A 69155-nucleotide genomic window follows, 5' to 3' on the forward strand; every position below is an offset into this window, starting at 1 on the left:
CCTGATGCTACCTCCTAGAAGGAGGAGCCTCTCCTCAGAGGGAAGTCCTGTGGAATTAGCACGATCTTCCCATCTTCACCAACTAAGGGGATCACGGGCCACTTGTGGCTAAATTTATCTGAGGCCTCTTTACTCTTCACGCTACCCCAACCAAGCCAACCCATTCCCCTGTCCCACATCAGCGTCTCCTTGGGACTTCTCTAGGTCCGGTAACGCTCCTGTTGCTCCCCCGGGAGCCTGACAAACCCAAACCAGGCTGCCACCTAGAGGCCCAGAGCCTTCCTGCACAGGCAACCCCTGTTTCTCAGCGGTACCAGATCCTTCTTGCCTCTGTGCCTCCGCCCGGGGTCATTCCTGATCCCACGCACACACCTGCTCCACTGGGGACAGTCCTGCTCAGTCTTCCAGTCCCTGCTCAATGCCATCTCCTTGGGGAAGCCCTCCCCTAACGTGCCCAGGCAGAGTGTGGGGCCGCCGTCACGTCTAACACTTTCCTTTGTTGTGACACCCGTCACTGCCTGCCTGCTGAGTTGACTTGTCTGTGAGCTCTCAAGGGTGGACATGGGGGCTCCTCTGTCCACTATTAGGTTCCATCTGTCTCTTGGGGCGCCTGCATGGCTCAGGCAGGTAAGCATCCGACTCTTGACATCGTCTCAGGTGATGATCTCGCGGTTCATGGGTTTGAGCCCCATGCTGGGCTCTATGCTGGAGCCTACTTGGGATTCTTTCTCTCCCTCTCTCTCTGCCCCCCGCCCCCCCGTGCACTCACTCTCTCTCTTCTCTCAAACTAAGTGAATAAACTTAAAAAATAAAATACAATGAACTCCATCTGTCTCATAGAGCACCTGGCCCCAGCAGGGGCTCAGAAATGCTTTCAGTGGATGAACAAATGAATGAATGAATGAATGAATGCCTTGCATTGCACTGTAGTGATTTTTCATCTATGTTTGCAAATCTATGTTTTCTCTCTCCTGCCCTGACCCCCAGCTCCCTGTCCCTCTTTGGTCCCTGATATACTATACACTTTATTTATTATTTGTCTCCCTCACTAGAATGAAAGCTTAGGAGAGCAGGGGTTTTTGTCGTTTGTTTGCTGCTGCATTGGCACATAGTAGGTGCTCAATAGATGTTTTGAATGATGTTCCCCAGTGCTCCTAGAAGGGAGGAGCATCTTAGTTTCTCCCTGTGAAGGGATAGATGGTCATGTGGCTTGTCCCTGGGACCCTCCACTCCATTAGGGAGAATCCCCCCGAAGAGCTGACCCCAGAGCAGGTGCCTGGTAAATGGAGGGACCTACAGACTCCCACCCACCACTGCCATGGGCCATGCCTGGGCTGGAGACAAAAAAGAGCTCACTCCAGCCTAGGGAAGACAGAGTGTTGGTGCAGGCGATGAGCAAAGTCCCTGACCACAGCATAAAGGCTTCTCTGGGGTCCCTCTTTGGGGTCCCTGGGGCCTGGAGTTTCCTGGCCCCCACTGAGAAAAGTCCATTGGCTCTAAGGATTAGAATGAGTTTGCTGAATAGAGACTTGGGACCCTGTCTTTTGCTTCTTCCACAGAGCCTATGGTTTGTGAAGAGAAGATACTAGGATTCTCCCCCAGGTGTATAAGTAACTAGCACCAGGGCGCCTGCGTGGCTCAGTTGGCTGAGCGTCCGACTCTTGATACCGGCTTGGGTCTTGATCTCGGGGTCGTGAGTTCAAGCCCCGCACTGGGCCCCAGAGCCTACTTAAAAACAAAAAAAGTTGGGGCGCCTGGGTGGCGCAGTCGGTTGAGCGTCCGACTTCAGCCAGGTCACGATCTCACGGTCCGGGAGTTCGAGCCCCGCGTCAGGCTCTGGGCTGACGCTCAGAGCCTGGAGCCTGTTTCGGATTCTGTGTCTCCCTCTCTCTCTGCCCCTCCCCCGTTCATGCTCTGTCTCTCTCTGTCCCAAAAATAAATAAACGTTGAAAAAAAAAATTAAAAAAAAAAAAAAAAGTAACTAGCACTTACAGAGCAGTTATAAAAATAATAGTTAACAGTGTTTGAGGACTCAGTGCGTACCTGGCATTGTTCTAAATGCTTTACCTGCATTACTTCAGGGAATCCTCACAACGCTGTTGGCTGGGTTTATTATTATTATGTCTCCCTGCTACAGGGGGGAGAACCAAGGCCCAGAGAGGTTGAACTTCCTCAAGGCTGGATACCTGGTGGGCAGCAGAGTCAGTGAGGGTCACACCTAGGCAGGCTGGTCCATGCTCCTACCCATCACTCGCGGTTTAGGCTTCCTCCACTTTCCTACAGCCTCTAGGCGGTCTTTGTGAAGTCACCTCCCTTTAGGCAGCTGATTCCTCTTTTGCAGCCCTGGGCTGCCCCATACCAGAGTGGATAGCTGTGTGACCTTGGGCACGCTGCTTTATGTCTCTGAGCCTTGGTTTTCTCATCTCTCTAAAGAGGCCGTCACATCCTACCTTGCAGGGTGTTTCAGGATTAAATGGTGCAACAGACATGAAAAAGGCTGGCGTTCACGAGGCGCTCAGAAATTGTGGGTTGCCTTCTCGCTGACCCGGCTGGGTAGCTAGTATTTATGGAGTTCCTCCTGGGATCATATAGCACCCCTCCTCCCTCCCAGGACTCAGTGATCATAAGGATGCAGGAACACTTGTACTCTATATGTTGGGATCTTCTGTGAGCCTGTCTGTCTCTGCTGCTCCGTTTGCGCTCCTTGAAGCAAACTGTAGCTCGTCTTAGCCACATTTTTGGAGCACGTATTCTGTGCCGGGCACCGAGGAGTCAGAAGCGAACCCACCCCTGCATGGAGCTCTGAGAGGACCCTCCTCCGACTATCCTCCTTCAGGTTCAGCTTCATGGGCCACAGAGGCAGGGAGAAGGTGCCAGGGAGAGAGGCCACCAGGTCGGGTGGGATAATTGGGAGGTTCTTGGGGAGAGTGACTGCCCCCTTTTCCCTCCTCTAAGTTCACTCCACTCCCCTAAGGTAGGGTGAATAAAGGGGTGTGTTGGGGACGCAGGGGAAGAAGTGGCTAATTTCTTTGCTCAAAGAGCAGGGGAAAGACTTAGAGGGAGGCCTGTGGTGGGGGGACAAATCTTGGGGGGTGAAGAAGGGGTCCAGATGAAGAGGGTCCAAAGAGGCAGGCGGCAGAACATCCCTGAGGGGGACCCTCAAGGGGACACGCCCCTTCCCTGGGGGAGGCCCTGGTCCGCAGAGGTACAGGAATGGTATGAGCCCATCAGCGCCTACCTGGGGAGTACAGCATGCTGGTGGCTAGCGTGGTGCTTGACAGTTGAAGGTTCTAGGTGGGGAGGGGGAGGGGGAGGGGGAGGGGGAGGGGAACCCCACCCCCACCCAGAACTCTTCCAATTGCAGTGGGAGTCCCAGGGCAGTGGCATCCCTGAGGACTGGTTTTGTCTCATCACCTGGCCCTTACCCAGTGTCGTCAGCAGGGCAGGAACGACTAGGCCCATCTGAGCTATATCTAACTTAGAGCCTGCCTGGAGGCCTTAGGGCAGTGGTCCTCAACCTGCGAGATAGTGCCCCAGGGACCACTTAGCAATGTCTAGAGACATTTTTGGCTGTCATAACTGGGGACCAGGTGGGTGCTACTGGCATCCAGAGGGGAGAGGCCGGCGATGCTGCTAAGCGTCCTGTAGTGCTCAGGGTGAGAGACCGGGGGTGAGCGAATGGCCCGAGGTCATTCAGACAGTGAGGTGAACCGCTCTGTGCCCTTCCACTACGAGGTCGCCTTAGGTCGACTCTGACTTGGCTGCCCCCCCGGCAGTGAATGTACTGGGCTCCCCTGCGGGTCTAGAAGGACCACAGGAGGTGCTGGTGTCCAAGAACACTGGAGAACCCCAGGGGGCAGGCCAAGGCTGTGATCATGCCCTCCGATCATCACCCAGCCTGAAAAGTCACTTCCCACCATTCTGTCGCCGGCTTCACTTCCTGTGTACCAAGTCTCCCGGGTCTGAGCGTGTTACTCAGCTGGCTGGCGGGGAGACTTACACAGACACACACTCCACCACAGTCGTCACCAAAAACGTCTCCAGAGCGGGTGACAGACTCGAGCCCTGACGGGTGGGCTAGGGGCGTGGGCAAGCTGAGACACAGACAGATAAGCCTGGCGGTGGGAAAGACAGGCAGATGGCCAGAGCAACGCAGTAAAACAAGGCATGAGGGGATAGGAAGCTCTCTGGCCCAGGGGTGCCTAGACTTCTCAGGGCACTTTGGAAGAGTGAGGACTGGGTTTGGTCTTCTCCTCGGGCTAGCCCTACGCCTCCAGGGGTCAGGCAGACGGTGAGGGCCGGGGAAGCCAGGATCTAGGGTGCCCTGTATAGCAGAAGCCAGCTACCCTCCTAGGCTGGGTGAGGTGCAGCGCTGAGCCCTTCTGCCGGCTGGGATTGGCTGCCTTCCACCCTGCAGAACAGCCTAGCTCTGCCCAGCACCCTTGTCCCCAGTGCTGTCTCCCTCAGGCCCTGAGGCCAGGTCCCCAGGCCTGCCTACGGAGTCCTGCTCCTGTAGCCTTCTCACGGTCTGGTCTTTCTGGATCAAGAGGCCAGGTTTTCTGGGATGGGGAGGGGTTCTCTCTGTTCCCTGAGGTTTATTTTTCTAATGGCCTCTGGGGCTTCCCTCATACAAGCCTTTCTCACAGGTAGCTGTGACAGTGGGGTGTCTGGTCCCTCTCGGCTCCTCGACTCCAACCTTTCAGTGGAGACAAGAAGAAGGGGTCCTGTGGGTCTGGCCATCAGTGGACCGTCTGGGGAAGAGGCTCATCTGCTCCTAGGGAGCCTCCAGTCCGATGGGAGAGTCACCCTCTAGGGGACATGGCCTCTTCCCTGGTGGGGGGCAGGGAGGCCCTGGTCCGTAGAGGTACAGGAATGGTACAAGCCCATCAACGCCTACCTGGGGAGTACGGCATGCTGGTGGCTATCATGGTGCTTGACAGTTGAAGGTTCTGGGTGGGGAGGGGGAGGGGAACCCCCACCCCCACCTAGAACTCTCCAATTGCAGTGGGGGCCCCGGGGCAGTGGCACGTTTTAATAGGTGCCTTCCTCTTCTGTCCTCCTTCCCACTGTCCCTCATAGCTGGCATGGACAGTAACCTAGCCGCTTTCCATCTGCCTGGGCCCTACCCGCCGCGCATAGGGTCATCTTCCTGTGGAGACAGGAGCCCCAGCACCCCTACCCCGGGGGCACCTCCACCGTGCTGGCTGTCCTCACCGTACCGTCCAATCAGGACAAGTCTGAGTCCCTCTCCTCCAGCCCAAGCCTTCCAGGAAGGGGTTGGCCCTGATACCCCAACTTGACCTTTGTATCCTGAAAACCTCTTCATTTCCGAAAGGCAACTTCCCACTGACATGGCACTCTCCCTGTGTGTCTTTGGGTCTTCACAAGGCATTCTGTGTCTCCTTCTCATCCAGACACCGGTTGCAGTGGATTAGGGACCTACCCTATTCTAGCGTGACTTCATCTTAACTGTTTACTTCTGCAATGACCATATTTCCAAATAAGATCACATGCTGAGGTACTGACTGGGGGGGTTAGGATTTGAACACGTCTTTGGGGGGACGCAATTCAACCCATAACACTCTCCTTGGCATGGTTAGGCCACTGGCCTGGCTGTCATGTCTATCCAGGGGAAAGAGTGAACTCTTTGACGTGAGAAACCCTCCTTATAGTATAGTCTTTCCAAGAGCATATGACCGTCGAGGAAAGGGACTGTCCAGTCGTCCCTGTGTCCCCCCGCCCTGCCTGGTGGAGTGCTGACTACAGAGCAGGTGCTCAGGCCGCTGAATGGAATCATAGAGTCCTGTTCCAAGCCGACCTCGGACAAGTCTTCCCCACCCCCCTTTCTGGATCTCTCAACTTCCTCATCTATAAGAACATTAATTACAGTTAATTAAGTTCTTATTATGTGCCAAATGCTGGGCTAAGAACTTTCCGCTTGTTTAATCCTTAAAACAGCTCAAGGACGTTATCATTATCCTCACATTACAGATGAGGAAAGTGAGGGCCAGAGGTGACATAATAAGAAATACACACTTGGTCTCTGCCCCTGGTTCCTGGGACAGGACTCCTGAAACCCCTGGAGTTTTGTGAGTGACAACAGCGTCTTTTGTTCTAATGAGGTCACTCCTGGAGATCTCCTGGATAGCCTCAGGATGGGGGCTGATGGCCAGAAAAACCAAGCCGTGATTAGAAACCTGGAACTTTCAGCCCTACTCCTCATTCCCCAGGGAGGGGAGAGGGGCTGGAGATTGACTTAATCATCAATCAGGCCCAATCTGGAGGAAGCCTCCAGAAACATTCCTAAATACGGGGTTTAGAGAGCTTCTGGGTTGGTGACCACATTTACGTGCTGGGAGGGTGGGGCACCCCAACTCCACAGGGACAGAAGCTCTTATGCTTGGGACCTTTCTGATCTCACCTTAGGTACCTCCTCAACCAGCCACTCACTGGTGTCCTATAATATATCCTTTTACAAGAAACTGATAAATGTGTCTCCCTGAGTTCTGCTGAGCTGTCGTAGTAAATGATAAGATTTTTTAAAAAGCTTCTTTATTTGGGGGGGCGGGGCAGGGAGAGAGAATCCCTGGCAGGCTCCGCCCTGTCAGCCTGGAGCCCTGTGTGGGGCTTGAACTCACATACGGTGAGATCATGACCTGAAGTCGGACACTTAGCCAACTGAGCCACCCAGGCGCCCCTGTCATAGCAAATGATAAAACCTGAGGAAGGGCTATAAATCTTGATGTATAGGCAGTCGGGCAGAAGCGCAGGTGACAACCTGGGCATCTGATGCTAGCTCCAGGTAGACGGTGTCAGAACTGAACGGAATTGTGGGACACCCAGGTGGTGCCTGGATAGTTGGAGAGTCAGTTGATGTGGGAAAAGCCCCCTTCTCTCTTTTGGTGTCAGAGCATTTCGTGTGTGAGGACATCAGGAGCCTTCCTGTTCAAGAGGCACCATACAACTCGCCCAGCGTCACTCAGCCGGTAAGTGGCTGAGCTCGGACTTGAACCTAAATCCTCAGCTCTTGCCCATTATCTTCTGCCGGCCCCAGCTGGAAAGGGAGGGAGGAGAGGCGGACTTTGGGGCTCCCTGTGGCCTCCTTCCGTGACTCCACCGTCGCACCTCGAGGATCCTTTGCGGCACCCAGGGCGAAGCCGGACCCTCAACCCCGGTTCAGGAAATGTTTGTCAAATGAGCATGTTGTGATTTCCCTCTCTGACCTGGGTTCTGCCTGTGAGGGGGCACCAGAGGCAGGGGCTGGGTGGTTGCGGGCATCTTCCTGTATCACAGTCTCCCACCTCGGGGCCGTGCTCGCCCCAGGACCTGTGTTCAGTTTGTTGTTTCGGCATCATCTGGAGTTTCACAACTGGCAACACTTGAACCTGGCTTTGGGCTTCGTGAGGTGGGGTTAGGGGAGAAGACCCTGTAAGGTGGGGTTAGGGGAGACCCCGCCTCGAGGGAAGCCAGGCAGGTGAGGAATTTGGGGGTCTAGGCTGAGGTCTGTCCCAGGCCACACTGCGCAGCTAACGGGGTTTTCCGGGCAAAGTGGTGCTGTCCCTGCCCACCTGTACAGAGAACACGCTTCGGGGGAGCTGAAGGGCCTTCGTGAACCAAGGTGCTTGGTTCAAAACCTCTCTTGGCTACTTAAAGCACCCCCCTAGGGCCCCCTCTCAATCAACACCAGTGGTCCTTCCCCAGTGACCCAAAACACACCCGGTTTCTTCCTTCCTCTGTTTTGTTCCAAAGAACAGATCAGAACCTGTGGGACCTTCACAGGACCCCAGGCGTCCAGCCCCAGAATGCTTCCCTGCTTGCCTACAGCCTCTGCCAGTGAGTCCTTACCTGGACCCCGACCCCTCCCCGTCTGTTCGCTGCCCCTTAACCCAGTTCCCCAGCCTTCCTTCGCCTTCTGGACTTTTCTGTCTGACCTGATGAAGGGTCGCCCCACTGCCCACCGCCATTCCCAGCCTCCCAACACATGCTGGGAGTGTTTCTGGTTTAATCCAATGACCCTGGGGAAGGCATCTGGTACCACGCTGGCCATTTTGCCCTTAATAGTTGTGGGTTCTTGTCATTCCTCCTCTTTGGGTGTCAACCTTCTTGGCTGAACAGTAAAAAGTTTGAATAGGCAAGATAGTCCTGATCTGGGGCTCTCACACCACCCTAAGATTTTTTTCACCCTTGTCCTAGCACCCCTGCACCCAAAGTCATGTTAGCAGGAGCAAGGGACACGAGCGCCGTGTGCCCCAGGCCCCTCAACTCTGAATTTGGGATAGGGCTTCTTTGAGGACTCAGTCAACTCAGAGAAGGTGGTCAGAAGGGTGCTGGACCTAGTGAGTGCTCAGATCTGTCTCTGGCCTGCCCGCCGGGCCGTGGGCTTCTACAATCAGCCTTGCTGCTATGTTGCCAGCACCCAGTTCAGGGTCTGGAGCACAGGAATACTCGAGGGGGTTTCATGGAGGGATCAGGGGCTGCTGCCTGAGGCCTCAGAGGCCTGCTGCGCGTGCTCCCTGCTTGAAATTCACAGCCAGTTTCAGCCCACCTACCGGCCGGCGCTCTGCTCCCCAGCCCTGGGACTCTGGGGACCCTACCTGGAGGTCCACATTTCACAAGACTGTGCATTTGCCGTACATGTGAGGGCTGAGGCCTGGGCCGAGCTGCTCACGGCGGTCCCCCCAGGGAACACTGGCCTTCCAAGCAGGGGACATCTGTCTGTAGCCTGGGAGTGGGTGGGCCCCACACCGTGTGCCTCCTGCCCCCTGCCAGTGCCTGGGCAATCTTTCATGGGCTTTTTGCTTTGTTTGCTATCCCTGCTGTTGGTTGTTTCTGGTCGACTATCCGTAAGCCTTTGTGGTATCTGCTTTTTCTCTTCCTCTGCCTGGTCCCCTGGGGTCTCTCCTCTTCTCTCCTCTGGGAGTTCCTTGACTCACTTTCTTTTCGGGGTCCTGCTGATGGGTGGTGGGTAATGGATGGGTTGGATGTTCAGGGTCATTGGGGTCACTTGGTCATACTCCTTGGTTTTATCGATGAGCAGATAGGTTCAGAGAGGAGAGGCGGCTTTCCAAGGGTCGCGCAGCACGTTAGTGACAGAACCAGGACTGGAGTTCTCGGTTCTCCAGGAGCCAGGAGACCCGTTGCACACGCAATGTACGTTGCATGCGACCATGTGGCTGGGTGGGCCTCTCGGGGGTGGGCTAGAGTGGCCATAGGAAATTTCTTACAAAAAGTGGATTACTGGGGCGCCTGGGTGGCTCAGTTGGTCAAGCAGTGACTTCGGCTCAGGTCACGATCTCATGGTTTGTGAGCTTGAGCCCCATGCTGGGCTCTGTGCTGACAACACAGAGCCTGGAGCCTGCGAGTTCTGTGTCTCCTGCTCTCTCTGCCCCTCCCCTGCTCACGCCCTGTCTCCCTCTCTTTCAAAAATAAACATTAAAAGGGGCGCCTGGGTGGCTCGGTCGGTTAAGCGTCCGACTTCGGCTCAGGTCATGGTCTTGCGGTGTGTGAGTTCGAGCCCCACGTGGGGCTCTGTGCTGTCAGCTCAGAGCCTGGAGCCTGCTTCAGATTGTGTCTCCTCTCTCTGCCCCTCCCTCACTTGGGCTCTGTCTCTGTCTCTCAAAAATAAATAAATGTAAAAAGAAAAATAAACATTAAAAAAAAAGTGAATTACAGTTGGGTCTGGGGATGTGGGAGATTTGACTGGGCAGGAGACTTGTCGGGCAGGGCCTCAGGCACTCCTGAGGGGGAAGGGACAGACGGGCTGGGGGCCTGGCTCACTGAGATTCTCAGAAGGGCTTTCCAAGATTCCTCTCAGGCCGGTAACCTTGGACAAACCCCGCAGCCTCCCTGAGCCTCCACGAGAAGAGGGAAAATGACACCTGTGTTGCAAGTGCTATTAATGATCACAGAATTAATTCTAGTTGACGTTTATTGGGTGTTTCCTACGGGCTAGGCGCTGGGCCAAGTGGGCATCTGGCCTATATTGCCTCACGTAATCCTCCTCGCAGTGAACCCATGCCTGACCCCTGGAGTGAGCTCTCTGGGGAGTAAATGCTTTAAAACAGGTAACATAGTCACTCAGCAGGATTCCAGGCACATCACTGCTTGGTATGTTATGGCAACAATGACAACAAATAATAATGGCATTATTTGCGGGACTACTGTGGCCCCATTTTCTGGCCTCTCTCACCCTCCAGAGCCACCTGCTGAGCCCCTTTCTAGAAGCAGCCCTCTGGGGATCTTCCTCCTCCAGGAAGTCTTCAAGAAGACAGTGGGGAACCTGTGGTTTTGCATGGCCTTTCTCCCTGAATCTCCATCCCATCTGTGTGGCTCCTGGGGATTCGGGTGTGTGGGTTTGTGTCCCTGTCCCTCAGACTGAGTGGTCCTACAGCTTCCTCCGGGCAGGGGGTGAAGACAGAGCTGAGAGCTAGTAGATGCCAGAGCAGGGTGGCGGTGTGAACTCAGCAGGCTCCGCCTGCCTGAGACTCCCCTGCAGTCTCCCAGGCCCATTCTCTCCTCTCCCTGGGGAAACTGAGGTCCCGCACAGGAAGTCTCTTGCCCGGGGTCCAAACAGATCTTCCAGATACAGGAGGGTGGTTGGTCCCTAGCCCACGTGTCCGGGGCGGCAGCACAAATCAGACACGTGCCTCAGAGCTTTTCTTTTTGTTTTTATTTTAAAGGAAAAAAAAAAAAAAAAACAGTGCAAAAACCCATTTTCCAGTGTCAGCCATACCCACCCCCCACCCCTAGGTCACCTCCCTGGCTGGGGGCCTGACTCTTCCTCCCACTCAGCAGCCCCTCCCCTCTCATGCAACCCACAGGGGCTGGAGGCTCCATTTCCCTGGAGTGCCAGGTCCCAGGGGGCCTTGGGGGGAGGAAAGAACTGGGGGGGGGGGGTGGCCCCTGATATGCTTGCCCCCCCCCAGGTCTCCAGCCATGGCACCAGGTACCCCTCTTGGCTCTCAATAACCCTTCCTGACCATACTACTAGCCTGGGGGGCACTGATCTGGGGGAACCCTGTCCGCACCCCTCTTTGCCCCGGGTCCGGCTCGGGGCTCTCCTCACTGAGGTTGGGGGGGTTCCCTCCCTCCCTCCATGGTGGGGGGAGAGTGGTGGAATCCCCAGGTTTAAATACCTTAATGAAAGCAGGGGATGGGGGGAGGAAGGGGCTTTAGATCTAATAAATTATTAGCGTTTTTAGTGTCCGTGGGGGGGGGGGTCGGGTGGGGGCAGGGCGTGGCCTCCAGGGCCCCTCCCTCCCCTTACTGGTGAATCTCATTCTCTATGAGGCTGTCCTCATAAGACGGGAAGTCTGTGTCCGTGAGGCCATCAGGTGGCATCAGCAGCTCCTCATCTTGGGACGAGGACAATGGGGGCTCATCCCCTGAGCTTCCAGGACCCCCGTCCCCTTCCCCGTCCACCTCTGAGTCCTGCAGCACCTGAGCGATGTATTTCTGAAGGGGGAGAGGAGTAGAGGGTGAGGGTGGACAGCTGCTCCTGGTGGCGAGGGGTTGACTGGGGGAATCTCAGGGTCTCCAGGAAGCGGGACAGTGATCTTCCCCCCCAGGGAGAGGTGGGCAGACCCCTCAGTGAAGCCAGATCTTTCCCTGCCTCTGGGGTCTGGAATGGGCTTCACTTTCTGAAGGACTAATGGAACCCCCAACTTTGGATTGAGCCTCAGTCAGAGGCTCCTCCCCACCTTTGGCCACATGAATCGGGGCACTCACCGCAGATTTGGGGACAGCGGCAGCAGTGGGGGGCCGTCCATTGCTTCTGGAGTCCACAGTATCTGTCTCCGTGTGCTCAATCTTGAGGGGTCCAGAATGAGTCAGGGAGTGGGGAGATGTCCTTGGCTCTCGGCCACAATCATGACCCTGCACCCTCTTGGCACCCCTGCCCTCAGCTCCCACCCATCCCCTTGAGCTTCTGCCCTTAGCCATCCCCTGCCCCCCTGGCCCCACACCTTGTAGTTGTGGGCACTGAGGTATTTGAAGTGTCCGAAGCAGACGTGGCAGAGACAGATGACGATGGTGATGACCAGGACCACGAATGTGAACATGGACGTGGGGGCTAGGAACCCTGGTGGGGGGGGGGCAGAGGATGGGGCTGCTACCTTTCCTCTGGGCACCCCCCCCACCTTCGCTACCTTCTGAACGCAACCCCACATTTCCATGTGCTGTGGCTTCTCCCAGGTTCCTTGCCTGTGGCCCTTGGCCATCATGGACCCTCCCATGGCTTGCTCTGCCTTGACTCTGAATGGGGGTCCCCCTCCCCCAGCTCCCTGAGGCATGTGGGGGGGTGGCCCTCACCCGTGCGCATGGTGGAGAAGAAGAGCAGCCAGAAGAGGCAGAGGATGGGTGCGGCCACCACCTGATTCACGGCCCCTGAGTGGATCTTCTTGTCCAGCTTGGCCGGCAGGTAGGCGTAGTAGAGATTGTACCTGTCTACCAGGTGCTTCAGCAGCATGTACATGAGCCCTGGGGGAAGCCACACGGGCCCTGACCTCGGAACCAACGCCACCGGACCTCGGTGTGTCCGTCACAGGTCGTCCCAGTCCTACCGAGATCGCTGAAGGGCTGGCCTCCCTCCTCCTGCCCCAGCCCCAAGCCCATCGCAGGATCACAGACTGTCCGCTTCCTCAGCTTCCCTGCTTTGTTCTGCTGCCCCTCGCTAAAAACCCTACTATTAGAAGTCCATTCATTTGGGTCAATGAGCTTCCTCTTGAAACCCTTCTCGGTTTTTTTTCTACCCTGTCCCTAAACAGATGGGTATAAATTAGATGGTAAGTTCTGTTTTCCTGGAGGCTGAGGGAATGGGAGCTTTCAAATGAGGACAAGGGGGTTATTTTGGAGCCTTCAATAACCAGGGAGGGTGGTTAAGGGGTTAGGATGTTACCAGGGGGAAAGGAGAGGTCACTAGTAGGGCAACAGGTGAAGAGAAACTTTGCTAAATTTCAGAAGGAAGAGGGACTTGTCCAAGGCGCACAGTTCAGCTACAGTGGGTCTCTGTGAGTGGCAAGAGTCCAACCCCACCCTGGAATCCAAAGGTCTTTCCTGAGCTTATGGGACTGTGTCCATGTGTACCCGCGGATGCTGTGTAGGAGTGACAGTGTGCGCGCGTGTGTGTGTGTGTGCGCGCGCACGTGTGAATACCTCTGTGGGTATGTGATATGTGTCCGAGCATGTCAGTTGAGTGAAGGCACTTGGTGTGGATGAGTATGGCCATGTTGGGTGGCTTTGCCCAGGGGCTCAGCACACCAGCTGGAGCCAACCTGAGCTGAGATGGTTTTCCCCCCTCCTCCCCCCAGGCCCGTCCCCAGACTGAGGCAGGGACCGGGCGGGAGGCCCGAGGGGCCGGCCTCCCAGCCGGGGCCCTGTCCACTCAGGGCGGCCTGCCTTACTGGAGTGAAGCGGGTGAGGTCCTGGGTCCCCCCGAGCAGGGCCCAGGTCCCGGCGCGGCGGTGCCTACCGAAGGGCACGATGATGGGGCAGGTGATACTGTAGGTCATGACCACCGTGAAGACGCACATCATCCAGGCGTAGGCTGCGCCAAACTGGAACTCGTAGGCCTGATGCTGGGGGGGAGATGGGCAGGAGGGTGGCTCAGGGAAGGGAGGGACAGACTAGAAGGGCACAGGGCAGGTGGGAGGGGGCAGGGGGCCAGGAACGAAGCTGTGGGGAAAAGGAACCCAATATCCAGGGTGGGGCAGGGCAAAGCAGATGGAAAGAGGGGCTGTGGCTGAGTCAGGGTGGGTACAGTGACGGGGCATGGGGGGGGGGGGGGCTTTGAGAAATCAGGGGCTGGCAGGTTGGTAGGCCTGGGAATGGGATGCCCAGAGACCTCGTGTGGGGTGAGGGCACAGGGATCCTAGGTCTAGGGACCCGGACCTCCCCCAACTCCCATGGGAACACTAGACTGTCAGAACTGGCAGGTGCCTTCGGGGTTCTCTATGTTGATCCATCGTCGCACATATGGGTAAACTGAGGCTCCAGAAAGGAAAGGGAAAGCCCAAGGGCTCGGAACTGGGTCCTGCAACTTCCGGCACCCCTGTGTCCCCACACCCTAGCTGAACTGTCACTGTTTCTGGTTGGGCCCACCAGGGGGCGCTGTGCGGGCCACTGCGGCCCCAGGCGGCCATACCCGCTTCACGTTGCGCCTTTCCGCGGCAGAGCGCGCCAGGCAGAGTCGGATCATGTACATGAGCAGGCCTGGGATGCGCAGCAGGTCCATGGCGTTGCCGATAAAGGCTGAGGCAATGACGTAGTTCACGAAGAAGGCGCCGTTGTCGGGCAGGAACACGCACCTGCAGGCACCAAGTGCTCCAGCACTGCACCCTTGGGAGACCCGGCGCCGGCCTGCCCACTGCCAGCCTGAGAGCACACCACACCTTCGCCCCCAACGCGCCTTCCTCCGTGTGGACACCCCAGGTCAGCTCTCAAGCACCTGTGCCCCCGCTTCCCCCCAGAGTGTGAACCCCAGGGGCAGATGCCAGAGTATCAACAGACACCTCCAACACCCTCAGTGCGAGTGGATGCACCCTGGGAGTGTGAGCTCAGCAGTGCGCCTAGAACTTGTGTGCTATAAAGACCCATGGAGAGTGCTCCATAGCCCTGAGGCCACTGGAGTTCAGGGTATGACTGTCCGAGGTCTCCAGACAACCCCCATGAGATCCTAAAAGACCCCCAAGGGCGTGAGCCCTAGGAATATCCAGAAATTACCCCTTAGCTCTTAAATTAAGCCATGGTTATTACCCCCAGAGTGTGAGCCTCAGCCACCTCCAGAACATAAGCTCCAGAGACCCTTCCTCAAAGATCTTCAGTGGGGGAGCCCAAGAACTTTTGTCAGTGCCTGTGACACCCCAAGTGTGAGCCCAAGATGATCACAGATGGCCTAGAGCAAGACCCCTGGAGCTTGTGTCCACATATACAGCCATGGCACGTGGCCCCTCACCCCCACCCCCACCCCCAAACAGCTTCATAGGGCTTTCCAGAAAAGGTGATCCATAAAGATTTTCACAGTCACACCTCTGGATAAGAGCCTGAAACTTCAGAGGTGTTCCCAGAACCTGTGCCCCATAAACATCCCAAAGTATGAGCCCTAGAGTTCCCCGTAAATACTCCAGAGTTGGGAGCCCAAGAGCCTTCCATAAATACTCAGAAGTGTGGGCTCCAGAGCCCTTCAGGGATACACCCAAATCACTCCCAAAGTATGGCTAAGATCCTGCTACAGACACCTTTCCAAACCTCCTGAGTGAAACTCGCCTCCCACAGTTAGTCCTAGAATACAAGCTCTAGAGACGGTCAGAGAAATGCCCCAGTGTGGGTCCTAAAGCCCCAAATACACTCTGAAGGTGACCTCTAGAGGGGTTCCCGGAGAATGAGCCCCAACACAGACCCCAGGGATATCTCCCACATCTACACCTGAGACACTGTGTGCCAGCTTTGGGATGACCCTGCCACACCCTGTAAGCCCCCTCCTCTTCCCTGCAGCGGGGGGTGGGAAGCTTTGAGGCACCCTCCCATGGGGAAAGGTAGTATGTCCCAGGCATAAGCGGGGGGTGGGAAGCTTTGAGGCACCCTCCCATGGGGAAAGGTAGTATGTCCCAGGCATAAGCGGGGGGTGGGAAGCTTTGAGGCACCCTCCCATGGGGAAAGGTAGTATGTCCCAGGCATACCCACCCCTGCCCTCCGGTCTCTTTCCCTGGGGGCCCAGGTCACTCACTCAAACCGAATAGCTGCCTCAGCCAAGAATTTCTTGTCAAAGAGCCAGCGGAAGAAGAGGTCCAGGCTGGAGAGGAGGAGTGGAGAGGTGTGGTGGGAGGCTGGAATGGCCCAGAACACCAGGGGAGGAGTCTAGTCCGTGAGCCTCTGGGGATGCCCCCCCAGACCTGGGTCCCCCTGCTCTGTGAGGGAGGTAGGAGCCTGAACCGTTCCCCTCGCCCACCCTGCAACACCCCCACGCCATCTCCCATCCCATCGTCTGCGACCTACCTGCTCAGTCCCAGTGAGGGCAGGAGCAGCACCATGAAGATGAGGAAGGTGTAGCATTTGTGCATGGTGGTCCTGTTCTCCCCGGAGCTGGGGCAGGGGGCACGGGGGCAGAGGTCAGGAGAACCAGCCCCCCACGCCTGCTCCCCTAGCCAGGATGGTATCACAGGAGGCCCCGCTGGGATGGGGGCCGCCCAGGGTGAGGATGCCGGCCAGCATCCCTTCCCCAGCAGCTCTGGGGCCACCTGGGGCAGGGAGGCTGAAGGGGAAAGGGCTGCCTGGGGGGCGGCGGGGTGGGGGTGGGGGGACGGGTGCACACCTAGGAGGGCCAGAGTGCAGTGAGTGTGAAGGGTCTCACCGTGTCCAGTGAGCTTCGAAGAAGGCCGAGTAGTAGACAATGGTGGGGAGGAGGGCCGAGAAGCACCACAGCAGCAGGGTGGGGAAGAACTGAGTGATGATGGGGTTCTGCAGTGGGGCACGGGGCTGCGTTTCAGGCAGGGGCAGCGGCCCCGGTCCGGCTTGCTTTGCTTATCGGCCCCCTCCCCCACTGAGCCCCAGGCCCCGCAGCTCTCAGAACCCCATGACAGACGTCCAGAACCTGTGGGGGCCAGGGTCTTATGAATAGCATCAGTAGTTAGCACTTGCTGAGTATCTACTAAGTACCCAGCATTGATCACATGCTTTACGTGTATTGATCCTCACAATATTACCCCATTTTACAGATGAGGAAACTAAGGCAAAAAGAGATTCAGTAGGTTACCCGGCTAGTGAGGAGTGAAGGGGGGTGGAATCTGAACCCAGAAAAACCGGGTCTTATGTCTTTTGCTCTTATCAGTCAGTAATTTTTTAAACTATCTTCCTTTGGACTTTGAGACTCCCAAGGAGGTATGCCGTGTGCATGGCAGGAGAGGTGAGGGGAGAGCTGGTGGAAGTGACCATCACTCTATCGCCATCTGAGCAGCCTTGCTTTTCCACACTGGGTTTCACGTAAGAGTCTTTTTGATAAAGGCACCAGAATCTGAGTTTGGAAGCCAGTGATGTAGTCTGAACCTCCATTCGTTTGTCGGAGAGACTGGGGGATGAGAAGGGACTGGCCCTGGGCTCTCTCTCTTCCCCGGTGTCTCTCTAGATGTGTGCAAACCCAAGGGTGGTCTCTGCTAGGAGAAGGTGGCAGGGAGCCCCAGGGAAGTTCACAGAGGGCTTTACAGCCCGTGGTCGTGTGGGAGTGCTTGGTGCGGCTGGGCTAGAAAAGCAGGAGAGGAGCCAGACTGGGCAGGAGGGTGTTCTGGATTCCCCCCGAAGAGGGATCCGAGGCCCGGCATCTGTGTCTCCTGACACAGCATAGAGGGGTGGGGCGGGGCAGGGCCTCACATTGAGGTACTCCACAGGCTTGGTGACGTTGAACTTGTCCATGGTGGTGATGATGATGGCCGGGGTGGTGAGGAAGAAGAGGAGGATGAAGAGGACGACATTGATGACCAGGCAGCGCAGCCACCAGATGAAGCCTCGGATGGACAGGTGCTCCCTGGGAAGGCAGGGGAGAGGGTCATCCTGGGGACCGCATGCTGATGGTTCCCGGTGACACCTCCCCTCTACCCACTGGAGCCAGCAGGCCCCACGGAACGTGCCCCTGCCACCCCAGCGCTCACCAGTAGATGTTCTGGGGGTCGGGGGCGTACGACACGGTCCAGTTGGAGATGTGCAGGGACTCGCTGCAGGACGAGGAGCGCGGCTCCCCGCGGCAGGTGCAGCCCTGGCACTTACACACGTTGAAGTCCTTCAGGATGCTGGGGGGCGGGCACCGGTTACCAGGGCGCCAGCTGCTGGGGACCCCACTGCCGACAGCTGGCCGTGAGCATGGGGACCCGGGAGCCCCGGCTGGTCGGTGGGGGGCAAGGACTGGGCTGGGCAGGCAGGGCAGGGGCTCACATGGCGGTGATGGTCTCATTGTGGAAGGTGACAAAGGCCATGCCAAGAGGCTTCTCGTTCACCTTCTCCTTCTCCCGCTTGTAGTCCTCTTTCAGCTTCTGCTCCAGCTTTGTGTAGTACTCGATGGCCTCCACCTGCCGGTGGGGGGGAGGGCGGGTGAGGCAAAGGTTCTGGTCAGAGAGCCGGGCTGGTCCCCACCATGCCCAGCGGCGCTGCCCCAGGGCTTACTACGGGCCAGGTACTGCTTTAGGCTTTCTATGTGTTAACTCGTAATCCTCATAAGCCCGAGGTAGGTACAATTAGCCCCATCCTACAGATGAGGAAACTGAGGCACAGAGCAGTCAGAAAACTCGCCTAAAGCCACAGAGCTAGTAAATACACCACAGCACTGTGCTCTTGGCTGACCTCTTCTGACTTGGGCCCTGAAAACTTGGTCACTGGAGGGATGGGTACAAACCCAGTAGTGGAACTGGAGCTTCAAGGACTGTAGGAACAGGTGGGGACCTACTGAGGGAGGGTTGCGCCCTGCTCCCATCCTGGCACCCTACCTCCAGCCCCCGGGCCGCATGGCCTTGCCTCCTCAGGGAGTCTGTTTACCGTTGGTGTTTTTTATTTATTTTTGAGGGGAGGGAGGGAGGGGGGGGGGACAAAGGATCTGAAGCAGGCTCTGCATTGATAGCAGTGAGCCTGATGCGGGGCTTGAACTCAAGAACCGAACCGTGAGACCATAACCTGAGCCTAAGTCAGACACTTAACTGACTGAGCCACCCAGGTGTCCCTTACCTTTGGCTGTTTATGTTTAAGACCCATTTGTGTGTGTGTGTGTGTGTGTGTGTGTGTGTGTGTGTGTGTTCCCGGGGTCGTGGGACACGCACCTGGAATGTGCCCATCTCTACTGTGATCTGTCTTCCCAAGATCTGTCCAACCCCTCCCCGTATCCAGCAGGAGCTTTGGGGGCCTGAGGTCACCTCATACCTGCTCACAGCCTCGCACCACGCAGCAGCAGAGGTGGCCACAGGGCTTGGGGTTGATCATGGTGGGGACATTCTCCTTGCTCTGGAGGTTTGTGAAGTAGAGCTTTCCCCGCTCGGCCTTCTTCCTGTGGGATCCAGGGGTCCAGTCACCCACCACCCAGCTGGGGCCAGGAATGGCTGGGAGGGTGAGTAGGGAGCCCAGCTGAGGGGCCACCTAAGTCCACTCCCTGAGGACAGGGGCGATCTTACTCTTGGATCTGCTTAGAATGTATGGTTCAGGTATGTCCCCATTCCAGGGTCTTCCCGCCCATCCCTTGAGGGCCAGAAATTCTTCCTATAGTCTGGCCTAAAGTTTTCATACTGTAGCTGGAGAAGGGGATGTCCTTGGACGGGGTGGGGATGGTGGGCTCCTTTCTTCTTGCAACAAACGCTAACCTCCAGGCTTTGCTCTTTCCAGAGCTGGGTTGACAGGCAACCCAGGGGTTGAATTAAAATCAAATGCCCTGGGAAACACCTGGATGGGGAGCCAGGTTCCCCTGTGGCAGCTGAGATGCACTCTATAATAGGCAGGGGCCCCCACGTGTCATCCCCCCCATTACCTCTCTGCATCGAGGAACATGAGGCGAGCCACGTTGTAACACGGGCGGGCTTCAAGAACCGTGCAGTTGGGATAGGCCTCCCTGAAATACAGTCCACCATCATCTTCTGCGGCGACCCTGCCCACCTGCCCCCGACTTGCAGCTGCGACCGTGAAGACATACACCCCCAATTCAAGCTCCCTCTTTCTGGTCTACAAAAATGGGAGCTCCGTAAGAATGAAACTTGGAAATTCCTCCCTGTGTTTAACTGAGCAGCAGTGGGGAGCCTTGAGGCACGGGGACCTTGAGCACACCCCGATGATGACCGTGGATGTGAGTGCACCCCCGCATGGCGCTAGGGGAGGCCACGGCCGTGGTCTGACTCTTGTTCAGAGCTCTGACCTTTCAGTTGAGAGAAACGGTTTCTACTCAGGTTGTTCTCTCAACCCTGTTTCCAGAATACTTGGTTACAGTCCAACACTTAGCCTTGCCTTATGGTCCAACTGATCCCAACCAACCCACGGCCCGGTCTGCAGACCCAAGACTGACCTTTTAACCCTGACCCGAGATTGACCCTCACCTTGCCCTGAAACCGAGCAGAGAGAGACTGTATGTGACTCTCGGTGCTGGTACCTGGCAGGACTCGAGGGGTGCCTGCGGCTCCTTCTCACTTCTCATCGCACACTGCTCCCTGCTCCCCAATCTAGACTGAGCCCCATCTTTAAAAAATTTTTTTAAATGAAGAACCACCAAGTGTTAACAGATGCACAATATCTGGTTCCCAAAAGCACGAGAATTTGCAAACTTAAATCTGGGATGCGGTCCTTGAAATGCACTACAGACTTTTCCCCCCACACGGTGTTACTCTAACCATTTTAGGGCTCCTCTTTGGAAGGGCCTGGAACCCTGTGGCAGGCTGAGCCCTCATTCTCACCCGACTAATCTCTAACCCCTTAATCCCTGCCATGCAGGCTCCCTGATATTACACACGGGATATTCCCTAATTCTGCTGGGTCAGTCCTCTAATTCAGACAGACCCCAGACCTGGATCACAAGCCCTACTCATCACCATGTGCTCGGGCCTGGGCCAGCAGCTTAGACATACTAGGTACTCAATAAACATGCGCTGAACGAATGGGTCCATGAGATGGCTGTTCCCTGATGCTCACCTCCTTGACCCCTCAAACTCCAATTAGGACCACAGTCTCCCCCCCACCCTGCTTAGAGGCTGACCACTAAATTTTAATCACAGTCTGCTTCCTAAACAAAACCGTAGATTGACTCCTGAAACAGCCTGAACCATGAGCTCCCCACGGACACCCATCAGGCCTGGTTCTCCTTTGTCTCCCTGGTAGGAAGCACACAGTAGGTGTACGATGAGTGTGTGCTGAATGGATGTTTGGTTAGCGGGGTTCACTTCCTCACTGTGTGCAGGGCCCTGTCAGCATGCCCGCCGCCGCTCCCCCCCCCCCCCCACTGGAAACAGCAGCCCTTCCTGACTCCCTCACTCTGTTCCTCTCCCTGCTTTGGTTTTCCCCCTGGCACCCACCCCTACTCGACACAATGTCTGTTACTAGTTCATTTGTTTATTACCTGTCTCGCTCACCAGAATGCCAGCGGACAAGGGCAGGGGCTTTCTTTCTTTGTTTACTGCTGTAACCCTAGGTCCCCCTCCAGGGCGGGTGCCCGGCAGGTGCTCAAGAAGGATTTGTCATTAAAGGACTAACCAGTACAAGCTGACAACTGATCCCAACAGGACAGTGATATTAAGATGCCACCTAATTCTGAGCACACACTGTCCTTAATCCTGACTCGGACTGCCCCCTAATGCCGATCACAGCTGGGAATCCAGACAGGATCCCAAGTCGCTCTCGTACTGACCGAGGATGATCTAATTTTGACCGCTGTTCTCGAACTTCTGTGTGGGCAGGGCCTGTTTCTAATTTATTTATGCTTGGAGTACAGAAAGTGATAATAAATGCATGTTGAATGAATGATTATCCGTCCGCTGATGCTGATCACAAACCACTCATTTGCCTGCAACAAAGGGGTCTGCAATCTAACCTCGGCCAGATGCTGACTCCCAATCCTGTTCTGATCCAGAACAACAACTGGCTTCTGATCCAGGCCAACTGGCTGTGGATACAGACCTCACTAAGTCCCGATCCTGAGCAGAGACTGAGCCCTGATCCAAACTGCCAATGTCCCTTATCAGGACCCCACTGGCCAACTCCTAATTCTGGCCACAGACTGGCCTCAGACCAATCTCTGATCAGACCCTGGACCAGCTCCTGACGCTGACCTCCACCATGTGAACCTCCTGAGAGCTCAATGATCTTTCATTCGTTTCTATGGTCCCAAGGCTTAATATCATGAGAAAGTCTGCTGAGCACACAGATGAATGTATGACAGGATCCTTAATCCCGGATGCGGACCATTCCGGCTACCTGGAGCTCTTGGAGGTGTATATTCCCCTTCCCCTCTGAGACACAACTCAAGAGCTGAAAAGAGCCTGAGAACACACGCAGCTCAGGTCCCCCCGGGCTCCCTGAGGATCCACTGAAAGCCAAGAGCTCCTCCCCGCCAGTCTGCACACAAACCCCAGAATGTCACGTACGGTTTTGAAGCCACCCACCTTGAAGGGCCCTTGGATCCCAGGCCAACAACCCATGACCCAGTTCAAGCTGAAAGGGGAGGTGGAGTGGGGGGGGGTGGTGAGAGAGAGGAGGGAGGGGATGTGACATACACTTCCTTCTCTCACTTTAATAAGTATTTCTTATATTTCCCCTGCTGTTGGGGGCGGGGGTGGCTATCACCCAGCCCTGGTGCTAGAATGCCCTGGGGTCACGTAATCCTTCAGTGGTCTAGTCTCCACCCCGCTGTAGCCCAGACCTCAGCCGGAGGGTGTGACAAGTCTGAGGGGCTGAAAGACGGAAGAAGGGCCCACAGGACCTGGGGTTGGGGGTAGGAGTGGCCACTCACTCAAAATGCTTCTTGATCTTTTCTGACTCTGCATATTTGGAGATTCCATTGATGAAGAGAGTCCGCTTCACCTGGGGTGAGAGGGGAGCGCATGTACCTTCCAGAGGAGGCTCGAGAATGCCAGGAGGGCGTGGGGAATGGGGAACAGAGAGGAGCAGCTGGGTGGGAGGAGGCCTTAGGGATAAACCAGGTTCCAGGGAAAGCAGGGGAGTGCATCTAATTGAAATCAGGCAGGAGCTTAATGGAAGAGCCATTTGATCTCTCACTCCTGAGGGGTCATCCAGGGCAAGGGAAGGGGTACTACTCTCTGACCCTGAGGCCACAAGGCCCCGGCACCCCGTGGCTGCTGTGGGGTGGGCATTCAGTACTGGGCTGGTAGATGGATGCGGAGAGGGAGGGAGCATCCCAAGCATGGCATCACCACTGCTGTTTCCCCAGGGCCAGGCACAGCACGAGTGATTTCCACGCCTCCTATCACCTACCCACCCCCCCCCCCACCACCCCCCATCTTAGGAAGGTTCTGCTGTTGTCTCTCATTTTACAGATCAGGAAGCGAGGCTTGGGGAGGTAACTTAACTTGCAGCATAGGGGCTCTTGAGTTGCTGAGCCCGGAATGAAACCCAGGCGGCCTCACCCTGGCACTGACACCCCTTAGGGCTGAGGGGAGAGAGGCCCAGAGGGAAGGGAAGAGGCTGGGGGCGGGGCAGGCCGGCTGGGCTCTACTCACTAGGTCGTCCTCCTTGTAGCGCATCTTAGAGGTGTGTCTACGCATGCTGTAGACGGTGAGCAGCAGGTACAGGAAGGCGAAGGAGGTGTGCAGCCATAGCAGGTTGTTCCTGGGTGGGGCAGAGGGGTACATGGAGCCACTGGGGCCAGGAACCCACCCAGGCAGCCCCCAGCCTCCCGGTGTGAATTCAGCCCTGGTTCAAGGCCCTTCTACTGCCGGTGGTTTTCTGGCACTGGCCCCCTCACAGGGCAGGCCCCATACTTCACACCGTCCGGGTCCCAAGATTATTCCACTGCAGTTGAAATGTCCCCAAGAGGTCATCTCTCCCTGCCCTGTGCACTGGCTACACTGTCCCCTAACTACCCCCTGCCATCTTTCCCTGGCCTGAGGTCACACAGCAGCTTCTTTATCTGGTCATCTCTGGGGACTCCCAGCAGACATCCACCTACTCTGTCTCCAATCCAAGTCCCCAGGGCCCCACATCCACCTCTCCCCACAGTGCTCCCCCTCGCACCCCTCCTCATTACAGCTGGACTCTGACCTCACTGACTGGCTTCCCAATCTTACCCTGATTTCAGGTTGGCAATGGTGGTTCTCCCGAAGCTGTAGGCATTGTTCTCTGGGGGTGGGAGGGGGCAGGAAGAGGGAGAGGATGATGCTGGGGTCAGGACGCGTGCCCTCCTGCCCCCTCTCCTCCCTTCCCCACCCCACCCATCCCAGCCTTCACTGACCCAGCAGGTCCCCTGAGAAGTTGACAGGCAGCACAATGCCCACAGAGAGGACACCCACGACGACCAGCAGCCCGATGATGTGCCGCTGGAAGGACAGGTAGTGCACAGCATCGCCCCCACATTTGTCCCGGATCTCATCATCCCTGCAGGCCCAGGGCAGCAGAGGAATCAGGTGAGGGCCGGGTGGCAGAGGGGCCACAGCTTGCCTGCCCTGCCCGCCCCCAAGTCCACCCTAGCCCCTGCCAGTCTGGCAGCAGTATGGGGGTGGGCTGGGGTCTTTGGGCCCCCTATTATTGGGAGGGGGGATGAGAAAGGGAGAGGGAAGGGGAGGGAGGAAAGGAAGGATGCAGGGAGGGAAAGGAGAAGAGGAGAGAGAGGAGGGGAACAGAGGGGAAAGGGGAAGATTGCAGAGAGGCAGAAAGGGTAAGAAAAGGCCGGGAGTAGAGGGGGTGAGGAAAGGGAGGGTGGGTTGATGGAAGAGGTTGGAGCAGGAGGGAGGACGGAGGCTGGGGCAGAGCAGCGCCTTATGGGTGCTGGAGAAACACATTATGTGGTGCACCTGGGGAGGGGCCCTGGGGGCCGGGGCGTGGGCAGTGGTGGTGCTGACCTGTCTGGGCCTCCTGCCTCTCTCAGCGCTCACTGCCTGCCTGCCGCACTCTGGCTCGATCTCCTGACTTCTGCCTGATGGACACTGGCTCCTGCCTGTTGCTGGCTGGCTCCTCCCAGCCTGCCTGCTGCCCCCCGCCCCGCTGGCTACACAGAGGCTCTGAGGTGGAGGGGCTCTGGCCTCTGCCCTCACAGGGTGGCAGGGGTGTGGAGAGCTGAGGGCAGAGCGGGCCCACCAGGCAGGGGGGCATGCAGGAGACCGTGGGGTAGAGTGAGGCCAGCTCAGGGGACAGCAGAGGCCAGGACCCCAGGGCTTGGCCTCCTGGAGGAGGGAGGAGGGTGCTGGGCTGGCTAGGAGCACTAAGGCCCTCAAAGCTGCTGGCTTCTGGATTTTGTAGGGAGGTAACAGGTTCTGAAGTTTTTCTTTGTTTCTCTCTTTCCTTAGAGCCTGAAGACTGTTCACTTACTTTATCCTGAAGATGGCTGTCAGCCAGGAACAGAAACCCTGGAGTGGGGGGGACAGAGGGCTATCAGCTGGAGCCCCCCACCACCCCACCACCCCCAGCCTCCCTTCCCCCTCAAATCCCACCTGCCCCATTCTCATAATCACCTCCAGGCTGGGGCTCACCTTGGAACAACTTCCACAACCCCCCAAAGAAAGCAGCTCATCCCAGAGGGGGAGAGGGAAGGTGCCAGCCCTCAAAGGAGAAAGGGACTAAGGCCAAACTGAGTTATCTGTGGATGCTCATGTCCAGAGCTACATATCCCCGCCAAGAGTCAACGGGGCAGCGCAACCAAAGGAAGGCCTGCAGCTGTGTGGGTCAGCGTAGGGAGGAGTGGGATTCAGGGTTCTAGGAGAGGCAGTGGGGACTCCAGACCCAGACAAGAAGAGTTTGCAACATGGCTCTGCCTACAGCAGAGGAGCAGGCCAGGCTTCCCGAGTTCCTGCCACCTTTCTCCCAATACAGCCCAGAGGGACCAACCCCCGGGTCCCTGTGAGCTTCAATCTCCCACCCTCAAGCCCCCAGGCCTACCTGCAGCAGAGACCCCACTGAGAGCAGGGTCGGGATACAGGGGGGAGGGCTGGGCAGAGAGAACCCTCCCTCACCTTCCTACCAGTGGAAGGTCCAGGCTTAACACAGGATCGGGGACAGAGGTGCTTCCAGTTAAGATGCAGGACTGTGCTGCCTGCTGCCAACATCACCTGAGTCTGGGGACCATGTGGACACCTCTGGCGGGCAAGGGTGATAGCTTTGCTTTGCCACTTACCGGTGTGAGTCCAGCTCAGGAAGCTGACAGGCTTCTTCTACTATGGCTGCTACAGGAGCTGTTGCCCCCAGGCCACCCAGCCCAAGCCGGACTGCCCAGGGCCAGCCTAGGGCCTAAAGATTAGAGTTCTGACTAGGACCCACACCCTGGCAGAATGACAGGGGCCAGGCAGGTAATGTTGGAGTACTGGGTCTGGTGTGCATGAGGGTCCGGGGACTGCTGTGAATCGCCTTATCTGTAAGGACCTCTGCCACTCAGCCCCAACCCACAACTGGCCCCATCTAGACGAGGGCCACCAGCCTGCAATCTCTGAGCAACGCAATGAATTCCTGCTTCTGCTCCATGGGGCAGAAAGGCCTGTCATTACTTCTAAAACCCTAAGGAAGAAGGGGTCCTTGGGATTAACAGGCGGAGACGGGCACGGGGCTCTACGTGGTGCAAAGTGTGGGATTCACAATGTTAGGTCTGTGCTGATTTGGAGGCTGGCGTGGAGTACAGAGCGAGTCTGGGTGGCCATCCTGTGGCTCTTAGACGAGCACTGCCCTTGCTGAGGAGAAGGCCACATTCCAGGTCCTTGACTCTGTATCACTGGAGGCTAGAGGCTGCTAAGCCCCCTGCCCCGGAGAAGGAGCGGGTGGCTAACAAGTCTGGGGGAGGGCACTCACATTGTCTCTTTGGTCAAAGTCGACGGAGCTGGAGACAGACGTGAGACGCTCATACCGGTCATGACTGTCCCCGTGCATAGCTGAGGCCACACTGGGGGTGGGGAGGTGAGAGATCAGAGAGCCTGGTGAGTCTGAGCTCCTGGGGAGCGGGACTGAAGTGGGGGCTCCCCCTCCAGAGCTCCAGGGGCTAGACAAAGCACAGAAAGCGCAGAGGCTGAAGCGGGGGCGAACGCCTGCCTTCTCCCTGCCTCCCTTAATTGCACCTCCCTCCTTCAGGGCACCTGGAGGGCACACCAGTGCAGGGCAGTGAGTGAAGGGAGAGGGTGTCTTCATCTTACTCCCTGGAGGCTGGAGCGAGAGTGTGAGGAGGCCCTGCATTTCTGGGGCTGACCAGCAGGGGACGGGATAGGGGGGTGACAGAGCCAGTATTATGCACAGGGCAATGGGGAGCTGAAGGAAAGGATGGACTAGGAGAGCCCCAGAAGGGCTGGAGGGATCAGGGGCTGGGGGATGCCTCCCAGGTGGGACCCTACCCTCCCTCTTCCCTGACCCCAGCAGCTGCTGCAACTCCAACGCCAGTCCTATAGACAGAGACAATGATGTGACACAAAAGCCCAGACTCGGGGCTCCGTGGGAGGCCCCCCTCCCAGGCCTCCAGAAGGGGTGAGCAGGGAACCCTGAAATATGAAGAACTAGTTGTTAGGGGATGGCAAGCCACTGGGGACACCCAATCTTGTCTCTGGGACCAACAGGTGAGCATCCTCTAAGTTTCCGGGAGGACAGCCCCACCAGCCTGGCCACCGGCCACCATGGAGAGAGCCAGACATATGGGGAGGGGCTTTTCCCAGGCAGAAAGCCAGAGGGAGAGATGGGGGAGCGAGGCAGAGACAAGTTGGGAGTCCCCTGCTCTGCAAAGCACACCGCCTGCGTTAGTCCGAAACATGAGCCTGCAGAGGAGAAAACTGCAAAGAGAAACCAGTAACGAGGCAGGAAGAGAAAAGAAGCATGAGAGAAGAAAAGAGAAAGCTGGTTTAGTGGGGATGAGGGGGCAGGTGCCCCACATACTATTCCTGTTCCACTCGCTCCCTCTCCTGCCGCCGCCGAAGCCTGGGGACAGAGAACAGACAGGGTTAACAGGGGAGGGGGGGAGGGTCCTGGGGGACTGACAAAGGACACAGATCCAACTGTAGGCCTTCATGTCCCCCATGGCTGTTCTGGGACTGGTCCCTCTTCACCCCCCTGACAAAGGGGGATGAGAGAGGGCTGGCTCTTTCCTATCCCCGAGGAGTGATGGGTGTGTGTTGAGTGAGTGACAGTGAGTGTGCATGTGTATGTGTGCAGGGGTGAGGGAGAGTCCCCAAGCCTTACCTGTCTGCATCTGTCACCAAGGCCAGCCGCCCATAGTCCCAAGCCACCTTCCGGAGAATGGAGAACAAAAACAGCAGTGCCTGTGGGCAGAGGGAATGGTTGGCAGGTAGAGAGACCGTCCACCCACGGGACTAGCCTGGAGGGCAGGGGCAGAGGGGCTGGGATCTGGCCTTAGAAAGGGCTGACCCTGGCTTGGGTGAATGGTCAGAGGCTAGGCTTGGGCTGTGTGATACGGATCCCTCCCATAGTTAAGCCTGGGGAGTCAGGGTCAGGTGGAAGAGTGGTTAGAGCTGCAGGTGTTAGCTAGCTAGGTACAGGGTGTGGATGCCAGGCATGGGGGGCGGGGGGGGGGCATGTGTGGGCACTCACAAGGAAGCACATGAAGTCAAGAGCCAGCACGGTGGGGACACCCCCAAAGGGCAGGCCCTGCAGGACGGTGCTGCGGATTCGGGCACTGTAGCAGTAGTCCTTGGGGTTGCTGTTGTTGAGGGCCGTGGTGCCCAGGGTGGCCAGAAGGAAGGGCAGCATGGCTGCTACTGCCGCATGGTCCTCCTGAGCAGAGAGCACCATGATCAGCTGGGCTCATCCCCTGTCCGCCTCATGGCTCCCAGCATGAGCACGGGGAGAGGGAGTGAGGGCAGATCACCGGCTGCCTGGGTGGGGGGAAGCACTGGCTTCCAGAGATAAGGGCCTGGGGAGGGGAGGGTTGATTCACATGGATTTACCTTCATTGGCTCTGAGGCCGAGACCCCACCCAGGGTCTGGGGAACTTGGCCCAGATCTGCACTGGGGAGACTGGTTTTTCTAAGTTGGAAGTTGTGAGTCTCTGCTGCCTACCTCCCACCACCTCCATACACACACACAAACACTTTCCAAACACACACACTCACTTTCATGCTTGCTTTCTCTTTCTCCCTCTCTCTCTGTCTCAGGCAGAGACATGAGGGAAGATGGGGAGAGGTCTTAGGTCTGAGGGTTCAAGGCTAAAAGGTGGGGTCAGGAGGCCAGGGGAAGATGAGTCAGGAACCAGCTACCTCATCCTGATCTTCTCTTTCTACCTCTATTAGAAAAATGGCATGATTTCATCTGCTTAGAGATTTCGGCACTGTTAATCACTTTCTCGATATAACTGGCTTCAAAACAAAGGAAAAAAAGGGGGGTGCCTGGGTGGCTCAGTCGGTTGAGCGTCCAGCTTTGGCTCAGGTCATGATCTTACAGTCTGAGTTCGAGCCCGTGTCGGGCTCTGTGCTGACAGCTGGGAGCCTGGAGCCTGCTTTGGATTCTGTATCTCCCTCTCTCTCTGCCCCTCCCCTGCTCATGCTCTCTCTCTGTCCCCAAAATAAATAAAAACATTAAAAAAAAAAAAACAAAGAAAAAAAAGATGTTCAGCTTCAGAGCTGGCTCTCTGTCCTCAGAGTAGGGACCTGAGGATGGGGTCAGAGTGGGCAGTCAGTTAAAAAGTTAGGACTTCTGGGTTTGTGTTATCTGCCTGGTCCCAGTCACTCCTGCTTACCCTCATTCCTTTTTTCCTGCCTTGGAAGCAGCTCCTCCCCTCCAGCTTCCTCACCTCTCCAACGATCTCAGCACAGGGGTCACCTGAGTGGTGTGAGAACTACAACTCCCAGAGTGCCCTGTTCCTGCCTCCGGAGTAGGGCAGGCTGGGAATGCTGTGCCCTCCAGCGAGCTTTTCCATTGGCAAAGGAAGAGAGAGTGGGCAGGGGCCTCTTAGCCTGCCCAAGTCCCCGGCAGCCAGGGTACTGCCCTCCAGCCCGGTTCCCCGCCACTGCCCACTGCCGGGCTGCCCGGCCCTCTTTGGGCTGGGTGGGTGGGGCGGGGAGGAGGAGGGAAGGGGCAGCCAGCCTGGATACCTGGGTTCTGGGAGTGTCTGGGGACGGAACCTAGCAGGGCTCTGGGGAGGCTCCTATGGTGGAGAAGTGTGGCCGAGGCACGCTGCTCCACCCCGTCCTACTGGGGGCCCCTGGGGGCCCCTTCTGCTGACAACACTGAAACTCTGCCTGGGGTGGGGGTGGAGGTCCCCAGGGAAGAGAGGAAACCAGACAAAGAGAGAGAACAACAAACCAAGAATCAGTGACTGTAACTCTGGCAGCAAGCATCCCCTAGCCCCTTGGGGGGACTCGGAGGGTTTCTCCTGCCCACCGATCCCTGGTTTTCCCCTTCCTGACACTTCAATTGCAGGGGAAGAGGCACCAGCTCTCAAGTGGAGGGGGAAGCTGTGGTTGTTTATATGTTATACTTGGTCCCAGGGAGTCTCTGAAAAGCCTGTATTAAGAAGGCTAAAGTGGTAACTGCCCAGTGTTTATGCCTCCCTCTTCCCTTCCAGCCCAAGTTGCCTTAAAAAAACCCCAAAACCCCATGAATTTAGTAATTACAACAGGTGTCACTTATCTAGTACCCACTGTTTCAAGAATAATACATACACAATTTCGTTTAATCCTCGACAATCCTGAGTTGGATCTTATTGCCATTTTAAGATGAGGGCACAGGGGCTCAGAGAGGTTAAATAACTTTCCCTAAGTCACACTGCTCATAAAATGATGGAGTTCAAATCTAGGTCAACTTCAGGGCACCATGCTTTTCTGATGTGCCTAGAACAGGACTCCACACAACACAGAAGTTTCATAAATGCTCATTCTCCAGCTAGAGAATACCAGAGCATTGTGGGAATGTGTATGTTTAGGTGTGCAGACATGTGTTGATGTGTGTGTGTGTGTGTGTGTTGGGGGGGGGAGGTAGGAGACTGGTGTGTAAGTTGGGGGGGGTGTGGGTGTGCCTAGAAGCTTGGATATGTAAACGTGAGGTGTGTAGAACCCTGCAGTACCAGGGTTAAAGTGGAGGTTAAAGGTAGGTATAGGTATTTTGGATCTTGGGTCTGTGATGGTTGGCGGCCCTCTGAATTAGTGGCCCCCGCCCCCGCTCCAGTATACTCTAGCAATCAAGACAGCCCATTCCTAGTTTTTGCCTGTCTCTCTCCCCAACTCCAAGGCTCCATCAGACCAGAATGCAATGGGTACAAACCCCTGGAGTACCACGCACCCTCCCCCCCCCCCCCAGTCCTGTCCACACTGAAAGAAGGTGGAACGTTCTGCGAGCTTCTGCAGTAAGGGGACCCCATAGGGTGGGTGAAGGTCCAGGTAGATGCTTAGTAACTGAAATTATGGTGTCTACCTGCTGCTTCCCTCTTTACAGTCACAAAGCACTCCCCCCCTCCCCCAACAACTTGCATTGATCTTGGGCAGCTGCATTGCCCAAGGAAGGCAAGGTACTTGCTGGATCAGATCACTATCCCCTCTTTACAGGGGAGGAAGCAGGGGCTCAGGGAGAGAGAAGGAGAAGGACTCACATGAGGTCACAGGGCAGGTAAAGGGTGGAGTCAGGGCCAGTGGCTCTTCAGGCTCACTGGGTTCCTTGGTGCTCCTAATTGTGGGGGGCAGGGTTGCGGGGGCACTGAACTTCACCTAGGGCCGCTGCTCAAAGCTTTTAGGGAGAGCAGCTGGGAGGGTGGAAGAAACTGAGGCGGAATATTTGGGGGGAGGACTAAGTGAGGGGGCAGTTCATCCCCTGGGCCAGGTGTATCCTGGAATTTCTCTAGTCTGACACTGAGACTTTAGCTGGCAGTATGTAGAAAGTGGAGGAGGATTTTATTTATTTATTTAAATTTTTAAAAAATCTTTATTTATTTTTGAGAGAGAGACAGAGTGTGAGCAGGGGAGGAGCAGAGAGAGAGGGAGACACAGATCCAAGGCAGGCTCCAGGCCCTGAGCTGGCTGCACAGAGCCCAACGCGGGGCTCGAACTCATGAACCGTGAGATCTTGACCTGAGCCGAAGTCGGACGCTCAACCGACTGAGCCACCCAGGCGCCCCAAAAATGGCAGAGGATTTTAGTTCTAGCTATCTAAAGGTTGTTATGTTACCATTAAAAAGCGTGTGCATGGTGAGGGTGAGGGAGTTAGAAGGTAAAAGTTTTTTCTTCCAGAGTTACTTGGGAAGATTTCATTTAGGGCTTGGGATCAGGAAGGCTGTGTGTTCTGAAGGGAGGGGATGATGATGTAGGCCAGCTCTGCTACTATGTAACCTGGGCCTCAGTCTTCCAAACTGTAGCAAAGAGGTATTAATATCCTTGCTCCACCCCTCCAAGCTTCACAGAGATGGGCAAAAAAAGTATCTGCAGGGGTGCCTGGGTGGCTTAGTCAGTTGTGCATCCGACTTCGGCTCAGGTCATGATCTCACGGTCCGTGAGTTCAAGCCCCGCATCAGGCTCTGTGCTGACCGCTCAGAGCCTGGAGCCTGTTTCAGATTCTGTGTCTCCCTCTCTCTCTGACCCTCCCCCGTTCAGGCTGTCTCTCCCTGTCTCAAAAATAAATAAGCGTTAAAAAAAAAATTTTTTTTTTTTAAAGTATCTGCAAAAGAGGATAAATAGTAGCAGGAAAAGGGACGTCTTAAGGCTCAGTCCCTTATGCTTCCGACTTCAGTTCAGGTCATGATCTCACCGTTCTGGAGTTGGAGCCGGAGTCAGGCTCTGTGCTGACAGCTCAGAGCCTGGAGCCTGCTTCGGATTCTGTGTTTCCCTCTTTCTCTGCCCCTCCCCCACTCGTGCTCTGTCTTTCTCTCTCTCAAAAATAAATAAACATTAAAAAATTAAAAAAAAAGTAGTACGAAAAGAATGCATTTATCAAATATTGATTTCCCTCTTCTTCTGTGCCAGGCACTGTTCTAAGTGCTTTACACATGTTAGCTCATTTACTAGCCATCACAACCCTGAGAAGACACTGAGGTACAGAGAGGGTGCAGAACTTGCCCGATGTCACACAGTCAGTCTGTCACAGATCCAGATATGGACCCAGGCAGTCCGGCTTAAGTGTGTGGTCTTGACTGCCGCATGCTGCTGCCCTGGCCGGAGGAGAAGCTTCCATCAGGGACCTGGTGGGGGTGGGGGCTGCCAGCTCCGGCTCTGGAAAAATGCCACACCCTATTTCTACCTGTTTGCCCTCCTTCTTGCCTGTGACTGCCAGACCCTCCCACTCAGACCGTGGGATTGTGATTTCAGGCTTTATCTAGGATGAGACAGATCTGGCTACTGACCTGGGCAAATTACTTCACCACCCTGGGCCTCAGTTCCCTCATCAGTAAATGGGAATCATAATTCAGTTGTGTGGTTGTTTTGAGAACTAAACAAGATGACTTATGTAAAGCTCTTAATACAGTTCAAGGCACATGACGGATTCTAAAAATATTAGGTACTGTTATTAATAAAGTGTTGGCATATAAGGGGTTGGTTTAGTGAAGGAAAACTGGTAAAAATCAAAATAAAGGAAAACAGACTTTAACGTCACAGAGCCCCTCAGTCAGGATGGGCTTCTTGTTTAGACTAAAGGGTTTATATGGCCTTCAGGACTCTGCCGCTGAGTGGCAGGGAGTGTTCCCAGACTCTTCAAACATATCCAATCCATCTGTAGCAGACCAGAAAGGTGGGAGCCCAGGAGGGTGATGTTATGCCAAGATGGGTCAGAAGTTTAGAGAAGAGAACCCGTTATCGATCAACAACGAGGCAGGGTGCCAGGCTCTTTCCCTGTGTTATCTAGTTGATCTTCATGATAAATCTCGTAAGGAGGTGGTAGTAAATGCACTTTTTAATTAAAACTAAGGTTCAGACAGGTTAAGTAACTTGTCAAGGTCACACAGCTAAAGAATGGCAGATCTGGAATTTGAACTGAGCTCTCCAAGACTCTGTTATAATCGGAGGGAACTTGTAGGATGTCCAAAAGGGGGTTAGCTTCCCTAACTACCTTTAGCTACTCACCACCTGCCTTCTGCCTTGCCACATCCCCACCCACCACCCAACCATAGGCCAAGACTGAGTTGGATGAGCCAACAGCAGGCCCCAGCTTGTGCCACCTGGAGCAAGCCAGGGCCTGGACCCTCTGCCCTGGAGGACAGTCACGCTGCCAGCACAACCAGGGCTGGAAGCCTGGTAGACACTCCCACTCCTCTCCTCTCACGGCCTGGGAAGCAAGACTGGGGGTCCCTACTCAAGAGAGGTTGAGCACAGCCTCATTTTTCCTGGGCAGACGCAGGGAAAGGGTAGAGAGTGGTATTGGGTACAGAAGCCCAGACCCTCCTGCCCCGCAGGGAAGTGGAGTGCTGAGCGGCCAGAGCTCCCCCCAGGGGACCCAGGCAGGTGGCAGCACAGAGCCCCAAGGGCAGCTGGCCCCTCTGACCTCTCCTCTCCACTTCCCAAGCGACCTTCTCTTCTGAGGAGCAAGGCGCCAAATCTTTGGGACTGTCCTCGCTAGGCGGTCAAGAAGGCCGGGAGGGACAAAGCGCGCCCCCTCCCCCCAACAGGGCCTTTGCCCCACTCCTTGTTCCGCCTCTGAAGCCTTTCCCCACCGCACCCTCCAACGCAGGCCCGGGCGGCTCATGAATGAACTGCACTGTGCGGGGCGCAAGGAGAGGACACGCTCCCGGGGCCAGTCGCCTCTTCAGCCCGAGACCAGTCCCCAGACGGGCTGGGGGCAGCGGCCGGCCTCCAGCCAGCACCCGCGAACCCTGCCCTTGTCCGAGCCCGAACCCCTGCCCCGGGCAGGCTTGGGGGGGTGGGTGGTTCTCGGCCCCGGGAACAGGAGAAAAGATAAAAGAGACCGAGGACATTGGACTTGGCGACCCTGGAATCCAAAACTCGGGGGCGGGGGCGGCAGGTTCCCCACAGCGGCGGCGAGCTGATGGGGGCGCAGCTGGAACCCTGGAGGGGCATGCGGGGGGACGCGCACCTGGACCCGGCAGGTGGGAGAAGAGTGGCGCTTGGGGGCCGGGGGCGGGGGTCCCACCCCTCGGGATCTCCCTAGGGGTGGGGACAGACGGCGGTGCACATCTGGACCCGCGGCAGGGGTCAGAGGACTCGCATTTGGCTCAGGATGGTACGAGGTTGGGGGCAGCGCGCGGCACCACTGGGTCCCGCGGGCCCGGGCACCTCTGGGTCCCGCAGGAGGTTGAAGGGAGGGGACACGTAGCTGAGTCTGGGGTTTTCTTTGGGTGGTGGTAGGAGCCTCAAAGAAAAGAGAAGGGGTTGGGGAAGGGTCGCGTACTTACCCCCAGGCGCAGACTCGGCTCCGGCTTGGAGCCCCGGGTTGGGGCGGGGCGGGGCTGGGGGAGGGGGAGGGGGAGTCGCTGGGCGGCTCGAGCTCCGGGCTCCTGCGGCGGCCGCGGCAGTGTCTGGGGGAGGGGGAGCGGGAGGAGGGAGGGGGATGAGGAGGGGGCGGGGCCGCACAGGTCCCACCCCCCACGCCAGAACACGCAAGGCGCGCGCGCACTCTCAGTTCGGCGCTCTCCTGGCTGGGTCGGGCGCGCAGGCGCAGTGGAGAGGCCGCGTGGGGGAGGAAGGCGGCGCTGGGCCAGAGAGGCCCGCCGCGGGATATTCCGGGGCGGCGAGAGCGGTACGACCCTGTGACGGGGGGAATGGGCGTCACGCTCCTCCTTCCCCGCTTCCTTTCTCCCCTGCACTAGGGAAAGCGCACTCCCCGGGGTGGACGGGGAAAAGCCGGAGTGGGAGGTTAGTGGGCCCCCTTGGGGGCAGAGGGCCAGTGGGAGGGGTCAGAGTGGGGAGGGGAGGCCTCTGACCCCGGTCCCCCAGGGCGGCGGGGGCTCCCGGGGTCTCTGCACCCCGCGACCCCCGCTTGCGCTCACCTGCCCTTCCCAGGGATGTGGGGCTGGCTTGGTGAGGGGCGGGCTGCAGTCCAGCCTTGGCGAGTTGGCCTCCGGCCCGTTACCCAGCCCCGGCTCCTTGAGTTTGTCTGCTTCTCTTGTCTTCCCTTCCCTTTTCCAGCTTGGGTCTTGAGATGACTTTGTGACTCGTTTGCCAGGCGCTTCTGTGGTGTGGAGAGTGAGTCCACTGCCTTCACTGTCATGCCGATGAGTGGCTCCCCCCTGTTCCAGGGGGTTCCCTGGTTTCTCGTTTCACCAGAGGCTGCATCAGCCAGGGATTAAGACTGGAAAGATGAAGAGAGGGGGAGAGAGGGGGGAACAGACAGGCCGTGTGTATCCTCTTTTATAGCACCTACACAAATAGATCACAAAGGCACGCAGAGTACCAACTTTTTCATTGAATTTTGGGTTCCTGGAAGACTCTATCTTCCCTTCAGGCTTGAAGAGGGAGGTTTGGGAACAAAAAGGAAGTTTTGCGTTCCATACTGGGCAGTAAATGAACTTTGCCATCCTGGGAGATTGAATGGACTGAATTTATAAACGGGGTAACAAAAGGGCATATGATGGAGTCATGTTGGGTTACCTGGGAAAAGCTGGGAGATTGGGAGATACTTAAACCCGGGCTGCTGGACAGAGGAAGAGCACTGCTTACCTGGTTGTGTCCGGTTCTTGTGATTGGTCATTGTCTCTGCTGTCTGCTGGCTTTTTAAAGGGATCATTAAAAGCTTGTGGAATGCAACAGTAAGGTTTGATTTATTGCATTTCAAACTGAACTCCCATTCAAACTGAGTTCCATTGGTTAGTTGAAATCCAGTTTAGTGGATCACAGCCATCATTAAAAAAAAAAGGTAGAAGCCATCAGAGCGCATTTTACTTAGTAAGACCAAGTATTGTTTCTTGACAGTTGCTTCAGGTACACATACATTCATACATATGTGAATGTGTCAAGTGTTAATACCATGTGTTTCTTCGTGTGTCACAGAAAACTTCGAAATGGATTGGTCTCCCTTATCTTCCTGTTGGCTGCCTTTCCTTCCTCAGCCTGAGTGTTCAGTCATTTGAAAATGTACACAAGGACTCAGCCCACTGGGAACGTACAGTAAAGAGCAGAGTGTGTCTCTTTAGAGAGGTACTGCCCAAGAAGAAGGACAATTTACTCTTCACTCGTGGAGATACATGCAGTTGAAGAACAAGCATTTTGTTGGAGTAGGAAGTACGTTGGTTTACTTAGGAAGGATAGAAAGGAGGATGAACCTGTCTTTGGTACACTCCCTGGTGGTCTTTGTAAGTTTGGATTCCGGGAGTTGTTTTGAGTGGGAGCAAGGAGTTTAGATGAAAAGGGGTCTGCTCTGGTTTTTGTTTTTCCATGGATGGAATTGTTCATTTAATGCTTAGAGCTTCTTGGGTGTATGTTTCCTATGGACATTTTTGCATATGATGTTGATTTTATGGTTGTAAAGCTGGTGTGATCCATTGCCAAATAGCACTTGTCATGGAAGTGGATCTCTGAGGATCACTACAAGGTGTTTCTTATGTATTACTATTTTTTGTAAGTTTAGTTCTTTATTTTGAGGGAGAGAGAGTATGTGTGCATGAGTGGGGAAGGGGGCAGAGAGACAGGGAGAGAGAATCCCAAGCAGGCCTGGGGCTGTCAGCGCAAAGACTGATGCCGGTCTCAATACCGTGAACTGTGAGATCACAACCTGAGCCGAAACCAAGAATTGGATGCTTAACCAACTGAACCACCCAGACACCCCTATGTATTACTATTTCTTAATCTGAACATGTGGGGGATTCCCGGTCTATTTCTGCCTGTGCCTAATTAAGGTTTTTAAACCACATATTACTGGAGAGAAGAAGGAACTTTTCAAAAAGCCTGAAATGAAAATTGAATCAAATGTGCTGTGGAATCCATGAAGAAATGGTGGCCAAAACATTTTATTATTGCTCCTGAATGTCAGGGATAAAAACCTTGCATGGAGTCCATTTTCGGGTGGTACTCTGTTGGGTGCTAGACATGATTATTTAGGCTCTCCTCGACATTTAGAATCTTAGATGATGTAAAAGTCCTTTAAAACCTATTTTGTCCCAATTTTGTGTTGGGGAAAATGGATTTTCCTTTTGTTTTTGTTACTTGGATAGTTATTATGGCTGTGTGGCGGGGGGCCTTGGGGCCCCCAAAGGTCTCTTTTTGAAGGTCTCAAAAATCAGGTTACAAGTTAGCCTTCCTTTTAGAGGTTATGAGTTAGCCCTCATTTTAGAGGCTGATGGTTTTCTTTGGGTTGTACCTCACCGTTGTGCGATTTTACATGTGTATTAGCAATGACAACCAGGTTGGAAGAGAACTGATTCAAATTCCAGAAATGTTGCTCTGGGTGAGGTAATATGTTTTCTTTCTTTCTTTTTTTTTTTTTTTTAATTATTATTTTTTTTTAATGTTTATTTATTTTTGAGAGAGACAGAGACAGAATGTGAGTGGGTTGAGGCAGAGAGAGAGGGAGGTACAGAATCTGAAGCAGGCTCCAGGCTCGGAACTGTCAGCACAGAGCCTGACGTGGGGCTCAAACTCACGAGCTGTGAGATCATGACCTGAGCCGAAGTTGGACGCTCAACCGACTGAGCCACCCTGGCGCCCTGGTAATATGCTTTCTTATTAACACATCAGTTAGCTCATTATTTATTCCTGAAACACAACTCAGACTGGGAAAGTCCCCCTGTCAAAAACTTTCTAAAAATCATTTATGTCTTTAGAAAAGGGAAGGAGCACTTTTCCATGTTTACTTTTAGCTGAAAAACACTTTTAGGAGTGAGTGACCCATAGTGGGGGGTACCTGGATGGCTCAGTTGGTTAAGGGTCTAACTCTTGATTTTGGGTCAGGTTATGATCTCTGTTTGTGAGATCAAGCCTCATGTCTGGCTGTGCGCTAACAGTGAGAAGCCTGCTTGGGATTTTCTCTCTCAGTCACTCTTTCTGCTCCTCCCCTACTTGTGTTGTCTCTCTTTCTCTCTCTTTCAAAATAAACAAACGTTAAAAAATTTAGGGGCACCTGGGTGGCTCAGTCGATTGAGTGTCCAGATCTTGGTTTCAGCTAAGCTCATGATCTCGTGGTTCGTGGGTTCTTGCCCCATATCAGGCTCTGCACTGGCAGCGTGGAACCTGCTTGGGATTCTTTCTCTCCTTCTCTCTGCCCCTCCCCTGCTTGTGCTCTGTCTCTCTCTCTCTCAAAATAAATAAACATTAAAGTTAACTAATCAATTAATTAATTAAAAGACATACCCATAGTGCTGCCTTGAGAATCAGGGAGCAAGGCTCTTCTCCCTGGTCAGCATCTGGGAAACAAACTGCTTACAGTGCAGACCTGGTCCTTACTGGTTAATCCAGAGAGGGATTCCCCGCTTAAGATGACCCTCTTCATGAGGCCCACTAAAGCATTTTCATTTCCATGCCTCTTCGCTCTTCACTATGACCCCTGCTTGACAGAGAGTTGCTGAGGCCTGGAGAGGTTGATTCCAGGGGAGGGTGAGGGTGGAAGAGATATGCCTTCCGTCAGCAGCATCCTCTCTTTGAGTCCAGGGGCTCCCCTAGGCTTTTCTTTTTCTCTACTGCCCGCCTGCCCAACTGACAGTTCCATAAACCTGGCTCCTTGCCACTGGCCCAATAGAGGTACTAATGGGAAGGAAGTATGTAACTGATTAAGTAGGACTTAACTTTGCCTTATACAGTTTTTCTGAGTTTTGACCAAACCAAGATTGTTCCAAACTTACTTCTGGAACTATAGGTGTTTGCACACCTGTGAGGTCAGGAAGGAGGGGGAGCAAGTCTAGAGTAGATAAAATCCACATATTGAAAAACCAACTTGAGGGGCGCCTGGGTGGCGCAGTCGGTTAAGCGTCCGACTTCAGCCAGGTCACGATCTCGCGGTCCGTGAGTTCGAGCCCCACGTCGGGCTCTGGGCTGATGGCTCAGAGCCTGGAGCCTGTTTCCGATTCTGTGTCTCCCTCTCTCTCTGCCCCTCCCCCGTTCATGCTCTGTCTCTCTCTGTCCCAAAAATAAATAAACGTTGAAAAAAAAAATTTTTTTAAAAAAGAAAAACCAACTTGAATGATTGAGAATTGTCATATACATTAAAGAACCACTATTTTATTTTTTTTTAGTGTTTATTTTGAGAAAGAGAGAGAGTGTGCTCCTGCACACACAAGAGGGAGGGGCAGAGAGAGAGCTTGTGCTGTCAGCGCAGAGCCTGATGCAGGACAAGGGGGCTCCATCCAGTGAATTGACCTGAACCAAAATCAAGAGTCAGAAGCTGAATGGACTGAGCCACTACGGAGCCATCCAGGCGCCCCAAGAACCACTATTTAAATACTTTTGTAACAGGGTGGAGCATAAGGTAAATAAATAAACAAGCCTAGGTCAAGGACCCTGGAAACATTTTATCTTTGTGAATCACATTGAGAAATGGGGTCCTCACTGGTAGCCTTTGTAGAAACAGCCCACTGTGCCTTGGAGGGATGCTTTGTTTATTGATAGTGATGCTGGGAAAACTGACACTTTGGCCGGTGAATCAGATCAGCTCAGCTTCGGTCCTAATCTGGGCTGGGTGTAGGGTAGATATTTATTGAAAAGACAGCTGTATTGTATTGTATTGTATTGTATTGTATTGTATTGTATTGTATTGTATTGTATTGTATTTTAATTTTGTTATTTTATTTTATTTATTTTATTTTATATTTTATTTTATTTTATTTTATTTTATTTTATTTTATTTTATTTTATTTTATTTTATTTTATTTATTTTTTAGAGAGCACAAGTAGGGAGGGGGCAGAGGGAAAGAGAGAGAGAGAGTCTTAGGCAGGCTCCTAGCGCAGCGTGGAGCCCAACACAGGGCTCAATCTCACAACTGTGAGATCATGACCTGAGCCAAAATCAAGAGTCAGACCATTAACTGACTTAGCCACCCAGGTGCCTATGAAGAGACAGCTTTTTAATTTCCGAGTTTTAAAAGATTTGACAGAGGAAAAAGAGCGCTTGCCCTCTGTGTGGCATGCTTGTTTCTGTGAAGTTTATTAATGGTTAAAGCAGCATCTTAGCTGTGTAGGGTACAGTGGAAACAGCTTTCTGACCTTGGACAGTCGACAAGTTGCTTAGCATTTTGGACTTCATTTCTTCATCTGCAAAATGGTACTTTACTGAGCCCCCAGAACTATTCAAAACCCTTAACAGAGTCAACCCCTTACAGACTGTTGCTCTTTATCATTTGTCTATATGTTTCTGTTCGGTGCTCAGGAAGGGAATCATCCAGGGGCTCCTGGCTGGCTCAGTCGGTAGAGCACGCAACTCTTGATCTTGGGGTTGTAAATTTGAGCCCCCCACGTTGGGTGTAGAGATTACTTAAAAATAAAATCTCAAAAGAAAAAAAAAGTAACCACCCAACAAAATGATCTATGAAAGTACTTTGAGAATTGTAGCATGTTATACTTGTGTGAGGTTAAAAAAAAAAAAAACCCACAAAATTTCCTAAAAGAGAATAATTGGGCAACAAACCAGTAATGAGTTTTAAAGCAACAAGTAGGAGTACTTATTGGTACAGAAAGATTGGGGTGAGATCTGCAGGAGATAGGAGGGACTCCTGCATGATAGGTCAGGGAGTCCTTTTTTTGATTCCTGGAAGCCGACAAGCTTCTGCTTTTTCCTGCTTTAATTAAGAAGGACATTTCTATCCTTACGATAGGTGTATTTCCTTTTTGTGGCTGGGCCTTGCATTTGTATAGTGTTTCTTTTCGTTTACTGACATGTCCTTTGAACATACCTATGTGATTGTGCTGAACTTTTAATTTTTGTCTCTTTTCTTAAGAGTCCGTTCCTCTTTAGACGGCTTTATATGGTACCTAACATGCCAGGCACTTAAAGATGGAAATTGTTCAGGTGGAGACAATGAATAAATAAATATATATGTATATTTAACATGTATCTGTGACACTAAGTATACCATTTTGCTACTCCTTGCTCAAGGAATGGTACATTCCTGCTTTCCACAAAGCACCAGAGGTATATTCTGTCTGCTTTTCCAGCTTAGTCTCTATGTGTTAAAATTAGCTAAACATGTTCATTGTGTCTTGGAGGCTTCCCCAAGTCACTAGGAGCCAGAGTGAAGGGCACAAGAAAGACCCCCCCCCCCCAGCATGGGGCCTCTCTGGGACTGGAACACGAATGAATTGCAATTGTAGATTAATTGTATTCATTTAACAGATACTTAGTGAACTCCATTTGGATACATTGTGCTGAGCCCTCTGAGTGTGCAGGTCCCTGCCCTCACTGTCTTTCTGATGGGACCTATAGGACCATGCTAAGTAAAATACTCACCTGCTTGGCCCTCTCTGGCCTCCAAAACCGAAGGGAGATCTTAAAGCTAAACCAGGATGGAAAGTGAGCACAATTCTTGGATTTTATTAAGTAATCTCTCTCTTTCTTTCATTCTTCCCCTCCTTCCTTCTCTTGCTCCCCCATCCCCCTCTCCCTGGAGAGGTTGTGATTCATACTCTAAACCTGGAGGGCAATACTTGGTGCTGACCAGGAAGTGGCATGAAAAGCCATCTCTGGCACTGGAGTCTTCCGAATAGCTGGCCTCTGAGTGAGAGTGTTGTAGAGGAGGAAATATCATTGGGGTTAGTTTCCCGTGCACACAAGACTCAGAGTGACATTGCTTGTGAAACAGCATTATATATAGACCGCTCTGAAGTGAATCAGGGCTGTGTCTGCATGATGGATTTATGCTAGGAAATAACATCAGGGTCAGTTGGAGTTGCTTTGAAGTAAATTGCTGCTTCCATTATTACTCTTGCCTGATCCGAACCAGTTATCTAGTGGTGGGATGAGGGACCTTTCCACAGTGGGCACTGTAGGCACTAGGCCCAGGAGATGATTCCAGGGGCTGGTATACATGGCACGGGCTAATCCTCCCATGACTAGCACCATGGTTCTCCCAAAGCATGTTTGCATGTGATGTCCTGGTTCCTGATACACAGATAACAGCTTTATAGGGTCTGGATTTCCTTCTGTGTGGAGCCGTGGGTGAGGGGAGTCTCTCTTTCTGTTGGCTACCTCATTTTAAAATTTTTAAAAAATTTGCCCTCGGGGGAAGGGCAGAGAGAGGGGAAGACACAGAATCCGAAGCAGGCTCCGGGTTTTGAACTGTTAGCACAGAGCTGGATGCAGGGCTCGAACTCAGGGACTGTGAGATCATGACCTGAGCCAAAGTCAGACGTTTAACTGACTGAGTCACCCAGGTGCCCTGGCCACCTCATTTATTTTATTCAACAGGTATTCATTGCACTCCTATTCTATCAAGACCTGCTGGGATGGGAGTAGAGGGGACCACAGATTTTTTTTTTTTTTTTGAGAAATAAGGGACATGTGTACAGTAAGTGAATATATTTGGTTCTTGTGTGCTTTCAAGTTCATGGGAATGCTTACTGCTGTCCATTTGATGTCTTAAGTCCTTTGGGTGTGGAGGTCACTATCAGATCCACTGAAGAGCTAGTGAAAAGTCTTTGAATTGGACCTTTTCTTGTGAAAATGGAAGTACCTGCTGGAGATGTCAATGTATTACTCCTGTGTCTGAGGGCAGTACATATAATCCTCGTGATCTGAGTCTATATGACCCCTGAATTCCTGTAATGAGTTCAGATGCCACGTTATCAAGATCTCTGCAGAGTCTCTGAGTTTTGGAGAGTAGCAAGGACTGGAATGTTAAGGGTTATCAGCCTTATCTCAAAAAAGTATCTAAATTTATGCGGTGACTGAGTTTGGATAGTGAACGTTGGCGCTGTGAGAGTTCCTCTGGCACAGGATCCCCAGATGTCCTCGGTGTGCAGGAGGGGTAGCAAGTGATGCTGTGGTTTTACACAAGGCTGCCTGGGGGAGATGCGATTGGCACTAGGGCAGATTTAGCTGGGCAGAGCTGGGCATAGGTTGTGGGGGCGGCTTGTGAGCAAGGCACGGAGAGGAGGTCTGGCTTTGGGTTTGTGCCCAGGCTGCCCTGCGGATTTTAGAGAGGTGCCTTGAGTCGTGGGTTTGTTGTACCCAAGTCGGGAAAGTTCTGGGAAGCCCCCAGCACTTCGGCAGCCCTGGGACTAACGTAAGTGTCACTGAGGAAGAGGTGCGGTGTGAAGAGGCAGGGTGTTGCAGTTCTCGGGAGAGGGAATGTGGGTGGGTGGTGCTGGGCTAATCTTGAGGGTTCTGTGGAGGAGCTGAGGAGCCTCTTTCCTCCCTGGGAGTGAGAACAAGGGCCCGCCAGCGTCAGATGGGAAAGCTTGGCTGAGATCGGAGGTAGCCGCCGCCTGGACCAGACGGACTGCTTTTCAGAGCCTTTTTTTTTTTTTTAGGCCAATTTTTAGTTATTGCTCAGAGTGTGGAACTCTTCTTGCCACCTACACTACACATTGTCCTCAAAAACTTAAATTGGATTAAAGTGAATAATTTTCACCTGGTGCTTATATAGTTCGGTTGATTCAGCAAGCATTGGGTTGGGGATGAGTAAAATGTGTATGTGATACCAGTGATGGAATGGGGAGGATTTAACAGTTGGAAAAATACTAATAGTAAAATTAAAGTTAAACCACGTTAACTGTTGAGTAAGAGCATGGGTTCAGATTTCACTTTTGTCACTCCTGGCCGTGTGACCTTGGGCAAATTATCTAACCTCACAGGGCCTCATTCCTTCATGTGTAAAATGAGGCTGATACTAATACTAATACCTATTTTATAGTTTTGTGAGGCTTAAAGAAGATAATGTAAAGCACTTAGTCTAGCGCCTGATGCTTTATAACTATTAGGTAAATTTTCATAAAGAAAGAAAACCGAGAAAGACCAGATGACCCTTAAAACTGCTTCTTGCCCTAAGCTCCCTTTTGAGAAGTGAGCTTTGCATGGCAGAGTGAAGCTGTACAGTGTGTGGGAAGACCCTTGGGCTGAAGCTGGGCCTGGTTCTGGTTCTGGTTCTGCCCATGGCCAGCTGTGGGGCTTCAGAGAGAGAGAGAGAGAGAGAGACACACACACACACACACACACAGAATCCGAAGCAAGCTCCAGACTCTGAGCTGTCAGCACAGAGCCCGACACGGGGCTCAAACCCATGAACTGTGAGATCATGACCTGAGCTGAAGTTGGATGCTTAACCAACTGAGCCACCCAGGCACCCTGTCCTTTGTTGTTTTCATCTTTTTTTTTTTTTTAATGTTTGTTTATTTTTGAGAGAGTACAAGTGGGGAAGGGGAAAAGAGAGAGGGAGATAGAGAATCCCAAGCAGGCCCCGTGCCATCAGTAAAGAGCCTGATGCGTGGCTCAAACCCACAAACTGTGAGGTCGTGACTTGAGCCAGAGTCAAGAATCGGGACACTTAACCAGCTGAGCCACCCAGGCTCCCCCATGCTCTGTCCTTTGCATGGCTTATCTCATGACCAGCTGTGTGTAGGTGTTCCAGATGGGGAAATTGAAGCTCATAGTTCCTTGTCCAGGGTCACCTAGCTATAAAGGTAAAGCTGGCCTCTTCTGATTGTCTTTGATTCGGTATGTCAGACATTAGTAGTTCTAGAAGTTAGCTGCCTTTCTTTGCATTTAATTTTCTGGTCATAACTACATTTTGGCCAATGCTTCCTGGGTTGTCTTAAGGAAAACACTGGAGAATAAGCTTGTGATTTGAGGCTAAATTGTAGTTAATAAGCATTTCTGGAGTGTCTAGATGTTTCTGTGGAAGTAAATAGTGGCTCCCGCTCCCACCCTTGTTAAATAAAATCTTATCTGAGGTGCTTTGAAGTTACAGGAGGGAAGGCTGTGTGTAAATACTCCAGTGGTAGAGGCCTTTCTCAGCAGAAAGTTCTCGATGAGGCCTTCTGTAGCCAAATATTTGGATAGAAGAACAGGCATGTTTTGCAGCTAGAATTGCTGGCTGGCTATAGGATTTTCTTAAACGTACCCCTAACTGATGCCCAGGTCTTGCAGGCAGCTGGGGCTGCCATATTTGTTGGGGCTAGGGAGCTGTGGGGTTGGGGTTCTGCAAGTTGGAGAGGTCAGTTTGGGGTTGGTGTTTGTTCTTCTGTCTCCACCTTGTTGTCCCAAACACGGCTTTCAGCTGTAGAGTGGGGCAGGTAATTTTTCTGTGTTATATTGTTGTTTGGGAGACTGACCCAGATAGAGGCTTTGGTCGGTGACGTGGCGAGGGCATCCTTTGGCTCTACCTGACTAGCCTTGAGCTATCCAGGTGTTCTGGCTTTTATATCTGGGGAAAGGTGATATGGTGACAAGACAAGCTGGCAGTTGGTCAGGTAGTCTGCTTTCAGGGAGTAAAAGTTCTGGAGAAAAGTTCTGTTTCAGGAGACACAGGAGTGTCAGAAGCAGTGGTGTGTAGGCTCTCCTCTGTGGAGGACTTGGGAAGGGCTCACTGGCTGGTTGTGTACCAGAGGATTCCTGCTTTCTTCCTGCCGATGGAAGTCTGTAACCAGGAAGGCATCCTCTGTGCTATTGTATTATAGCAAGAACTGCTGTGGGCCGTGCCAGCTCTCTGACCCCAGTGAGAATATGAATCAGCAAAACTGGAGCTAGAGTTCCACCTAATCATCTGTGTATCTTTTAACCACTAAGATTTATATTTAGTGACTAATGATCTTATGCTAGAAGTACCACCTCCCACACGAATCCCCAGCAGGTTGGCTCTGAGTAAGGACACTGACTTAGAAATAACCCCTTTCCCCCTCTTTTCCTGCAGGATTTGCCATGGCTTTCTTTGCTGGGCTCTGGTGCCCCTTCACCCGTGCAGGCAGAGCCCTCAGCCAGCGCAGTTTCAGGTAACTTTCCCATTCGGTTCTTAAAGCTGCGTCTTTGAGTAAACCTCCCATCAGGGCTGGGCATCACATGACTCTGGGAACCCAGAGAGGTAGGCTTGGCATCTGGGAAAGCTTAAGGGGCCAGAGCGGCTGGGGTTTGGTCAGGTCAGGTAAGAGGATTGGTAAGGAGGTGACTTTGCTGTTGGAGGTAGGGTAGGGAGTGGCCTACGGTAGATGTAACTTCGGTCCTTGCTGGACTCTGACATTTCTTGACCTTGTCATTCCCCCAGGGCATGAAAACCTTTTCTTTTAAAAATGGAATCTCTTTTTATTTTTATTTTTTTAATTTTTATTTTTAATGTTTATTTATTTTTGAGACAGAGAGAGACAGAGCATGAACAGGGGAGGGGCAGAGAGAGAGGGAGACACAGAATCTGAAACAGGCTCCAGGCTCTGAGCGGTCAGCACAGAGCCCGACGCGGGGCTCGAACTCACGGACCGTGAGATCATGACCTGAGCCGAAGTCGGACGCTTAACCGACCAAGCCACCCAGGCGCCCCTGGAATCTCTTTTTAAAAAGTTACATGCTTACTACCAAAACTCAGGCACGGTGGAAGTATGACAGCCTCCCCTCCTTATAGATGCTAAGCCAGGACGCAGAGCACCGGGTGTGTTCCTGTTGGCAAATGTGCCTTCTGGCCCCGTTCGTGCACTCACTCCCTGGCATTTACTGAGCACTGTGCCTAGGGTTGGTCATAGATGAATAAGAATTGCTTCCTGTCCTGAAAGAGTCTTCACAGTTGGCCACAGGAGCAAACTTGGAAACAAATAACTCTGAGGAAATGTGACCAGTATAATAATAGAGGTTTGTACGGTGCTTTGGATGGCTTGAGACAGGAGCTGCTAATGGACGAGGAGGGGGAAGGGAGAGTGGAGGCAGCCTTCCCACAAGGGAAGTGGGAGCAGGCCCATCCAGGCCTCCAGGGCGGGCTAAGAGGCATGGTATGCCCGGAGGGCACAGGTCACTCTGGTCAATGGGAAGAGGTTGTGGACATCAGCAGGTAAGGGGGGGCCAGACTGTCGACAGTGTAGACAGTGGTGGACCACTGTACAGTTTTAAGTGGGGGTGTGGGTGGGGGGGTTGGCCTCAGTTTAATGTTCTGATGAGAGCCCTTGGTCTGCAATGTGAGGCACACAGAACCACTTGGGACACTAATGTAACAGTCTTGGCGCAAGAGAGAAAGCTGTGGAACTGACAGAGTGTTGGTGGGGTTGGAGGGAAGGGACAGAGGGGCTTTGCAGGTAGTGGCAATAGGACTTGGCAGCCAGGGTGTTGATGGAGAGAGAGGTTTATGGCTTGGGGGCTGGAGAAGCCATTTTCTAGAAAGAAAATATGGCAGCAGCGGGAGGTTTGCAAGGGGAGACGATGAGGTCATTGTGGAACCTATTGAGCCTGCAGTATCAGTAGGACACGTTGCGGGGAGCTTGGAGTGAATGCAGGGCTAGAGTACAGGCAAGAAGTGGGGCCGGAGATGAAATTTACTAGTTGGAAGCAGAGGGAACCAACGAGATTACCTGGAGCAAGCATGTGGAATTGGAGGGGAGAGCCTAGGATTACCCGGGACAATGCCAGCACTTCAGGAAAATAGAAATCCACCTGTTATCAGACTGCTTAATAATAGTTTGTCTGCCTTTAATAGGTATTCTGTAAAATAAATTCCAGTCTAGTGGGGCAAATGCATTGAGACAAAAGATTGTTACCTTGACTTATTTCTGGTTTCTCCTATATTATGTCAGGGGACCCCCTTAGCAAACCTAGTCATGTTGTCTAGTTCCCAGCAACACACAGATGGGAAGTTTGGGAATCGGTGTATTGTGGGGGAGCAGGTTTTGCAGGCTAGGTAATGGGTGAGGCCTGGCCCGTAAAATATTCCCTTAATCCTCAGAGTTCTTTTGAATACTAAAGGCTTTCAGTTAGGTTGCCATGAAGATCGTTGTAACAGAGAATCGGGTTCTCCTTAAAACCCCTCCAAGTTGAGATGTTGACCTGGCAGCAGAAGCTTTTGACTGTGAGGAAACTGTCTTGGTCACAGAGAAGTCTTCACAAGAACCCGACTTTCCGTCAGAGCCCTGGGTTTTGCTCTGTTCAGCATGTTGTTGCTAACGTTTAATCTCTCCCAGGCCTTGCCCTCTGAGGCCTCTGCACCCTGACCAGGAAAGATACAGACTTCAGACATTTTTTCTCTTTCCCTAGCACCACTGGGAGCCTCGATGCAATTCAGAAGATGACTCGCGTACGTGTGGTGGACAACAGTGCCCTGGGGAACACCCCATACCATCGCCCTCCTCGTTGCATCCATGTCTATAACAAGAGTGGGGTGGGCAAGGTGGGTGACCGGATACTGCTGGCCATCAAGGGACAGAAGAAAAAGGCACTCATTGTGGGCCATCGCATGCCTGGTCCCCGGATGACCCCCAGGTTTGACTCTAACAATGTGGTCCTCATTGAGGACAATGGGAACCCTGTGGGGACCCGAATTAAGACACCCATCCCCACCAGCCTGCGCCAGAGGGAAGGTGAATTTTCCAAAGTGCTGGCCATTGCTCAGAACTTTGTGTGAGCAGTGGCCAGGCCACTGGCTGCACTGAGACTCATGGGAGGGAACTCGGGGCCTCATGCCAGGGAACAGTGTCCTGTGAAAAAATAAACCTTTTCCTGTGTGTTCCTTCCTGAGCTTTCTGGGATGTAGTCATGAGGTAAATGGCACCAAAGCAGTTAAAAGGTGGCCAACCCTTGTCTGGCCACACAAGATGGCGGTCTTTGCAGGAAGTAGCCTATGAGCCCATCCAGGATTGTCAAGCTCTGGAGAATGGATGTACAAACCAAATGCCAATTCATACGTGTGCACTTGGACTCTGTCACTTTCTAACCAGGCAAGATCTTATTTTATTTTTTTGCCAGCTAGCAATTTTTTTGTGTGTCAGAGGGTTTGAGATGTTAAATGGTTATGGAGATTACAGGGTCAGCATGAAAAAGAGCAGAGGGACTTGTTTAATCTAGTGGAATATTGCCTTCAGGCTTCGATGGAACCCAGACGGTAATCCTCTCTCTGCTGTGGAGTACCCTGTGCTAGGGAGCAGAAGCACTCCTCTGTGTTCAGTAGAAAGCTTCTGCCCTTGACTGCTGGGGGAATGGACGAGCCCTTATGTTTTGCAGATGACCTAATCTTGGGCCTATGTAGGTGGGTCCCATTTGTTTGTTGATCTTCTCAGAGAGATTTGGGGGGGCTCCCTTAGTTCCCTTAACGAAATCTCATCAACTCGTTTGTAAGTCCATTCACTCAAGTTATCCTGAGCACATGCTTGTAGTATATTCCAGTGGCCTCTGAGAGGCAGAGTAGCCCAATGATCAAGAACACAGGCTCCAGGGCGCCGGGGTGGCTCAGTCGATTAAACGTCCGACTCTTGATTTCAGGTCGTGATCTCACGGTTTGTGAGATTGAGCCCAGTGTTGGGCTCTGTGCTGAGAGTGCAAAGCCCGCTTGGGATTCTCTGTCTCCCTCTCTCTGCCCCTCCCTGTGCTTGTGGGCACAGGTGCGCTCGCTCTATCTCAATATAAACATTTAAAATACAAATAAAATAAAGAACACAGGCTCTGTAGCCAGACTGCCTGAGTTTGAATCCTGACTCCATCACTTACCACCTAATGACTTTGGGCAAGTTGTTTAACTTCTCTGGTCCTCAGTTTTTTCACCTGTAAAATGGGGATATAACAATGGCACCTACTTGGTAGGATTGATGTGAGAGTTCAGTGAGGTAGTACCTCTGAGTACCTGGCAATAATGAGCATTCAGTAGGTATTAGCTGTTTTTTGTTGTCATTTCTATGCATGTGCCAGCACTGAGAAACAGCAGTGAGTGCAAGTAGGGATGGTCCTTGCCCTCATGGAGCCTCCGGTGTCCCTTGGGAAATCAACACAGATCACATAATTCAAATGCAAATTCTCAGGTGTGAAAGTGCCTGTGATAGAGGGGTTAGACTTTTCTGAGGGATTGGAGTCAGCTTCTCTGAGAAAGGGTTGCATCAGCTACTTTCTGAGAAATGAATAGAAGTGATAGAAGTCAGGATAGTGATGGGGGTGGGGAGGAGTGTGGACAGGAAAGGGGAAGAGGGAAACCTATCTAGGCAGGAATTATGGGTATAGATCTATAAATAATTATTGAGTTATGCACATCATGTGCTTTATTATACCTTAGCAAAAATCAATGAGTAGGCATTAGTTAGGCTAGAGAGGAGGGAAAAATGTTCCGGGCAGGGGGAAGAGCATGTGCAAAAGCCCTGTGGCAGGAGTGAATGGTATAAGTACCAGGGACTTGAAAAAGCCAGTGTGGCCAGAGCAGGGAGAGTGAGACGGAGTGTGGTGTTGGCTGAGAGTAGGAGAAGAGCAGGGCCAGGCTGTGCGAGGCCTCATAGGCCCCAGGCAGCTTTCCTTGCCTTTCCAGCTTACGTTGAGGGTACTGTTGTGGGGTATTTAGCATGTGGGGTAGGGGTGGTGGGAGAGGAGATGTGGTTAGTGCTCTGTGGACAGGGGCTGAGGGAAGCCAAAATGGGTAGCATAGGCTCTGCAGCAGGCCCTGTGAAAATGATGATGTGTTGGGTGAGGAGGGTAGTAAAGGAGGGAAGGAGAAGCCTTTAGGAAGTACAGTTGACTAGGCTTGGTGGTGCATTAAGATGGTGGGGATGGCCAAGAATGGGTCATGGGTTTCTGGCTTCCATGCCTGGATGGTGTGAGGGGGCAGTACCCTAGGAGAGGTCTGGGTAGCAGGGAGGGAGCAATTAGCGGCATCTGGAAGGGGATGCCTTTGAGACATCCAAGAGATATCAGGTAGGTAGCTGGATATAAATGATCTCTTAAATTGGGATGGCACTTAGTGTCTGTTTTGAAAGGATGTGTATGTCTGTCCTTGGATTCCTCACAGTCCTTAGGTTTGGCAGGCATTGGTCCATGGTTTAGATGAGGACACTGAACTTCAGAGGTAACTTGATTTCACAGGGTCTTAAAACTCCTAGGTAGTAAAGCTGGTCTGGAAGTCAGATCCTGGGACTTGTAACTGCGGAGTCTTCCCACAGCATTTTGGGGTCTTAATTTTGTGGTTGATGGTCCTCCCCACCTTGAATGGATTCTCTAGCTGTGAGCCTAGAGGATAATTTGCGTTTCCTGAAGTCAGTGGGTACACCTTGGAGCCTGTTGCCTGCTATGTCTTGACTGCAGTGAGGTGAGGGCTCGTAGTTTTCCGTCTACTTGGTCGAAGCGTGCACCGCTCCCCAGGGCCCCTCCGACAAAGCTTGATTCAGGGTCCCCCTGGGTACTTGAGGAGCTAACGCCCTTTTCCATCTGGCCCTGTGGAAGGACTGATAGAGTCTGTGGCTGACATGCTCTGCTGCAGTGGCTGACCGTGGCCAAGGAGGAGGTATCACACGCAGCCTGGGTCCTGCTTTGTCAGTGTTGAGTGTCTCCTACTGTAGCAGCTGGTACTCAGCAAGCTCTTAATTTCTCTGCTTTCTGGGCTGCTGCTTCCCAAAGGCTTTGGGGGAAAGAGACCCCTGTCCTGAGGCAAAGGAAAAGCAGAACTGTTCTCAGCCGGGTACCACCTGCTCGGGGGCTGGGCCTTTGCTCTTTCCTGAGCTGCCCTTTCTCTTCACAGGTCACTTGCCTTCTGGGGTCAGACTCACTCCTTCCTGTGCCCTTAGTCAGCAGCCAGCTTGTGGTGTGGATCCTTTCACGAGTTTGCAGGGTCCTGCCGCTCTGCCGCATTCCCTCTGCCGCTGGGGCCTACCCAAGTCATTCAAATGACTGTCCTCGCTGTCCCTTCCTCTGCTCTTCACTCTTCCCCAAGGTGTTCTGTGCTGACCACTGGAAGGCTGTGGTTTCCACAAAGCCGAGTGGCCGGACCCTGCTCTCCGCCTGTGACGCAGGCCTTCCCAGCGCACAGCCCAGAATAGCCTCAGCTTTGCTGCTTTTCCAGCTGCCCTATCACTTTGCAAACTGGGATCTAATTTGCTGTCCACCCTCCCCGCCCCAGTCTCTCAGCCAGTACCACTTTCTTCGCTCATGAAATATTTATAATCACAGATTATGTTTCCCTATGAGTATAAGCTTGCTTTTGTTTTTTTCCCTTCCGCGCCCTTAAGAAGCTGCCCCTGACGGGTCAAAGAGCCTCATGTCTCTTGGTTCATAGGCTTCATCACTCTGTCTCCTGCAGTGTTTGGCTCTACCTGTGGTTTTACTCCCTCTGCTACAGTGCCACCAAAGAAATGTGATGGAAGGACTGTAGGTTGGGAGACCTGCACTCCACTTGGGCCTATGCTACTTCCTAGTTTTGTGACTTTGGGCAAGCCACAGCCTCGGAGTTGCACAGGGGCCTGGTGCTCAGGGGACCCAGCCAGTGGGGTGCCTCTGGAGTAGTCCAGACATGCTTCTGGCTGCAGCCCTTGCCCCAGCCACTTTGAAGGGTATGTCTTTGGCTGCAGGTAGGGACCTGGTCAAAGAATGTGCAGAGATCATCCTGTCGCCACCAACATTCCTGGCGAACAGAAGCCAGGCACCTCTGGCAGGGTGGCCTCTTCCTGGGTGAAGGGCAGTTCCCTCTTGAGACTTAAGCCCAGCCTTGCTTTAGCGAGGGCGGGCTGTGAGAGAGAGAGAGAGAGAGAGAGAGAGAGTGAGAGAGAGAGAAAGAGAGAAAGAGAGAGAGAGAGAGAGAGACCATTGTGAGGCAGGACTCATGGGAGGAGAGGAACCCCTCCCTCAGCAGGGTAGCAAGCCCCAGGGGCTGCCTCCTCTGGAGCCCACAGGCTCTGGCCTCTCCTGGGCACAGCCTCCTTAGCTTTCCTGCTCCCTCCCCTCATTGCCTTTCTTGGCCTCTTCCTCATGTTCTCTCTGGTTCTTTCTCAGCTGCTGAGAATTCTTGTTTTTGATGAAAATTGCATGATATGGAATCAAATGATTAACTGAAATTCAAATCTGTCCTGGCAGCTGCATTTCTTCCTTCCTCTGATTTTGTAATTTAATCTTTAACAAAAAGTTTCAGGATTTTGTTTTATTCTTTCCCACCTGGAGGATGGATAGAGATCACAGTTCAGTACCCCTTGGCATTTTGGACATTTGCTGAATTGTTTTCCCAAATATTAGTCATTTTCCAAATTGTTGGGAGTTCCCAGGTTCACAGTGGTCATGAGTTTGCTTCTCAGTTTTCAGCATCAAGCTAGTGTCTTTATGATTTTTTTTTGCCTTTATGATTTTTTAACACCAGTGGTTTCCAGCCAGATTCAGGAACAGTAATGCCTCTTGTCATTTGCTTGATATTATGACAGACTATCTCAAGACATACTATAAGCTGGTTTTGTTTTTGTTTTTATTTTTTTTAATGGAAGTGAACTTAAACATTTTGGGAATTTCACAAGAGCTCTTGAATAATCGGGATACCCTTGGATAGTTTGAAACCTTCCTTCGAAATTGCTTTTAGGCCAAATGTTTACCTGCCAAATAGAGGCAACTGTTGGTCAATCGGGACTGATGATCCAATGTGGGATCAGAGCCACCCTCCCAGGTCCCCACTCCCTGCTCTGGGCTCCCTGTTGATTTGTACCACTCCGGAAGGCAGGAGGGCACAGTGCCAGTGCAAGAAGAGAGAAAGAGGCCTCTCTCACATGCTGGCTTTTTCAAGGGATGCTGCTCCTGGCCTGTACTGGATGTCACGGGCTGGAGGTGGCTGTGCCACCCCATGCCCACAGACTAAGCCAGTGCCCTTCCTGGTTGGCACACAGGGCCAGGGGGTGGAGCTTCCCTTAGTCCGTGGACCTCGTTGTCCCTGTCCTTAACCAACTACCTGAACGTACTGATTTGCTGCCAGCTCTGGTTAAAGGTTTGCTGGTGAAGGAGAATGAAACCCTTGCTTGAAATGAAGTTTTAGGGTTGTCTGTGGATTTTGTTTCTCCAGGTTTGTCCCCAAAATATGCAAAACATTGAGAATTAGTTACATAGTTTTCCATGTATTTGGAAGAGACTTTGCCGCAGATCTCCTGTCCCATAGGCTTCCCTTTGTACTTAATTAAGTTGATTTTTGGTAGGTGACTTTTTTTTTTTTTTTTCAACGTTTCTTTATTTTTGGGACAGAGAGAGACAGAGCATGAACGGGCGAGGGGCAGAGAGAGAGGGAGACACAGAATCGGAAACAGGCTCCAGGCTCTGAGCCATCAGCCCAGAGCCTGACGCGGGGCTCGAACTCCCAGACCGCGAGATCGTGACCTGGCTGAAGTCGGACGCTCAACCGACTGCGCCACCCAGGCGCCCCTGGTAGGTGACTTTTTAGAGAGAATCCATATATACACGTTTTTTTTCCTCCCTTTTCCATATAAAAGTTAATTTTAGTCTTTACTTTTTACTCCTTTTATTTGTAAGATCATGTATTTGTTTTTATTTTATCTTTTTTTTAAATTAATTTTTAATTTACACCCAAGTTAGTCAGCATATAGTACGATGATGATTTCAGGAGTAGATTCCAGTGATTCATCCCCCATGTATAACACCCAATGTTCATCCCAACAAGTGTCTTCCTTAATGCCCCTTACCCATTTAGCCCATCCCCACCACCCACAACCCCTCCAACAACCCTCAGTTTGTTCTGTATATTTAAGAGTCTCTTATGTTTTGTCCCCCTCCCTATTTTTTTCCCTTCCTGTTTTTATATTATTTTTGTTTCCCTTCCCTTATGTTCATCTGTTTTGTACCTTAAATTCCACATACAAGTGAAGTCATGATATCTGTCTTTCTCTGACTGACTTACTTCGCTTAGCATAATACTCTCTAGTTCCATTCACGTAGTTGCAAATGGCAAGATTTCATTCTTTTTGATTGCCAAGTAACAATCCTTTGTAAATACATACCACATCTTCTTTATCCATTCATCCATCGATGGACATTTGGGCTCTTTCCATATTTTGGCTATTGTTGATAGCGCTGCTATAAACGTTGGGGTGCATGTGCCCCTTCGAAACAGCACACCTGTATCCCTTGGATAAATACCTAGTAGTGCAGTTGCTGGGTCGTGGGGTAGTTCTATTTTTAATTTTTTGAGGAACCTCCATATTGTTTTCCAGAGTGGCTGCACCGGTTTGCATTCCTACCAGCAGTGCAAAAGAGATCCTCTTTCTCCGCATCCTCGCCAACATCTGTTGTTTCCTGAGTTGTTAATTTTAGCCATTCTGACTGGAGCGAGGTGGCATCTCATTGTGTTTTTAGTTTGTATTTCCCTGGTGATGAGTGGTGTTGAGCATTTTTTCGAAAAATGTGTCGGTTGACCATCTGGATGTCTTCTTTGGAAAAGTGTCTATTCATGTCTTTTGCCCATTTCTTCACTGGATTATTTGTTTTTTGGGTGTTGAATTTGATAAGTTTTTTTTATAGATTTTGTATACTAACCCTTTATCTGATATGTCATTTGCAAGTATCTTCTCCCCTTCTGTCGGTTGCCCTTTAATTTTGCTGATTGTTTCCTTTGCAGTGCAGAAGCTTCTTATCTTTTTTATTTATTTATTTTTTTTTTCCAACGTGTATTTATTTTTGGGACAGAGAGAGACAGAGCATGAACGGGGGAGGGGCAGAGAGAGAGGGAGACACAGAATCGGAAACAGGCTCCAGGCTCCGAGCCATCAGCCCAGAGCCCGACGCGGGGCTCGAACTCCCGGACCGCGAGATCGTGACCTGGCTGAAGTCGGACGCTTAACCGACTGCGCCACCCAGGCGCCCCCAGAAGCTTCTTATCTTGATGACGTCCCAATAGTTCAGTTTTGCTTTTGTTTCCCTTGCCTCCGGAGACGTGTTGAGTAAAGAAGGTGCTGCAGCCGAGGTCAAAGAGGTTTTTGCCTGCTTTCTCCTCTAGGATTTTGATGGCTTCCTGTCTTACATTTAGGTCTTTCATCCATCTTGTGTTTATTTTTGTGTATGGTGTAAGAAATTGGTCCAGGTTCATTCTTCTGCATGTCACTCTCCAGTTTTCCCAACACCATTTGCTGAAGAGACTGCCTTTATTCCATTGGATATTCGTTCCTGCTTAGTCAAAGATTAGTTGGCCATACGTTTGTGGGTCCATTTCTGGGTTCTCTACTCTGTTCTATTGATCTGATTGTCTGTTTTTGTGCCAGTACCATACTGTTTTGGTGATTACAGCTTTGTAATACAGCTTGAAGTCCGGGATTGTGATGCCTCCAGCTTTGGTTTTCTTTTTCAAGATCTCTTTGGCTATTCAGGGTCTTTTCTGGTTCCATACAAATTTTAGGATTGTTTGTTTTAGCTCTGTGAAGAATGCTGGTGTTATTTTGATAGGGATTGCATTAAGTTTGTAGATTGCTTTGGGTAGTATCGATACTTTAAGAATATTTGTTCTTCCAATCCATAAGCCTGGAATATTTTTCCTTTTTTTCATGTCTTCTTCAGTTTTCTTCATAAGCTTTCTATTATTTTCAGTGTATGGATGTTTCACCTCTTTGGTTAGATTTATTTCTAGGTATATTATGGTTATTGGTGCAATTGTAAATGGGATTGATTCCTTGATTTCTCTTTCTGTTGCTTCATTGTTGGTGTATAGAAATGCAACCAATTTCTGTGCATTGATTTTATATCCTGAGACTTTGCTGAATTCGTGGATCAGTTCTGTCAGTTTTTTGGTGGAATCTTTTGGGTTTTCCACATAGAGTATCATGTCTGTGAAGAGTGAAAGTTTGACTTCCTCCTTGCCAATTTGGATACCTTTTATTCCTTTGTGTTGTCTGATTGCTGAGGCTAGGACTTCCAATACTATGTTGAATAACAGTGGTGAGAGTGGACATCCCTGTTGTGTTCCTGACCTTAGGGGGAAAGCTCTCAGTTTTTCCCCATTGAGGATGATATTAGCAGTTTGTTTTTCGTATATGGCTTTTATGATCTCGAGGTATGATCCTTCTGTCCCTACCTTCTCGAGGGTTTTTATCAAGAAAGGATGTTGTATTTTGTCAAATGCTTTCTCTGCATCTATTGAGAGGATCATGTGGTTCTTGTCCTTTCTTTTATTGATGTGATGTATCACATGGATTGTTTTGCAGATACTGAACCAGTCCTGTACCCCAGGTATAAATACTACTTGCTCGTGGTGAATATTTTTTTAATGTATTGTTGGATCCAGTTGGCTGGTATCTTGTTCAGAATTTTTGCATCCATGTTCATCAGAGAAATTGGTCTGTAGTTCTCCTTTTTAGTGGGGTCTTTGTCTGGTTGTGGAGTCAAGGTAATGCTGGCTTCATAGAATGAGTTTGGGAGTTTTCCTCCCATTTCTATTTTTTGGAAGGTCATATATTTATGTTTTTAAAAAGCCAGATGCTGAAGTACTTATAAGTGTCTTGATATCTGCAGAAAATTATCAATTGGTGAATCTAAAAGGAGTATATGGGGATTATACTATTCTTTCAATTTATTTTAGGTTTGACATTTTCAAAATAATGATAGGGATAAAAGAAAAAGGAATTATTGCTTTTTTAAAAAAAATTCTAATGATAAAATCAAACCTGTGTTTGAAATGTGCTCCCATTAGTCAGTGCCCAGACTGTGGGTCCCCTGAGCCTGTGGCTCTGAGCTGGCTGGGGACCGGACGGTTCAGATGGCAGGAGCTGAAGCTGTTCAGTCTGCTCGCTGCTGCCCACGCTCCTGCTTCTGGCTGTGCCTTTCTCACTGTCCCTCCCCTGGCCCCACGGCCTGGGCTTGGTTTGTATTCTTTCCTTCCTCCAGTTCAGGAATGTGACTGTAGTGTTTGTAACTCTGTTCTAACATCTGGCACACAGTAGACATGCAGTAAGTGTTGAATTCATAAATCACGTCTGTTCAAGTTTGTGGTGAGCGTTTAAAAAGAAAGGAGAGGGGCACCTGGGGGGGCTCAGTCGGTTGGGCAGCTGACTTCGGCTCAGGTCACAATCTCGCGGTCTGTGAGTTCGAGCCCCGCATCAGGCTCTGTGCTGACAGCTCAGAGCCTGGAGCTTGCTTTGGATTCTGTGTACCCCCCTCGCTCTGCCCCTACCACACTCGTGCTCTGTCTTGCTCTGTCAAAAATAAGTAAATGTTAAAAAAAAAAATTTTTTTTTAAAAAGAAGAAAGGAGAACTTTGGGCACCTGGGTTGCTCAGTTGGTCGAGTGTCCGACTTCAGCTCATGTCATGATCTCACAGTTTGTGAGTTTGAGCCCTGCATCAGGCTCACTGCTGTCAGCGCAGAGCCCACTTTGGATCCTCTGTCCCCCCCTCTCTCTCTGTCCCTCCTCTGCTCATGCCTCTCTCTCTCTCTCTCTCTCTCTCTCTCTCTCTCAAAAATAAACATTAAAAAAAAAAAAAGGAAAAGAGAATTTTGTGCTTCCTAAGTACTGTTCGTCTAGCATGTACTTTGAGTTTTCCTTTCTGTGACACCCGGCTGGGAGCATAGGGTCCCTCTCTCACGGGCCATGTCAGCTCTAACCCACTGCGGCTTGAGTTTATTTCAAAACAAAACTGGTGTGGTTTGAATCTTTCACTATGACTTGGGGGACTGAGGATCTCCCCACATTTCACACACAAAAGAAGCAGTTTCAGCATGAGAACTAGGATTTTCTGGTTCTCAGTCCAATTCTTTTCGCTGCACCTCACAGTATCACTGAGCACTGTCACCACTGAGCTTAGAAATATGGTGAACTTTCTGAAAACCATTTTTGGAAGGGGCCACACACCCACCCAGCCTGTTGGGGCAGAAAGCAGTATTGGTGTGAGGAGCTGGGAGATTCCTAGGCGTGTGGGGTGACCGGGATGGGTGGGGCGGGGGTGCCGTGGGGCTGGTTGGGGAGGAGGCAGGGCGCTCTCACTGCCGTGGGCTGAAGCCTTTCCCCTGGACCCTGCGTCCGCCCCTGGGGTCCCAGCGCTTCAGAACCCACCTCTCTGCCTTTTCTTCCTTCCCCTGAGTAGCAGGGCACTTCCTCCCAGGGGTCCGCTTGGTTTGTGGACACTGCCACTGGCAAACCCCTGCCTCTGGGGAGCTCTCCCCTCGGTGGTCTTCCCTCGCACCCACTGCAACAGCGTCTCCCAGCCTTGCGCTCTGTGACTGCGGCCTCGGTGACAACTCTGGGTGCTAGGTCTTTATTTCATAGATAGAAAACTGACTGAGTACACAGTGGAGTTGGGCCCAGTGTTCCTTTTATGATCTGTGGGACCTCCGCTGTGCTTCGTACCCCTCAGCATGGCACTTTTCAGACCACTTTGTAATTGGGCAGGCCCAATTACTCAGGAGTGTCCGTCCTGTTCTCTGCTGTCTCCCGGGTGCTCAGTAGGTACACAAGAGTATTGACAGCTCAAAGGTTAAAATCTGGATTCTCAATTTAGGAGTCTGTGTTTAGATGGTTAGTGTAGGAATGGGCAAAAATTGAGACATTTACGGAGTATTTCCAAGGACGAGTGCTGGACAGTGTCGCATGTCTCCGTGCAGATCCTTACCCATGGACTTCATCCACACAGTGGATGCCCAGGGTTTCCAGCTCATAGGATGTCTGCCCATGCTGGTAACCCTGCGAAACCGGAGTTCACATTCATGTCCAAACCATCAATATGTGCTTTCTTCGAGAGAACCCATGATGAGTGGGGCTTCTGGCCATACCTCTGATACCTCTTTCCAGGACCAGCCAGGATGAAAAAGGGAACTACTGGAACTTGCTTTCTTTTTTTCCCAAACAATAAAATACCATCCCCCCTCCTAAACTTGGTTTCATTCATACAAAAATTTTAGTAACCTTCAAATGTTTAGGCAACAATTAAGAGAGTTACAAGGTGGCTTGTGAGGCAGTTGTTTGTACAAGGGTTCAGAGGACAGCAGTCCCTTCAGGCTGGACAAATGTCTATGGGATGGATGGAAGGAGTGAGATGAACATACATAGCTCAACCTTTGCCTCAAGTTCATCGGATTTAAATGATGTCCTTGGAAGCAGTCAGCAGTCCTCAGTCTTAGGGGACAGAAAGAGAGAATGGAAAAGAAAGGAAGAGATGCATGTGATAGAGTGACAATGTGCCACCAGAAGTTGGTTTCATCATTAAGTGCCTAGGCTGTTAGTTGCTTCTTGTTGACAGAGCTTTTCCACCTTCTTCCATCTTGGTTCCTCCACCGTCCCCACCCAGGAAGATATTGAGTAAATGAGCTTCTTACTAAAGTTGAATTTTTTAAAAAGTTTACTTATTTTGAGAGAGAGAGCAGGTGAGCAGGGGAGGGGCACAGAGAGAGAGGGAGAGAATCCCAAGCAGGCTCAACACTGGTAGCACAGAGCCAGGTGTGGGGCTCAAACTCACAAACCATGGGCTCATGACCTGAGTTGAAATCAAGAGTTAGATACTTAACTGACTGAGCCACCCATGCGCCCCTAAATTGAATTAAAAGAAATCTTTTTTTTAATGTTCATTTATTTTTGAGACAGAGAGAGACAGAGCAAGAGCAGGGGAGGGGCAGAGAGAGAGGGAGACACAGAATCCGAAGCAGGCTCCAGGCTCCGAGCCATCAGCACAGAGCCTGACGTGGGGCTCGAACTCATCGACCGCAAGATCATGACCTGAGCTGAAGTCGGACACTCAACCGACTGAGCCACCCAGGCGCCCCAAGATTTTTTAAATCTTCACCCTGTTTAGGAGAAAAGAAAGCTGTGGAAAGGATAAGGCAGTGGTGCTCAACTGGGGACATTTGTCAACATCTGGAGGCATTGGTGGTTGTCACAACTGGGGGTGGCATCTAGTGGGTAGAGACCAGGGTCAGTGCTAGACATGCTATGATGTACAGGACAGACCCCACAATAAAGAGCCATCTGGCCTCAAGTATTGATAATGCCAAGGATAAGAAACCCTGGGGTAAGACTAGTCGTGCGTGAGGGGACAGAGGACATCTGGGAGTCACAGTGAACCACTGGTTCCTAAATAATGGTGTTGAATTAGAGGAGTGAAACCCTCTAACACTGAAATCCATGAAACTCTGTACTTGACCACAGTGTATCTGCCATTGCCTTGGCTTGAGCCCTAAAGGTAGAGCAGCAGGTAATGGGGGATTTAGAAGGGTTGCAGCTTCCTGAAGCGTTGAGAAATAGACCGACAGAGTCACCATCAGAGGACTGGGCCCTGGACTGGGTCTCAGCTGTGGGCTGGGGTTGAGGGCATGGCTGGAGGTTGGGCTCAGCCACCTGCTCATGGGTTAGGTCACTGAGGCTAGTTGCTTTTCTCAGAGCTTTGGCTTCTGTCCCTGCCCCTGCCCCCATTCTCCACAACTGTCCTAGTGGTGGCACCAGCAGCCTTGCTACCTCACAGATCTTACAACTTTGGAATCCCTTTGGGTTTGTCCCGTTTTCCTTATTTATTATTAATTTTCATAGAGTGCTGCCCGTTTTCCTAGAGCAGAGTGGCACTCCTCCAGCCCGGGGCCCCACACAGTCCCGACATGCTGCTGTCTGCTGCCGAGTCACTGTGACATTGCAGCCGCCCACCAGAGACGGCTCTCGGTGTAGACATCATACCTCTTTCAGCCTGGGGTCTGTAGCGCATGGTGGTAGGAACAGAGAAGAGTAACCCATGTATGAAGCTGATTTTGTGCCAGGCACTTTACACGTTGTGTTCCAAGTAGCCCTTGCGATGACACTGTGTGAGTGTTGTGCCTGATATGTGAGTGAGCAAATCCAGGCTGGTGGCAGGCTGGGATTTGAAGTCAGGCCCGTCTGACCTCACAGCTCCCGCTCCTTCTGCTGCACTGATCTGTGGTGGAAATCTTCCTTGGTAACGTGCCCTCCCTCAGCTGAGTTGTCTCCCGGAAGCATCATTTGGATGGCAGATACCCACAGTTGCTTCCAGTTTTCTCTGAGGTCAGTTCCAGCCAGCCAGCCAAGGGCAGTGCTTCCTGCTGGTGGAGGCCTGCTCCCTGCTTTATTTATCAGCACAGTGTCCTGTCCCTTGCAACTTGAGCTTAACTCTGGCCAAGGAAGTGGGCCTCCCCTTGCGTTCTGTGCCCAGCTGACTGGGCTCCCCGGGGCTGGCACCTGGTCTTGGTTCACGGCTCAGCTCTCAGCACCCAGTTACCAGGTCGCTTCTCAGTGTTTGCTGAATGATTTATCAAAGCATAGGTCTTTCCCCAGCCCCACGAAAGGCTGCCTCTGCCTCTGCCTCTCTGAACCCATTCCCACCTGCAAAACCCAGGCCAAGGAAGTCCTGTATAGGCCGACTAAACAGCTCTGCCTGCCAGGTGCCATCAGCGTGGAGACCTGTACTGGGTCTGTTTCTCAAACCCCTCCTTCTTGGCTGGTACCTTTATGCCCAGGTGAGCCACACGAGTCCACAGCTGTGCCTTTGCACATGTTCAGCTTGGAATGTCCTTTCCTCCTGGAGCCGCTGTCAGTCATCTTATGGAGCCCTGCTCACACACCTCATCAGTTAGTTTGGATCAACTGGCATTTTTTGGGCCCCCGGCTGGACATCTTTTAATTTGCCCTTTGGGGCCCCTCATGCCCCCTTTCTGCCTAGTTATGTCCTGGAGGGTAACCTGTATGGACTCCCATGCCCTCTGACTTCCAGTTGGGTTTGGCCAGTGGGAAGCGCCAACAGGAGTGCACAGGATGGGTACGGAGCACTTGTCATGGTCCCCTGCCCCTGTAGGGCTGGCCGCACCCTCAGTCCCCTCTCACAGTAGCTCTGCCACTCTCCTTCCAAGAGCTGTGCCCCTGGGGCACCATGGAGCCCACTGTGCTGCCCGCACCTTTGTTTAACTCTCTTCAGATGATCTTGACTGGAGTGGGCCACCTGTGACCTGCTAGGACCCTGCCGGATACAAACATGGACCATGGGAACCCAGATGGCAAACGATGGTCCCTGCCCTGGAGAAGCTCCTGGGAGGTGATGGGGTTGGTTCATTCTATGGGAAGTGTCAGGAAGCTTCTGCCTCAGCAGCCATTGGTCTGGGGGACCCAGAAAGACTTCCTGAAGAGATTCCTGGAAGCCGGAAGATTGGTCAAGTGACATCTAAAGTGGAAGCTACTTTCATCCTAGCCAAAGCCACATGTATGACACTGAGTGAGAGGGACCATGACCTGCCAATGGTTTGGGGACCCTGGAGGCCAGCAGTGAGTGTGGAGGCTGGCAGGGCCGCACCAGCCCCGGGACCCTGACCTCCTCACCGCCTGGCTTCAAATGCCCCCAGAGCTCCTCATCCCAGATTGCATTTGTCAAGTTGGGCCAGGCTATTGTGCGGAGGACCTCTCTAAGGGGTGGCATGAGGGCCAGGTAGGTGGCAGGGGAATCAGTAAGTTGAAGAGATGGTAAGAGCACCAGGGTAGGGCAAGGCAGGGATGAAGGATGGGAGTCAGGACATATTTGGGGGAAATAGCTTTTAGCAGGTTGAGACAGTTTGGAATAGGGGAGTCATGTTGGGAGACAGGGCAGGGGTCTAGAAACTCAAGACAGCACAACTGGGCTGTGGGGATGGGTTATTGAGGGCTGAGGTTTGTATTCAGAGGAACTGTGTGGTGGGAAACAGGAGAGTGGGTGGGGAGGGGAGCCGCTGAGCATGGGGCAAATGCCAGCTGTGCCTGTGGAGGGGAGCGAGGCAAGCTCAGAGGGTGACTGGCAGTGGCCTGGGTCAAGGCAGGGAGAGGAAGCTGCCTGCAGCATCCCCGATGCGGCTGGGGCCACCTGGAGGCCAGGCCGGACTACCTGTGACTAGAGGCTTGGGGCTTGCTCAGTTGCCTTCCTCTGAGCCACTTTCCTGAAATAAAAGGGCATCCATGCATCCTGCACCTTGGGTCTTAAACCTACTGGGCCAGCCAACTGTTGAACTGCCCAAACGTGGAATGGGCAGGATCTGGTGAACATTTGGAAGTAGACAGAGGCCAGGGTGCCTTCTAGGTCTGCGGCCTGGGGGGCTGGTGGGTCCCTGAGAAAGGAGAGGAGAGGAGGAAGGAAGCTCTTTTCTGGTTGTTGAGCTGTAAGTGTTGGGGGGACATCGTCTAAACACAAGGTCAAGGAGAGAACAGATGAAAGGTTTCAGAGGCATCGGGAAACCCATTGCCCCCCGCCTTCCCACCCTCAGGGAGAGGAAGGGGAGAGACTAGAGAGTACTGGTATTTAAGAGGTGGGTGCAGGAGGAGGAAGCTGGGCAGGAGATCAACACGAAATGGGAAGGAGGAGGAGGAGGAGGGCTGGGGAGTGGAGTCCTGGAGGCGCGGAGGTGAGGTGTGAGGAAGAAGTGGTCACCCCACTGGTCAGATGGGGGTCTACATCTGGGGTGAGGTCTACAGAGGGTCGGGTGAAGTGACCACATGGTTGTCACTGGTGGAGGGAGGTCAGAGGCAGTCTGCAGTGGGGCGAGGAGGGATGGGAGCAAGCAGACGGTCACGAGGAGGGAGGAGAATTTCTTCAAGAAGTTTGTTTGACAAGGGGAGAGGAGAGAGGACAGCATGAGGGATGCTTTAGGTTGGGAGAGACCCTGAGCAGTTTGTAGACAGGTGGATTCTCCTCTTTGCTGTGAGGGGGTCTTTGGTAAGAAGATGCTAGCATATGTGAAAATATGTGAAAAACAAATGGAGACCAGCATTGAAAATTCCCTGAGCACCTGGGTGGCTCTCACAGATAGTGACATTGAGCCCTGTGTTAGGCTTAGGGCTGACAGCACAGAGACTGCTTGGGATTCTCTCTCTCTCTCAAAATAAATAAATAAACATTAAAAACAAGCAAACAAAAACACTTAAAATTCCCTGAGCAGACAAAACCAGGTTAGTCATACAAGCAAAGCTTAATTCAGCTTATTTTGCACGACAAACTTGACCTGGGCCATTGCTTGCTTATGCCTCTGGAAATCACAAGCAAAACTGAAACTTTCCCAAGGTTGATATGAAGTAACCTCTAATTCCCAGTCATTTAAGAGGAGTCTAATATTATGACCAATCACTGTGCAGAATAAACAGTCACTGCTTTCTCACTGTGTAAACTGCTTTAAAACAGTACACCCCGGAGCCTCCCTCATACCATGTTTTGGGAGTGCTGAGTGCTGGTTTGTAAACTGTCTTCTTGGTGTGTGTGTACAATAAACTTTTATTAATTACTGCTTGGAGGCGCCTGGGTTGCTTAGTCGGTTAAGCATCTGACTTTGGCTCAGGTCAGGACCTTGTGGTCTGAAGCATCCGACTTTGGCTCAGGTCATGACCTTTTGGTCCGTGAGTTCAAGCCCCACCTTGAGCTTTGCTGACAGCTCAGAGCCTGGAGCCTACTTCAGATTCTGTAACTCTCTCTCTCTCTCTCTGCCCCTCCCCCACTCATGCTCGCTCTCTCTCTCTCTCTCTTTCTCTCTCTCTCTCTCAAAAATAAACTTTAAAAAAAATTACTGCTTGGATGATTCACTGGTTTTACTTCTGTTATTTTGAAACTTTTGATACTTGGTAAGTACTAGGTCAATATTATCAGCATGAGAAGACCCCATAGCATGGACTGTGTTTCATTCTGAAGGCCTTCTAGTGATGCCCAGACCCAAGGAAAGTGACCCCTGGGAGGAAAGTATAACAAAATGCTGCCTGATGGAGAGCCTGGGCCTCGGGTGGAGATGGGCAGAGGCCCTGGGAGGGTTGGATTGGGGGAAGGTCCTCTGACTTAGACCAAAAGTGGATATGACGGGGCAGGTAGGCAGCTATCGGTGCTGTCCCATGCAGAGGGACTGCATTCATGGGCACCTAGTGATCACCAGAAGGTGCCTTTGTGGCAGGTGGGTGTCGCTGAGGGGTTAGGGCAATTGCAATCACATTTAGTGAACACTCCCTGCCTGCCAGCCCACTTCTGAGCATTTCATGTGCTGATGTTATCTCATCTTCCCAAAACCTCAGGAGGTCGGTTCTGTCAGTGTTCCTGGGTTGTGCCCTGTGCTGATGTGGGGACTGAAGCTCTGATTGGTGGAGCCGCTGTCTCAGGTCCTTGGGCCAGGAAATGGAGCTGGAGTGCTGGGCCTCTGCAGTTGTTGCTGGAGGTGGAGGCATGGTGACTGGTGGAAGGAGGCCCCAACAGAGGGGGAAGCAGGGGAGCCCGAACAAGCGAAGGGACACCTGATCCCTGAGCCTGGTGGCAGGCTGGGCGCTCAGGGAGGTCAGTTTTTGTATAGGTTTGGGCGGGCAGGACATTGAAGGGTTCACTCCTGAAAGCCTTGTAAGAGGGAGGCTGTCTGCTGAGAGTGGGGTAGGGGTGGGAAAGATGGGGACCAGCTGCCCACCTGGGGGAGAAAGCTGAGAATGGAGAAGGGGTTGCTAGTGCACTAGGGCGCTGGGCCCCGATGGTTTCCTGCCTGTGCAGAAGAGGGGTCTGCACTGAGCAAGGCTCAGTGACCATGTGGGGGAAAGGGAGGAGAGTGCCTTGCGGGGAACATCGTGGGTCAGGTTTGGCAAGGCCCGGCAGTGGAAATGCCCCCTCTCTCCCAGTGGGTTTGTGGCCCCAGGACAGAGTTGACTCCACCCTTTTCTACTCTGGGTCTTGAACATGCTGCTGCTGCTTCTTTTTTTTTTTTTTTTTTTTTTTTAATTTTTTAATGTTTATTTATTTTTGAGAGATAAGAGTGTGAGCAGGGTAGGGGCAGAGAGAGAGACATACACAGAATTGGAAGCAGGCTCCAGGCTCCAAGCTGACAGCACAGAGCCCGATGTGGGGCTTGAACTCACAAGCCGTGAGATCATGACCTGAGCCGAAGTCAGAAACTCAACCGACTGAGCCACCCAGGCGCCCCTTGAACACGCTTCTGTTCCCAGGCGCCATGTATGAGGTTACACTAGTGGAATTATGAGTCTGACTCTAAGGGGTGGGGACAAGGCCACCACCTGGAAATATTGCTTGAACCCAACTGTCTTGCTTTTGTCCCCTATGAATTCTTCGAGGACGGGAGCAGTGTTGGGCACACAGTAGGTGATTGCATATTTGTTCAATCAGCCTGGAAGCTCCTTAAGCGGGGAGGGCTGGGGAGCCTGCCTCTTAGGAAACCTTGGCCTTCACCTTTGGTCTCTGCCTCTCCAACACACATGGACATACACACACACACACACACACACACACACACACATTCCCATGAACACATCCATGTTCATGCGCATGTACTCACATGCATGCACACACACGTGCCACACATGCATATACCACCTCAGTCAGAGTTCCCCCCAGCAGAACCTCTTCAGGCGCCGGGCTTGTCCTGTGGCTTTGCTGTGGTGTGACCCGCAGAGGCGGGGCAGGGACTCCGCTCACAGCATCCCAACTTGTCCAGAATGGATTTAGGCTCTGAGCCCAAGGGGATTGCAGACTTTGGGTGAGCTCGGTCCCTGCCCTTGAGAGGGTTCAGGTTGTCTAAAGATCTTGGCCAGAAGTAAGGAGGCCAAGGACAGGGACACAGAGCAGTGCCTAATGTATGTGCCGGACGCTTTGGCACCGGTGATCATCTTGTTTTCACAGCAGTCCTATGAGGCAGGCATTTCTTCACTTTGTAAAGTGGAAACTGAGGCTGGTGTTCATTAGTTGCCCACAGTGAGGGGTGGCACCAGAATTTGGGCTAGGTTGGGCTCCAGAGATTGTCTCAGCAGTAGATGGAATCCTTGTCAGCAAAACCGCTGGGAGGGAAGCTGTTTTATGTTGTCCACCTTGTCCTTTTAAGCACATAACATGGTATTTCGTAAAGGCACAAAAGTTAACACAGGTCAGTGCTTCTTAGCTTTTATGAGGGCCTCTGAAAACCAGAAAACCTGTGAGGGTTATGGCCCCTCTCCCCAGAATAGTCCAAACATGCAGAGGCACATGTAGGTAAATTTATGTATGATTTCAGGGGTTCAAGGCCCCCCAAGGCCTTCAGTGGCTTCCAGGTTGAGAACTCCCATCAGCGGTGTTCATTAACAGTGTGACAGACAAGGCCTCCTGGTACAGTGTACAAGGAAGTCTGTACAAGGATGTTCATTTTGGCCCCATTTTAATTTTTAATTATTTTTAATTTTTTAAAATGTTTATTCAGTTTTGAGAGAGAAAGAGAGATCGTGAGTGGGAGGGGGCAGAGAGAGAGAGAGAGAGAGAGAGAGAGAGAGAGAATGTGAAGCAGGCTCCAGGCTCCAAGCTGTCAGCACAGAGCCCGACGCGGGGCTTGAACCCATGAACCGTGAGATCGTGACCTGAGCTGAAGTTGGACACTTAACCAACTGAGCCACCCAGGTGCCCCACGGCCCCGTTTTTAGTAATGGAAACTGGGAACAATTTGAACAGCCAGCAGGAAGGGCCGGTTTGATAGGTAAAGCCGATCCAGGTACAATGGTTCCAAGAAAGAATGGTGTACGTGTAAATAGACGTAGCTGTCCAAGACATATTGTTGGGTGGGGAGAAGCATGTTGAAGATTGATACACACACACACACACACACACACACACACACACACACACACACCATTTATGTAAAAATAAAATCACTTAACAATATTACTTACTTCTGCACATGTAGAAAAATGTGTGTGAATGCATAGAAAAGGACTGAGATCATATCCAGGACAGTTAGTAGTGGGGGGTACTATGGGGAGAGTGGGAAATCCTGTTCAAATATGACAAAGCTCTATCTATAGTGCTTTAATGTTTCTGAGGGGAATATACTTCTGTATTATTTGTATACTTAAAACTAATTTTAGGGACTCCTGGACGGCTCGGTTGAGTGTCTGACTTCAGCTCAGGTCATGATCTCACAGTTCATGAGTTCGAG

At 52.4% G+C, this 69155-nt stretch overlaps 2 protein-coding genes across 3 annotated transcripts; one reads left to right on the plus strand and one right to left on the minus strand.

Moving 5' to 3' along the window:
* Nucleotides 1–10705: 10705 nt before the first annotated feature.
* Nucleotides 10706–35018, minus strand: TMEM63B (transmembrane protein 63B). The gene is made up of 24 exons (XM_047102596.1): nucleotides 34922–35018; nucleotides 28186–28368; nucleotides 27817–27896; nucleotides 27514–27555; nucleotides 26449–26539; nucleotides 24982–25019; nucleotides 23909–24051; nucleotides 23745–23796; nucleotides 23178–23286; nucleotides 22451–22521; nucleotides 19490–19570; nucleotides 18892–19015; nucleotides 17917–18050; nucleotides 17637–17774; nucleotides 17359–17512; nucleotides 16346–16452; nucleotides 15991–16077; nucleotides 15722–15787; nucleotides 14141–14303; nucleotides 13469–13574; nucleotides 12310–12477; nucleotides 11964–12079; nucleotides 11728–11808; nucleotides 10706–11454 (listed from the first exon to the last, which is right to left on the minus strand). Exons 2-24 carry the CDS (start codon nucleotides 28342–28344, stop codon nucleotides 11263–11265), a joined length of 2502 nt encoding a protein of 833 aa, XP_046958552.1. The 5' UTR covers nucleotides 28345–28368; nucleotides 34922–35018; the 3' UTR covers nucleotides 10706–11262.
* Nucleotides 35019–35197: 179 nt separating this feature from the next.
* MRPL14 (mitochondrial ribosomal protein L14) lies at nucleotides 35198–49086 on the plus strand. 2 transcript variants are annotated; one of them, XM_047103140.1, is made up of 3 exons: nucleotides 35198–35265; nucleotides 46295–46373; nucleotides 48607–49086. In XM_047103140.1, exons 2-3 carry the CDS (start codon nucleotides 46303–46305, stop codon nucleotides 48971–48973), a joined length of 438 nt encoding a protein of 145 aa, XP_046959096.1. In that variant the 5' UTR covers nucleotides 35198–35265; nucleotides 46295–46302; the 3' UTR covers nucleotides 48974–49086. The 2 variants fall into 2 exon arrangements, with proteins under 2 accessions (XP_046959096.1, XP_046959097.1); XM_047103141.1 differs by lacking the exon at nucleotides 35198–35265 and adding an exon at nucleotides 35279–35381.
* The last annotated feature ends 20069 nt before the right edge of the window (nucleotides 49087–69155 follow it).

This window comes from Lynx rufus, unplaced genomic scaffold (genome assembly GCF_022079265.1).
Source record: "Lynx rufus isolate CCGP_SWC_20201006 ecotype Redwood Valley unplaced genomic scaffold, mLynRuf1.p SCAF_6, whole genome shotgun sequence".
NCBI lineage: Eukaryota > Metazoa > Chordata > Mammalia > Carnivora > Felidae > Lynx > Lynx rufus.

Coding starts and splice junctions, on each gene's coding strand:
- TMEM63B (XM_047102596.1), bottom strand. CDS start 28,344: ATGCTGCCCTTCCTTCTGGCCACCCTGGGCACCACGGCCCTCAACAAC. Junction 27,897..28,185: donor TTGACTTCATGTGCTTCCTT/GTGAGTGCCCAC, acceptor CTCTGCCCACAG/GCACTGCTGTTTTTGTTCTC. Junction 26,540..27,513: donor GAGCGAGTGGAACAGGAATA/GTATGTGGGGCA, acceptor CCCCACCCCCAG/TGTGGCCTCAGCTATGCACG.
- MRPL14 (XM_047103140.1), top strand. CDS start 46,303: ATGGCTTTCTTTGCTGGGCTCTGGTGCCCCTTCACCCGTGCAGGCAGA. Junction 46,374..48,606: donor CTCAGCCAGCGCAGTTTCAG/GTAACTTTCCCA, acceptor CTCTTTCCCTAG/CACCACTGGGAGCCTCGATG.